The sequence below is a fragment of the Pecten maximus genome, chromosome 19, assembly GCF_902652985.1.
Source record: "Pecten maximus chromosome 19, xPecMax1.1, whole genome shotgun sequence".
NCBI classification, from domain to species: domain Eukaryota; kingdom Metazoa; phylum Mollusca; class Bivalvia; order Pectinida; family Pectinidae; genus Pecten; species Pecten maximus.
In genome coordinates, this window is record NC_047033.1 from 6,002,975 (window position 1) to 6,075,063 (window position 72,089).

At 36.9% G+C, this 72,089-nt stretch overlaps 1 protein-coding gene and 1 long non-coding RNA gene across 3 annotated transcripts; one reads left to right on the forward strand and one right to left on the reverse strand.

Annotated features, from left to right (window-relative positions):
* Positions 1 to 524: 524 nt before the first annotated feature.
* On the forward strand, positions 525 to 10,483 carry LOC117317654. The gene is made up of 2 exons (XR_004530218.1): positions 525 to 620; positions 8,973 to 10,483. It is a non-coding gene; the product is annotated as an uncharacterized LOC117317654 (long non-coding RNA).
* Positions 9,873 to 50,515, reverse strand: LOC117317653 (armadillo repeat-containing protein 4-like). 2 transcript variants are annotated; one of them, XM_033872519.1, is made up of 21 exons: positions 50,452 to 50,515; positions 48,715 to 48,978; positions 48,100 to 48,272; positions 46,947 to 47,199; positions 45,495 to 45,601; positions 44,859 to 45,001; positions 44,111 to 44,224; positions 43,416 to 43,648; positions 43,066 to 43,119; positions 42,150 to 42,306; positions 41,054 to 41,200; positions 40,086 to 40,295; positions 39,183 to 39,416; positions 38,678 to 38,788; positions 38,180 to 38,395; positions 37,509 to 37,690; positions 33,404 to 33,518; positions 31,547 to 31,735; positions 22,613 to 22,642; positions 11,386 to 11,607; positions 9,873 to 11,220 (listed from the first exon to the last, which is right to left on the reverse strand). In XM_033872519.1, exons 2-21 carry the CDS (start codon positions 48,942 to 48,944, stop codon positions 11,107 to 11,109), a joined length of 3,234 nt encoding a protein of 1,077 aa, XP_033728410.1. In that variant the 5' UTR covers positions 48,945 to 48,978; positions 50,452 to 50,515; the 3' UTR covers positions 9,873 to 11,106. The 2 variants fall into 2 exon arrangements, with proteins under 2 accessions (XP_033728410.1, XP_033728411.1); XM_033872520.1 differs by lacking the exon at positions 22,613 to 22,642.
* Positions 50,516 to 72,089: the final 21,574 nt, after the last annotated feature.

A 72,089-nucleotide genomic window follows, 5' to 3' on the forward strand; every position in this document is an offset into this window, starting at 1 on the left:
TGAAGACGTTACGGAAGAGAGTTCCGAGTTGGGGCTCACGAGAGGGTGACATAACGATTTTGGAGGGCTCACGAGAGGGTGACATTATGATATTCAGAGGGTGACATGATGTTTCGAAAGCGACAGCAAGTCAATAATGAATTATTTGGAAAGTTGTGGTTGACATAACGAATGTTTTTAATCACGTGACATGGTTTTCACTAATCAGAAGCTGTGATACAAGTCTGAGGTATCATAATTAATATGTGATATCACCTATTCAATATGTGATATCGCCTATTCAATTTGTGATATCACCTATTCAATATGTGATATCACCTTTTCAATATGCGATATCACCTGTTCAATATGTGATATCACTTAGGTGTTTATATGATATCTCCTATTCAAACTTCCAAGTGTCTCGTGTATTGTTTCAATATCAGTGTCACGAACCCCACACTACTTCCGCAATGAGTAAAACGTTCAGTGTCGAAAGCGATTGGTCACTATTAAAGAAGGGTGGAGATATTTTCGACGCTTTCGTATCGCCCCCTCATCCAGTATCGGGACCCATGCAGGGTTTAACGTGGCGGGGAGCAAACAAAAAACTCTGAAGTAACTGCAGCCTTGCTTAACTGGTATGTATTCCCTCCTACAATATTATGTAATCAAAAGTCAACAATACCCCAGTTTGCCGCCCTCGTCATCGGTTCGTGTTTCTAATTTCACTGCCACCAAGCAGGCTAAGTAAATGCACTGTTTATAATTATTTAACTCTGCGTATTACAAACCAATGTGCAGAGGTCATCAGGTCAATGCCGGATATCCTGAACATGACGTCACGATGACTTCATGAGAGGATCATTAAAGGGGTTGTAAACTATTTTCGACATTTACTGTTCATATATTAATAGTTCAAACTCTGGAGTATAGTGATAAAAATAATCTGCGCTGCGTTCAAGGTGCTATATATATATTCTAAAGTTATACTGTAGTAAATAATTCACATGCATTACATGCAGATATAGAAACAGATCACGTGTACCAATTTGAATGTAATCTCCATGACAGGAACAAGTAGGCCTACTTTGAATGTTGACATGCATAGTTATATCCCATACTAAAATGATATGACCTAGATATTACATTCATTGTCGTGACTTTAATATCTGGATCTCGCATCTCTTGCAAGAAATGTGTCGTAGCAAAGTCTAAATCGTTTTTATGGATAAATTTTATATTCTTTTCAAAATGCACTTTGTATACTTGACATAATACACTACATGTAGGTCTAAAATCAATTTCAAGAACTTCATCGTGACATCTTCGGAATCGTCGAACCCTTACAAAATGTTTATAAATGGACTTTTACCTATACATTACATACAAAATACATCCTTACAAGAACCTCATCGTGGCTACTCCTGAATCACCCATCCCTTACAAAGAACTCATGGTTAAGATATGTATGACGCTCATCTCATACAAAAACATCATTGTGACAACCCTTACTGCTCCTACATGAACCCCACAGGTAATTCTGTTCACGAGGATCCAAGTTTGTGTAATCTCTGGTACACCGGGTAATGTAAACATGAATGGCGGGAAATAATATCAACATGCACATGAAGTGCGTTTCAAGATATTTCAGAAGTAGGTGGCCAGGTAACATAGGATAACACAGGACTGACAAGTAATATTGACTTTAGAATGCTTACACGAAATGATCAATCGGTGTATTTTTTGATATCAAGTGTCTGTGTTTGAAGGCGTAAATGGGTGGCCGGGTAGCACAGTGATAATTTGTTTGTTTTTGTTTAACGTCCTATTAACAGCCAGGGTCATTTAAGGACGTGCCAGGTTTTGGAGGTGGAGGAAAGCCGGAGTACCCGGAGAAAAACAGTGATAACACACTTGCCTTTCACCTAGACGGCCGGTGATTAATACAAGTTGGTAGAACTTGTTTCGCAATTGTTGTGAAATGAATAAAGTCTAAATTAAAAATGATACAGATTATAAACCATGGGTTGTGACCTGCATGTTGATGTGAATTTGCCTTCATATTAGAAGCGAATATGCCACACAAGTAGCACTTTCAGATTTGCAGATACCATCATATGTTGCCAATGATAACCACGAGTTAATTTATTCAATCAAGATGTTATTTATTGCAATATTGACATGTTTATGATAAAGATATGTAAGGAATACCAAAGCATGTTTGTGATCACTTAAATTTCTAACTGATACAGGTGTGTCTACTCTTTGTGCTGACAGTCGTCACAAAAGTGGTCTACCTGAGTGCAATGCAAATGCAAGACAGTACAGTCTCTTCATATAGAAGATCTGTATGCCAGAAATAGCTTTTGACTCTCACAGGTAATCATCTGAAAACATGCGAAATTTTACAGTGACAGTTTTCCTGATCTGAAGGCAATTATCTAGAGGTCAAAATAATGTCCGTTTCTCGAAATATTTGCTAATACGTCAATTATGAAAAATCATTCTAGTTTTTATTACTAAGATGGAGTTTTGGCAGGGATTAGAGAAATGCTTGAGTAAAACTGAGTCTTTGATTTATTCGACTGTATGACACGTTTTGAATTATAGAAGTCCTCGAAACTATTAAAATACCTAATACTGGGATTTATTGTCTATCATAAGTAAATATATATACCTACATATTCTTATGTCCATATCTGCTGGGTATCTAAACGTCAGGGAGTTTTCGATCGCGTTCCAGATTACTCTAGGGGAAATTGTGCCTTGTTTTGAGTGAAGGCCTTGTTTTCGTTTATTGACGAGGTAAAACATTTCAATCTTATGAGCTTATATGCTTTCATATTATTATTGATTATAACAGTACCTTGCATGTATGTTTATATGGAGTACAGGCAATAGAGACTTACTGAGAATGTTGAGATTGATTTATCGGCCACATGTTTACATTAAAGTGACACGTGTTTCGAATTATCTTACATATATCTACGACTAGTCAATAATCGTCTATCTCACCAACATATGTATACTTGATGTGTGTAGTATATATTATATGTGTATAGTATATATTATATATTTACAGTACGTATGATTTCTAGTACCCAGTCATCTCTATTGCTAAGGGGTAAATAGGATTAAAATTAAATGGGACGACCTTTCCTGGATCAAACTGTATGATATCCTAATTAAAAGAGGTGGAGTGTGTCATTGAAACGAGTATTAGAAACAGAAAATCACGACAATCATGCCTTGAGGAATACACTACGAGTATCCTTGTCGAAAAGCCAGGATAATTCTAACTGGCCATACGTGTCATTCACGACGTTTTGTAAGCTGTAGATCGATTTAATCAGCCATGTGTTTATAATGTCAAATAAAAGTTATGAGTGGTGGTACTAACAGCAATGACCATTTAAAGGCGAAACTAATAATTAACTACTTCAGTTTTTACGCTGGTGAACCCCTCTGGAATGTTCTAATTGATTACCGCCTAGCCTGGCATATTCACAAAAGGTCAGATTAGAATCTGGGAGAATTATTCCGCGCTGTGTAGGATTTATAACCCTGCACATGTCACGATGATATTCCGTTCAACATCCCCCTGTATTGATAATTAATATACAACACATTTTTGTCAGTGGAGAATAATTCCATCATTTTCATGACTAGGAAAAAACCGGGGAGGAGCGAGGGTTGAACATTCTACCCCCCCCCCCCCCCCCCATCCCTAAAATACCTTCATTTAAATGGTTGGGGAAATCATTCCCATACTGGGGAAAATCTTATTCTTGACAGTAAAAACCCCGGGGAGGAGCGAGGGGTGAACATTCTATCACACACCTATCCCCACCCCTGGTCTATACTCTATCGATTACAGCGGCGGTAATTATCCGATTGTTATACTTTGGTCTTCTGACATTTGACGTTCAGACGGTTACTTATTTGTAATGACATTTTAGGTTGATAATACATATTCATGTACATGTATTAATGTAATATAATGGAGAAACTGCTTCTTGTATTTGCTGCGTATGCAGAAAATTGTGTTTCAGAATTCGCCTACATTTATTCATTCAAACCACACAACGATTTAAACAATACAAGTATGCATTCATCTGTCAAACGTTTTAGTGGTGGTGATTTAAATTAAAAAGAAAACTGGGTCCCTGTTCTACATGTAAAGGGCGGACGAGACCTTAACCTTAATGTATAGTAAAAACACAAGACGTAAATATTTTACGAAGACAATTATGTTCTATTATTAGCAAACAGATTGTACAATGGTGTGTTAGTCAAACAAAGTCCTTTCAAATGAAGTCCAATGTTTTGTTAAGGTTTCAACGTCCATGCTTATACAAATCCCCATTGCTGTTCTTATATCTCTATGTTACAGACCAGTGCACACATCATAGACCAGTTACGTTCACCCGGTGTCTTCCCACTCAGCCAACATATCCTATTTTAACATTGGGGGTAGGAACAATAGAGAACAATAGGCACTAATTACAGGTAAGTTATAGTCTGTTTTGGAGAAGTACTTGATTCTCAGGTTACCTGTATTACCTGTGCTACATGCTGTTATCAGTTTGTAGATAATGTATACTAAATGTATATGTATCACAAATACTTTTATTATATTAAAAAATTAAAATAAAATAACTCACAACTTTCATAAATTACTGAAAATAATTCATTTTTCTATATCTTTCATTGTTAAAAATTTAATTTCACACTTTATCATAATTATTATGTTTTATAAATAAAACAGAAAATACGTTCGTTCAATTTTAACCTTTACATTGAAAGGTCACATTATCAATACGTTTAAGTCAACGTTACCGGTTTCATTGTAATATATAACAGGTATTAATGTACTTAAGAGAAAACGATTAAAAACAAAACACTTTAAATCACATTTTAATAGTTCAAGTAAAACAAATCATGTATGATAGTGAAACTGATTGAATAATAAAGCACAAATCAGTATAATCCTAGAAAGCACGGATAAAGTTCACAATATCACCAAAGTCAATTAATCATATCGGCGGTTCTCATATATGCAGTCTTCACATACGAAATTATTCACGTAATAAATAGTTCAATCTTATTATTACAAAGAAATACTAGTCTATATTATTGTCACTTCCTTTAACACGAGTATATGGTAATCATAACCCTTGCAAGTTCAAGTTGCTTTATGAAATTGAATGTTAAATTACGCTTGTATATAATGTTTAGAATACACAAGTTCAATTTCTCAAAGTATATCATAAACACTTAGGTCCCTTTATGAAATTGAATGTTAATGTTCAGGAAACAGTAAGTGTTCAGAGAAAAATAACTAATGGATCTGGTAAAATGATTGGACCAAGGTGTATACTGTTTATTGTAATTTTGAGGGAATAATTTGGTTGTGTTTGTGTTGGTTACATACACATTCTCTTGTAAACAGTTTTGACTACATATCATTAAGTTTATGCCATCAACTCTTTATGTGATTTTAACAAAATGCACCTTTATTTTTGTTGAAACAATAATTCCATTTGTAAGAATTAGTTGCTTATTATAAGATAGTAATCATATCTAATTGAAAGGGGGAAAAGAACAAGGGAAAAAATGATTGAAAGTACACTGTATATCATTGTTACCTGTATATGGTGCATTTTTAATTATGAAAGATTTTTCCATTATTTCATATTTGAAGTGTTGTGTACTATCATTATTAATATAAGTAATAAAGTATCAGTATATGTATTCTGTTATTAATACGTACACATGAATGTATATTTTTAAAGGTATTCTTAAACATTTTCATCACTTTTATTGTTAGTCACCTTTGAGTCCCATGTATACGTATACTGAAACAGACTATACCTACATTTTCCACAGGTAAACTCAGGTAATGTTTATATAGCAAAAACAACATGTTGGCTGCGTGGGAATGAACCATTTTGCCCTTATGATTGTAGTATGCTATATTCTGTATAACATGTATACATTGTACAGAGTATTTATATATAGGTGAACGGTTCATTCCCACGCAGCCAACATGTTGTTTTTGCTATATAAACATTACCTGAGTTTACCTGAGAAATAGAGATAACAAACTTCAATTGTCAAAATCCAAGATGGCGGTCTGTCGGCCATATTGTTTTCCAATTGATCTCAAAATGCAATAAGCATAACGAGGCACCAAGGGGAACCTCCATATGAAATTTGAGAAAGATCCCTTCAGTACTTTCTCAGAAATAGCGATAACAACCTTCAATTGTCAAAATACAAGATGGCTGCCTGTCGGCCATGTTATTTTCAGATTGGTCTCAAAATGCAATATGCATAACTAGGCACCAAGGGAAACTTACATATGAAATTTGAGAAAGATCCCTTAAATACTTTCTCAGAAATAGCGATAACAAACTTCAATTGTCAAAATCCAAGATGGCTGCCTGTCGGCCATGTTGTTTTCCGATTGGTCTCAAAACGCAATATGCATAACTAGGCACCAAGGGGAACCTTCATATGAAATTTGAGAAAGACCCCTTCAGCACTTTCTCAGAAATAGCGATAACAAACTTCAATTGTCAAAATCCAAGATGGCTGCCTGTCGGCCATGTTGTTTTCGATTGGTCTCAAAACGCAATATGCATAACTAGGCACCAAGGAGAACCTACATATGAAATTTGAGAAAGATCCCTTCAGTACTTTCTGAGAAATAGCGATAACAAACTTCAATTGTCAAAATCCAAGATGGCTGCCTGTCGGCCATGTTGTTTTCGGATTGGTCTCAAAACGCAATATGCATAACTAGGCACCAAGGGAAACCTTCATATGAAATTTGAGAAAGATCCCTTCAGTACTTTCTCAGAAATAGCGATAACAATCTTCAATTGTCAAAATCCAAGATGGCTGCCTGTCGGCCATGTTGTTTTCCGATTGGTCTCAAATCGCAATATGCATAACTAGGCACCAAGGGGAACCTACATATGAAATTTGAGAAAGATCCCTTCAGTACTTTCTGAGAAATAGCGATAACAAACTTCAATTGTCAAAATCCAAGATGGCTGCCTGTCGGCCATGTTGTTTTCGGATTGGTCTCAAAACGCAATATGCATAACTAGGCACCAAGAGAAACCTTCATATGAAATTTGAGAAAGATCCCTTCAGTACTTTCTCAGAAATAGTGATAACAAACTTCAATTGTCAAAATCCAAGATGGCTGCCTGTCGGCCATGTTGTTTTCCGATTGGTCTCAAAACGCAATATGCATAACTAGGCACCAAGGGAAACCTTCATATGAAATTTGAGAAAGATCCCTTCAGTACTTTCTCAGAAATAGCGATAACAAACTTCAATTGTCAAAATCCAAGATGGCTGCCTGTCGGCCATGTTGTTTTCCGATTGGTCTCAAAACGCAATATGCATAACTAGGCACCAAGGGGAACCTTCATATGAAATTTGAGAAAGATCCCTTCAGTACTTTCAGAAATAGCGATAACAAACTTCAATTGTCAAAATCCAAGATGGCTGCCTGTCGGCCATGTTGTTTTCCGATTGGTCTCAAAACGCAATATGCATAACTAGGCACCAAGGGAAACCTACATATGAAATTTGAGAAAGATCCCTTCAGTACTTTCTGAGAAATAGCGATAACAAGAATTGTTTACGGACGGAGGGACGGCCGGACGGACGGACGGACGGACGACGGACCACGGACACAGGGCGATTTGAATAGCCCACCATGTGATGATGGTGGGCTAAAAATACAGAACAAGAGGAGTCCAGGAGACACATGCTTTAAAGTAACACAAAAATGTAGATAAGCCACCCACCTGGGAAGGATTTTAACAACCATACATATGTCGCTAACGATCCAAGGCAGACTGAACAGCATATTAATCATGGTAGACATTGTTGAACGTATGAAAAGCTTATATATAGGTACAATATAGAATACATAAACACGCGATCAATACGCATCTGAATTGAACCAAAACACACACAAAACATGTGTCTAAGGTAAAATGTGATATTGGAAAAATATTATTATACCACAGCGTCAACACATTACGACAAAATCGGACTTCAAAGTCGATATCAAAGACAGTAGGTAGATATCAAAACAATAGAAAGGATATGGGGAAAACGGAGTCATACACTTGAAAGGAAACTGACATCGTAAACTTACTATAAAAGATCATTAAAACCATATGTTATATTCAAGCTTTTCCGAAGGATGCAGAGCGTGATAAAATTTCAATATTGTGATTATTCTTTAGTGTCATAGGATCTATGATATTCACGTGAAAAAATATGTCTAGTTTTCAGGGAAACGACAAATGAATCTAAAGAATACCTTCCATTGTTTTGTTTCCACTGCCAGAATCGTAATAAAGGTTGACATTGACAGTTTTATCCCCCAACTCATTATTATCGTAGCAACAATAATAAGCAACCGATTTTCAACATACAACAATAGTAATATTAAAGATAAAGGAGAGTTGCATTCGTTCTGTTATTAAACAGTATACAGGGTCCATGCCTATTTCCATGACGAACATATTACCATGACGCAAAATTGCACAGAATATTCAGAGCATTTTCAGCGACTGATATTCTGCGTCAAAGTAAGAATTCATTCACATAAAACAAAAGCTTCTGGTAATATGAATCAATACTGACCTTTCGATATTCCGCACCATTTTACGTCACGGTAACATGTTCGTAATGATAAGATAATAGACATGGACCCTGTATAGTTATATCAATTAAAACAGTTTTGTGAGGATATATCGTGGATGTTATGCGTCTAAGAAACAAAGCCAGCACCAATATTCATTTATGAGCACTTGCAGTTGGATTCCCAAAAGAAACAAATTCTATACTCGAGAAGAAAAAATCTAAATCAAAACAAGGGATACACACGTAGACAATCATATAAGTGAAAATAATGTTTAAGGCAATGTGGGTATAATAAACTAATTTCATTTTAGTGAGATGAACCAAAAGAGGAAAGCTGTTGTTGAAAGTCCATTGAAGGCCATTCCTTCCTGAATAACCTAACATTGGACCGCCTGACGGTGCAATCTCACTGAAGTGCCACGTCCCAGGGCTTGCTAGTTTGCTTTTGTATAATGTCCTATTAACACCCAGGGTCATTTAAGGATGTGCCAGGTTTTGGAGATGGAGGAAAGCCGGAGTACCCGGAGAATAACCACCGGCCTACGGTCAGTACCTGGCAACTGCCCCACGTAGGTTTCGAACTCGCAACCCAGATGTGGAGGGCTAGTGATAAAGTGTCGGGGCACCTTAACCACTTGGCCTCACATCTCGTCACGCCAGTACCATCAGCATTGCCTACAGTAACATCATTTCCATGCTGCCATTATGTATACAGTTGTCTCCTTTAGATTAAGGTACCTACTTATAATTTCAGTTATCCACATTCCAGGACTCAATCACTCCTTGATCGGCATCGGCCATGTTGACGGAGGTGTAAACTTATATTCTGACACTAGAATAAGTCAGCCAGTTAAAATTCCGTGTACATCGCTTTCTTCTGTAAGATAACTTCATGCCTCATTTAACGACTGGGATATCATGGCGGGGAATGAACCCGTAGTCTTCTAAATTTCACAATGGTGAATGTTCAACAAGGCCTAAAGCCCTAAAAGTCAGTGGCCGAAAGACATTCGACAGAAAATAGATTTCAGAGAGCTGAAGATCTCAAATCTAGTCACCTCTTACTATCTATCATGTAAGTTGGGTAATAGGCACAATTCTAACGCCCTACCTGCAAGGGAGATTGGTTGCAATGAAACTACCAATAATGAACACAACACAAATGCATACTTAATCGCATGCTGTTAAACAAAACAATAAAAAAGTCTAGGTTCGTAAAAATAGTCTTTATTTCGTAAGGTGTTAATACTTACATTTAAAAATTCTCCTTTAAATAAATAATACAAAACAATAGACTGAAATACTCTAACCTTCAAGTCTACTGCCCATATCTACATAATTAAAATTTCATATTCGAAACTGTCCCTAAAATAAAGGTTATTTAGAGTTGGAACTGCTCATGTTTGATGGAGGAGCGTCTCAATGTTTACGGAGTTCATTGCCCCTTGGTGTAAAAGTTTGACTCATTTATAATTATCTGTTACTAACTTTCCAAATGAATTAACGCCAAGACTACCAGAATGTCTTCGATATCATTTGTGTATTTATTCAGGTTATCGTTAATATATTTCCATAGAGACAGAGTTTTATTATTGTTTAGCCTCTAAACTACCACTGGCGGTGTTCTTACAGGATAGACAGCTGTTGTATGTGACCAATATATATTTAATGACAGGTATTTGTTCTTTCATTGTGAGGCCTTTATTTCGATATCAATATTTAAGTATTCAAATGTTTCAAATATCTGATAAAAGTAATTAAAAGAAACTTCTCAATATAGACAACAAATATAGATTAACAATAAAAAAAAACCATCAGCATCAACTACATATATAGACACACATATTTATGCTCCCCCCCCCCCCCCCCCCCCCCCCCCATTTGTTTATTATCTAAATATGATTTAATCTAAAATTATTACCCCATAACGAAAAAACGCTTTCAACAGGCGGGATACGTTATAATCTTTAAGAGAAGCGTCCATCAATAAAACAGATTGTATAACAAATTAAGTTATAATGATTAACTTGAATATATTTTTATCTTATGGTGTATAATGTCGCTGACTTGTATCATCTTACACCGAAATACAAAGAGAAATAAATCCAATGCAGCTCCATTACAGTTTTCGATCTGATAATTACTTAGTCGTAATTACCAAATAAGTACACAAGCATTAATTACACTAGAGGACGGAAATATGATCACAGCTGATAGTCTATACGTACTGACTTTAACAGAGATAACAGTATCTTAAACACGGCCCAGATTTATCACAGTATATTGGAAGTTCGCTTTTGCCACTTTAACGAAATGTCTCGAAATTCCTTTTGAAGCTGTTTGCTTCGGTCGTGCTTTGGCTTCTTTTTTAAATGTATTTAACTTCGTGTTGCTGCCCGATTTTGTTTCATACTTTGGTCCATTTCACACTTTTGTCTTTCAAAGCTATGAGTATCTTGCTTTCTCGTTGGCCAGTGCCAACCTTCTGATATTACTGATGCAGCCGGCTGCCGACTCTTGGAGATCCTCATCGCTCGATCCCACCATCGCCATAAGGGGCTGCAATGTTTAAAACAAATTGGTTAACAGAGAGCTGCATTCTCGGAAGGATCACGAAGAGAAAAGACATCACAGGACGGGGAAGTATATACTGTAAATATTGTTATTTTGGCGTGCTCAAAGTTTAGCGTTTAACCGAATTGATATTTTGATATTGATATTTACCTGAACGACTCCGGCCTCGTGCATTGTGATACAGTTCTCCGGGTTTTTAGACAGCTGGAACAAAGCCCTGGCAGTTGACCTGTGCACGTTTTCATCTTGTGACTTGAGGTACCTAACTAAAGGCGCCACCGCCTTTTCTCTACCAAACGCAATCCTGTTGTTGCCCCAGTTACAGCACCTTGCTATCGCCTCTGCTAACGTCCTCCGCAGCTTATCATCTGTCTGTAATGGAATCATAATATAATAGTACAAGATATCATAACACACAATAATGAGGGAGTGATCTGTTCTGTCTAAAACGGTGGGGGAAATGCTAGAAACATCGATAAAATAATATTAATTAAATAAATAAAATAAATAATGAGAGAAATTCGGTCTTTTTTGTCAAGAGTAAGGAGTACATGTAAGTTAAGACTAAATGGACTGATAAAAAAATGCCACAAACATCGAATAATAATTAGATAATAACAAATCTGTTTCTATCTAATCCTCTAGGTCACATATATTTGTCATTTTCATATCTTAATGGGTTTTATTGTTGATACTGTTTATTCAACCCATTTTTCATCAATGTTCCATAGAGCTGTTGAATATAGAACGTTCAGCAATGTGAACTACGTCACTTCTTAGTACTTGGTAGCAACATGTGAAACATTACACAAATACTCAAGTGATCAAATTCATCCAAATGTGAAGAGCGCATCAGGTTACAACACACGTGACACAGACACATGACACACTTTATGTTTGGCTCCGAATGACTGCACAAAAAAGTAGTGCATACCATTGTCATGTGTATCATTCCGTCAGGTTATAATGCGCCTTTGCTTCTGCGGCTGGAGTTATTTGAATAAAACATCAACAATTGTCCTAGCTATTGTTACATGCACACTCATGCTTTTATGAACGCAGTTGTGGTGTCTATTGATGCTGATATAACTTACTGACATTCTGTATAAACTATTCTTATTCAGTTTAGCAGGACACAACGCACTCGGCTAAATCAAAAAGTGTTAATTTTCCAAATAATACGAAGTATTTGTTTAACAAATTATATACAAAATCGACATGGTTTCATTAAGTGCATCTCTCGCAATAAAACATATTGTCATAAAAACTGAAATAGTTCGGCTAAGATTATACACGGGTTAACGTTGTCATTCTATAATTGCTGATGCAGCAGCTTTTCCTACGCACTACGTCGCACTAACATTGCTGTCACGATAAACATAAGTAGATCGATGGGGTGCTAGATTCTGTATGCAGGTATGGGGGTACTAGAATCTACATTTACCTGTGAGGGATACTAAATTCATTATGTAGATATGGAGCTACAAGACATTGGGACACATCAATCTAAATGCAGGTGTGGGGACACTAGGATGTATATGTAGGTGTGGTGACACTAGGATGTATATGTAGGTGTGGGGACACTAGGATGTATATGTAGGTGTGGGGACACTAGGATGTATATGTAGGTGTGTAGACACTAGGATGTATATGTAGGTGTGGGGACACTAGGATGTATATGTAGGTGTGTAGACACTAGGATGTATATGTAGGTGTGGTGACACTAGGATGTATATGTAGGTGTGGGGACACTAGGATGTATATGTAGGTGTGTAGACACTAGGATGTATATGTATATGTAGGTGTGTGGGGACACTAGGATGTATATGTAGGTGTGGAGACACTAGGATGTATATGTAGGTGTGGGGACACTAGGATGTATATGTAGGTGTGTAGACACTAGGATGTATATGTAGGTGTGGTGACACTAGGATGTATATGTAGGTGTGGGGACACTAGGATGTATATGTAGGTGTGTAGACACTAGGATGTATATGTAGGTGTGGTGACACTAGGATGTATATGTAGGTGTGGGGACACTAGGATGTATATGTAGGTGTGTAGACACTAGGATGTATATGTAGGTGTGGGGACACTAGGATGTATATGTAGGTGTGGGGACACTAGGATGTATATGTAGGTGTGGGGACACTAGGATGTATATGTAGGTGTGTAGACACTAGGATGTATATGTAGGTGTGTGGGGACACTAGGATGTATATGTAGGTGTGGAGACACTAGGATGTATATGTAGGTGTGGGGAAACTAGGATGTATATGTAGGTGTGGGGACACTAGGATGTCTATGTAGGTGTGGAGACACTGGGATGTATATGTAGGTGTGGGGACACTAGGATGTATATGTAGGTGTGGGGACACTAGGATGTATATGTAGGTATGGAGACACTGGGATGTATATGTAGGTGTGGGACACTATGATGTATATGTAGGTATGGAGACACTGGGATGTATATGTAGGTGTGTAGACACTAGGATGTATATGTAGGTGTGGAGACACTATGATGTATATATAGGTGTGGGGACACTAGGATGTATATGCAGGTGTGAGACACTATGATGTATATGTAGGTGTGTAGACACTAGGATGTATATGTAGGTGTGGAGACACTATGATGTATATGTAGGTGTGGGACACTATGATGTATATGTAGGTATGGAGACACTATGATGTATATGTAGGTGTGGGGACACTAGGATGTATATGTAGGTGTGTAGACACTAGGATGTATATGTAGGTGTGGGGACACTAGGATGTATATGTAGGTGTGGGGACACTAGGATGTATATGTAGGTGTGGGGACACTAGGATGTATATGTAGGTGTGGGGACACTAGGATGTATATGTAGATGTGGGGACACTATGATGTATATGTAGGTGTGGAGACACTAGGATGTATATGTAGGTGTGGGGACACTAGGATGTATATGTAGGTGTGGGGACACTAGGATGTATATGTAGGTGTGGGGACACTAGGATGTATATGTAGGTGTGGGGACACTAGGATGTATATGTAGGTGTGTAGACACTAGGATGTATATGTAGGTGTGGGGACACTATGATGTATATGTAGGTGTGGTGACACTAGGATGTATATGTAGGTGTGGGGACACTAGGATGTATATGTAGATGTGGAGACACTAGGATGTATATGTAGGTGTGGGGACACTAGGATGTATATGTAGATGTGGTGACACTAGGATGTATATGTAGGTGTGGGACACTAGGATGTATATGTAGGTGTGTAAACACTAGGATGTATATGTAGGTGTGTAGACACTAGGATGTATATGTAGGTGTGGAGACACTAGGATGTATATGTAGGTGTGGGACACTAGGATGTATATGTAGGTGTGGGGACACTAGGATGTATATGTAGGTGTGGTGACACTAGGATGTATATGTAGGTATGGAGACACTAGGATGTATATGTAGGTGTGGGGACACTAGGATGTATATGTAGGTGTGTAGACACTGGGATGTATATGTAGGTGTGTAGACACTGGGATGTATATGTAGGTGTGTAGACACTGGGGTGTATATGTAGGTGTGTAGACACTGGGGTGTATATGTAGGTGTGGGGACACTAGGATGTATATGTAGGTGTGGAGACACTAGGATGTATATGTAGGGGTGTAGACACTAGGATGTATATGTAGGTGTGTGGACACTAGGATGTATATGTAGGTGTGTAGACACGGGTGTATATGTAGGTGTGTAGACACTGGGGTGTATATGTAGGTGTGGGGACACTAGGATGTATATGTAGGTTTGTGGACACTGGGGTGTATATGTAGGTGTGGAGACACTAGGATGTATATGTAGGTGTGGGGACACTAGGATGTATATGTAGGTGTGGGACACTAGGATGTATATGTAGGTGTGGAGACACTAGAATGTATATGTAGGTGTGGGGACACTAGGATGTATATGTAGGTGTGGGGACACTAGGATGTATATGTAGGTGTGGAGACACTAGGATGTATATGTAGGTGTGGGGACACTAGGATGTATATGTAGGTGTGTAGACACTAGGATGTATATGTAGGTGTGTAGACACTAGGATGTATATGTAGGTGTGGGGACACTAGGATGTATATGTAGGTGTGTAGACACTATGATGTATATGTAGGTGTGGGGACACTAGGATGTATATGTAGGTGTGGGGACACTAGGATGTATATGTAGGTGTGTAGACACTAGGATGTATATGTAGGTGTGGGGACACTAGGATGTATATGTAGGTGTGGGGACACTATGATGTATATATAGGTGTGGGGACACTAGGATGTATATGTAGGTGTGGGGACACTAGGATGTATATGTAGGTGTGGGGACACTAGGATGTATATGTAGGTGTGTAGACACTATGATGTATATGTAGGTGTGGGGACACTAGGATGTATATGTAGGTGTGGGGACACTAGGATGTATATGTAGGTGTGTAGACACTAGGATGTATATGTAGGTGTGGGGACACTAGGATGTATATGTAGGTGTGGGGACGCTAGGATGTATATGTAGGTGTGTAGACACTAGGATGTATATGTAGGTGTGGAGACACTAGGATGTATATGTAGGTGTGTAGACACTAGGATGTATATGTATGTGTGGGGACACTAGGATGTATATGTAGGTGTGTAGACACTAGGATGTATATGTAGGTGTGTGTAGACACTAGGATGTATATGTAGGTGTGTAGACACCAGGATGTATATGTAGGTGTGGGGACACTAGGATGTATATGTAGGTGTGGGGACACTAGGATGTATATGTAGGTGTGGAGACACTAGGATGTATATGTAGGTGTGGAGACACTAGGATGTATATGTAGGTGTGGGGACACTAGGATGTATATGTAGGTGTGGGGACACTAGGATGTATATGTAGGTGTGTAGACACTAGGATGTATATGTAGGTGTGGAGACACTAGGATGTATATGTAGGTGTGGAGACACTAGGATGTATATGTAGGTGTGGAGACACTAGGATGTATATGTAGGTGTGTAGACACTAGGATGTATATGTAGGTGTGTAGACACTAGGATGTATATGTAGGTGTGGAGACACTATGATGTATATGTAGGTGTGTAGACACTAGGATGTATATGTAGGTGTGGGACACTAGGATGTATATGTAGGTGTGGAGACACTAGGATGTATATGTAGGTGTGGAGACACTAGGATGTATATGTAGGTGTGGGGACACTAGGATGTATATGTAGGTGTGGGGACACTAGGATGTATATGTAGGTGTGGAGACACTGGGATGTATATGTAGGTGTGTAGACACTAGGATGTATATGTAGGTGTGGGGACACTAGGATGTATATGTAGGTGTGGGGACACTAGGATGTATATGTAGGTGTGGAGACACTGGGATGTATATGTAGGTGTGGGGACACTAGGATGTATATGTAGGTGTGGGGACACTAGGATGTATATGTAGGTGTGGAGACACTAGGATGTATATGTAGGTGTGTAGACACTAGGATGTATATGTAGGTATGGAGACACTATGATGTATATGTAGGTATGGAGACACTGGGATGTATATGTAGGTGTGGGACACTATGATGTATATGTAGGTATGGAGACACTGGGATGTATATGTAGGTGTGTAGACACTAGGATGTATATGTAGGTGTGGAGACACTATGATGTATATGTAGGTGTGGGACACTATGATGTATATGTAGGTATGGAGACACTATGATGTATATGTAGGTGTGGGACACTATGATGTATATGTAGGTGTGTAGACACTATGATGTATATATAGGTGTGTAGACACTATGATGTATATGTAGGTATGGAGACACTATGATGTATATGTAGGTGTGGGGACACTAGGATGTATATGTAGGTGTGTAGACACTAGGATGTATATGTAGGTATGGAGACACTATGATGTATATGTAGGTGTGGGACACTATGATGTATATGTAGGTGTGTAGACACTATGATGTATATGTAGGTATGGAGACACTATGATGTATATGTAGGTGTGGAGACACTAGGATGTATATGTAGGTGTGGAGACACTAGGATGTATATGTAGGTGTGGAGACACTATGATGTATATGTACATGTAGGTGTGGGGACACTAGGATGTATATGAAGGTGTGGAGACACTAGGATGTATATGTAGGTGTGGAGACACTAGGATGTATATGTAGGTGTGGGGACACTAGGATGTATATGTAGGTGTGGAGACACTAGGATGTATATGTACATGTAGGTGTGGAGACACTAGGATGTATATGAAGGTGTGGGGACACTAGGATGTATATGTAGGTGTGGGGACACTAGGATGTATATGTAGGTGTGGAGACACTATGATGTATATGTAGGTGTGGGGACACTAGGATGTATATGTAGGTGTGGAGACACTAGGATGTATATGTAGGTATGGGGACACTAGGATGTATATGTAGGTGTGGGGACACTAGGATGTATATGTAGGTGTGGGGACACTAGGATGTATATGTAGGTGTGTAGACACTAGGATGTATATGCAGGTGTGGAGACACTAGGATGTATATGTAGGTGTAGAGATGCTAGGATGTATATGTAGGTGTGGGGACACTAGGATGTATATGTAGGTGTGTAGACACCAGGATGTATAAGTAGGTGTGTAGACACTAGGATGTATATGTAGGTGTGGGGACACTAGGATGTATATGTAGGTATGGAGACAGTGGGATGTATATGTAGGTGTGTAGACACTAGGATGTATACGTAGGTGTGGAGACACTAGGATGTATATGTAGGTGTGGGACACTGGGATGTATATGTAGGTGTGTAGACACTAGGATGTATATGTAGGTGTGGAGACACTAGGATGTATATGTAGGTGTGGGACACTAGGATGTATATGTAGGTGTGTAGACACTAGGATGTATATGTAGGTGTGTAGACACTAGGATGTATATGTAGGTGTGGGGACACTAGGATGTATATGTAGGTGTGGAGACACTGGGATGTATATGTAGGTGTGGGGACACTAGGATGTATATGTAGGTGTGTAGACACTAGGATGTATATGTAGGTGTGTAGACACTAGGATGTATATGTAGGTGTGTAGACACTAGGATGTATATGTAGGTGTGGAGACACTGGGGTGTATATGTAGGTGTGGGGACACTAGGATGTATATGTAGGTGTGTAGACACTAGGATGTATATGTAGGTGTGTAGACACTAGGATGTATATGTAGGTGTGGAGACACTAGGATGTATATGTAGGTGTGGGGACACTAGGATGTATATGTAGGTGTGGTGACACTAGGATGTATATGTAGGTGTGGGGACACTAGGATGTATATGTAGGTGTGGGAACACTAGGATGTATATGTAGGTGTGGAGACACTAGGATGTATATGTAGGTGTGGAGACACTGGGATGTATATGTAGGTGTGGAGACACTAGGATGTATATGTATGTGTGGGGACACTTGGATGTATATGTAGGTGTGGAGACACTAGGATGTATATGTATGTGTGGGGACACTGGGATGTATATGTAGGTGTGGAGACACTGGGATGTATATGTAGGTGTGGAGACACTAGGATGTATATGTATGTGTGGGGACACTAGGATGTATATGTAGGTGTGGAGACACTAGGATGTATATGTATGTGTGGGGACACTTGGATGTATACGTGGTATGGTGTGTGGTAGACATATCACAGACAGGCAGATATGAACAATCTACAGTGTGGTGAGATTGTAGTTGTACACGCTGGTTGTACCTGTACATACTGTCAAACCTTTAAACACAATTGTATTGATTTTTTACTGAATCTACATCCATGTTTAGTTGCTCTCGACATTTTCTAATAACACATTTGTGCAAGTGTCAGTACAATTTTTATATTACACACTGCTGTGAAAAACACTGATTTATCATAGATATCCAGTTTCCCTTTATTCAATAGTGGATATATAGCATGTTTACACACATTCTAACATGTACAGGGGTCGCGATAACTATCAACGATGGCCAGGTTTCCTCATGATCAGGCTCCCTACTCGTGTTAGTCTGTATTTCTCGGGAAGCTGAGAAAGAGGACGGTCTCTGTTGTTGTGGTTGCATCCTTGGGCAAGACACTTAACCCTTGCTATGTATGGCATGTGACAGGCCTCCTATATGTTGTTCAGTGAAGTAGTCACCAACTACTACAAGGAGACCCCGCCTCAAAATGACCCTGGCTGTGTGATAAAACCAGGAAACAAACAAACAAACAACTTCACACCTGTGCATGACTTGATCAGCATAATAGGGTTTTCCTACATCCCCCAGAAATCTGAGATAGTTGATAACACATGTACACTTCAAAATGCATCATTAGTTTAATATTAGAGCAATACGTTTAACCTAAATACAAATTCTGGAGAAGCAACCTTTTCTTAATCCAATGACTTGTTTTGCAAACAACAGCAATGAACTGTTTAGTATGTTGATCATACAAACTCTGCACAGGTGATATTGATAAAACCTCAAATCTATCCAATATCTTCAAAAATATTCAAATTTGTGTTTATCATACATATTTTCCCCAATAGAGTGCAGGGGCTCGACTCGCTCCTATGACATAGAATGTAAAATTAACACAGGGTCCAACCTCTAGATCACATACTCTTAGTTATCCCAAGGGCTTAACATGTTCTTATGACCCAGAATAAAAAAGCAGGAGTTGGACCCTGGTGTAAACTTTTTGATCTAGGAGTTGGAGCTGTGGGTTAATTCATAGATCTAGGAGTTGGAGCTGTGGGTTAATTCATAGATCTAGGAGTTGGACCCTGGGATTAATTTATAGATCTAGGAGTTGGACCCTGGGGTTAATTCATAGATCTAGGAGTTGGACCCTGGGGTTAATTTATAGATCTAGGAGTTGGACCCTGGGGTTAATTTATAGATCTAGGAGTTGGAGCTGTGGGTTAATTCATAGATCTAGGAGTTGGAGCTGTGGGTTAATTCATAGATCTAGGAGTTGGACCTGTGGGTTAATTCATAGATCTAGGAGTTGGACCCTGGGGTTAATTCATAGATCTAGGAGTTGGACCTGTGGGTTAATTCATAGATCTAGGAGTTGGACCTGTGGGTTAATTCATAGATCTAGGAGTTGGACCCTGGGATTAATTTATAGATCTAGGAGTTGGACCCTGGGGTTAATTCATAGATCTAGGAGTTGGACCTGTGGGTTAATTTATAGATCTAGGAGTTGGACCTGTGGGTTAATTCATAGATCTAGGAGTTGGACCCTGGGGTTAATTTATAGATCTAGGAGTTGGAGCTGTGGGTTAATTCATAGATCTAGGAGTTGGAGCTGTGGGTTAATTCATAGATCTAGGAGTTGGACCCTGGGGTTAATTCATAGATCTAGGAGTTGGACCTGTGGGTTAATTCATAGATCTAGGAGTTGGACCTGTGGGTTAATTCATAGATCTAGGAGTTGGACCCTGGGGTTAATTCATAGATCTAGGAGTTGGACCCTGGGGTTAATTTATAGATCTAGGAGTTGGACCCTGGGGTTAATTCATAGATCTAGGAGTTGGACCTGTGGGTTAATTTATAGATCTAGGAGTTGGACCCTGGGGTTAATTCATAGATCTAGGAGTTGGAGCTGTGGGTTAATTCATAGATCTAGGAGTTGGACCTGTGGGTTAATTCATAGATCTAGGAGTTGGACCATGGGGTTAATTCATAGATCTAGGAGTTGGACCTGTGGGTTAATTCATAGATCTAGGAGTTGGACCCTGGGGTTAATTCATAGATCTAGGAGTTGGACCTGTGGGTTAATTCATAGATCTAGGAGTTGGACCTGTGGGTTAATTCATAGATCTAGGAGTTGGACCCTGGGGTTAATTTATAGATCTAGGAGTTGGACCCTGGGGTTAATTCATAGATCTAGGAGTTGGACCTGTGGGCTCATTTATAGATCTAGGAGTTGGACCCTGGGGTTAATTTATAGATCTAGGAGTTGGACCCTGCGGTTAATTCATAGATCTAGGAGTTGGAGCTGTGGGGTTAATTTATAGATCTAGGAGTTGGGCCCTAGCTGGGGTTAATTTATAGATCTAGGAGTTGGACCCTAGCTGGGGTTAATTTATAGATCTAGGAGTTGGACCCTGCGGTTAATTCATAGATCTAGGAGTTGGAGCTGTGGGGTTAATTCATAGATCTAGGAGTTGGGCCCTAGCTGGGGTTAATTTATAGATCTAGGAGTTGGACCCTGGGGTTAATTTATAGATCTAGGAGTTGGACCCTAGCTGGGGTTAATTTATAGATCTAGGAGTTGGACCCTGGGGTTAATTTATAGATCTAGGAGTTGGACCCTGGGGTTGATTTATAGATCTAGGAGTTGGACCCTGGGGTTAATTTATAGATCTAGGAGTTGGACCCTAGCTGGGGTTAATTCTTGGTCATTTCAATGTAACAAGCCCCTGTGCATCAACATTTTCAAAATCATCAAATCTTGATTTTGTTATGCCAGTACACAAAACCTAGCAAGTTGAATCATGTTGAATATGGCCCCCATTTCCCTTTTAGTGTCTTAGTGTTGTATTTTTGCTGCCCCCCCCCCCAAAAAAAGCCCCAGAAAACAAAACAAATTGACACTGGCAATTGAAGCTATGGTTGTCAAATTCACTGAAAATCATAGTCAATTGACAGTGGAAAGCTTTGTCGTTCTTCAAAAAATGTTGATTGATTTTTCATCATTTTCTTATCAGCACGACACGAACAGCAAACAAATGAATTTGTCCAAGGGTTTTTGAATTGTCACAAACTTCATTATTATGCTACATACCTATAGCTAGCCCCATAGAATTTATTATACATGTGGGATTCTATTATGCAAACCTTCACAAATGTCAGTTGGTATTGATCCCGGCTAGCAAAGCTCATTCCTTTACATCTAAAACACAATTACCAACCTAACAGACCTCAAACAGCTGGCTCATGACGCTATTAATGCCTGATATAAAAAGATAAATTACCAAATATATATGCAACAATATTTCACATGAATGTGCATGAATAACCATTATAAAAATGCAGAAAATAAGATATTACCATAAAAAAATTCAGATGGTTGAATGACCATGCTGATTTGACAACTTGAAAATGTACACGTTAATTGTGAAACAATCGTTATCAAACACTCATTGGTGAGAGAGAAGTGCTCAGGTTTTTTTTTTACTGTGGGAGGAAAATTTGAGAGGTATTAATCACCAAAAGTGTAAACATGGGCTAACAACACACACACAAATGTACATATAAGTGTAAAGTGTTTCTGTATCGGCTCCGTGAATATTAATGTTGCACTGTAATGATGATCAAAAATCATTTTTACCGGTTGTGGTTTTTTCCCTCTCATGGAGTACTGTAATATGAATGAAATCAGGCTAAATCAAGAAAACCAAGCATCTTTAACAGTGGGACCAGAACAGGGCAGTGGCATTGGCCTATCCTAAGTGGTCTAATGTACAGATAAATGTGCAGATTCAAAAAAACAAAAGTAAATTATATGATCAACATCAGTCTGTTGACTCCATGTTAATTTGCAACAAATTTTGCTAAAATGAAATAAAAAAAAAATAAAAATTTCCATGGTTACTAGGGGTTACTAGATAAGACAGAAAATGAAACCCACCCATTCCAAAAGGCTCAGCAACATATAGACACTAGCTTATAGGACAGATACACAAAAGTTTTGTGAGGTTATCCTCAAATATGACCTTGAAACAGACAATTCGGTGATTTTAGCTATTTATTTCCATATTAACAGAACAAAACATAAAATCTTGATTTTGACTGTATGCTCAAAACAAATGATTTTGCACATCTGAGGGGGCCATCATTTAAGGGAAATCTTCACATATAACTTAAGAAAAATACCATTTATACTGCAAGAAATACGGTAGGTGAAAAAAACCCATTAACATAACAAGCATACTGGTTATAGCTAAAGCAGTATATGTCCTCTACTGGCTCTTGCTTAAAATAGTTACATTGACCTTAACCTTGACCAAAAACCGTCGAAACTAAAACCTGTCCAGGATATTATGGTCTTTTATCATATTGTGTTAAGTTTGATCAAAATCCCTCAAAGAATTTAGACGTTAGTGTTGACAAACTTTGGCGTTACCTACATACGTACATGCTAAATAAACCTACATACGTACACGCTAAATTAACCTACATACGTACATGCTAAATAAACCTACCTATGTACACGCTAAATGAACCTACCTATGTACACGCTAAATGAACCTACCTATGTACACGCTAAATGAACCTACCTACATACACGCTAAATGAACCTACCTATGTACACGCTAAATGAACCTACCTATGTACACGCTAAATGAACCTACCTATGTACACGCTAAATGAACCTACCTACGTACACGCTAAATGAACCTACCTACGTACACGCTAAATGAACCGGACGGAGAGGAAACCTATAGCTATACATGTCCCCCTGGTTCCACCAGTTTCTACAGAAGTTGACAGCTAAGCTATCATGGACAACATGATTAATGTATATGTAAACCACCCACATCTCAATATAGGGCCTGTAGGTTAATGATTTGATGATTCAACATCATGTACCATTCATGTAAAGTTACAGATATTTCACTGGTCCACAAAATGTACCCTCATGTTCTGAGTAAACACGGCCTTGTAATATAATCTTATTGTAAATATACAAAACAAACATTTAACACTCCCAACTTAACACAAATGAACACAACATTGATGTGACTATTGAATAACAACATTTCTTAGTCAGCAAATATGAAATTACTCTAGTGTGTAAATGAAACAACTAACAACTTACAAGTCTTCTTATTTCAATATAAAACCAATTTCACTATTTTAAGTCTTAAAACATTTTTCACTGTAATATCTATTGACATTATACACGATTTGATATATATAAGTTTTAAATGATTAATCTTTTGGACTTATATAACATGACCAGGAAATATAAGCTAAAATTACTTTTATAATATGAAAGTTTCAAAGATCAAATGAAGTGCTCGATATGTGTCAATTTCACCTCATAAACAAGATAAAGCACTGTAGTTCGATGGTAAGTCATTGTCAAGTGATGTAAGTGTACGTAGGTCAGGATACGAAACTCACGGATGTTCCGTATATGAGTCTGAACTGATCATTAAGTTTACGTACATATATATGATGACACATTGGCACACTGAAAAATGTTTTCTTCTTAATATTTTAACAGTAAACAGCCATTTTCAGAAACTGAATTGAAAAAACTAAAAAATGTTATAGGTAGTACTATTTTCTTCTAAATATCTGAACATTTTTTTTTTTTTTTTTTTTAAATTTTCATCAGTATTGTACTGTTTTTTTTTTTTTAAAAAGTATCTTAACAGAAAGCAGTCTATTTGAAGAAAATGCAATTATGATGACATAATAAAGACAATAACATGACGTCATGATAAGTGAATGGTTAGATTAAGCCCTTGATATTTTGACTTGAATTCAGTCCAAATATAGTGTAAATAGTGTTCAGAGTTTTTTTTTTGAGTTATGTGATAGAAATAATTATGTTTTCATTTCTATTATAAGATTTAAAAAAAACAACAACCTGTCTCCAAATTTAAATTTCTTGCATGGCTCGCAAAAACAAAACTTCTAAGAATTGTTTCATAAAATGTCATATGAAATGAAAACTTATTTCAGATCCTATGTACATATAACAATATCATTTACATTCAAATTTACTTGAGGTGGAAATTCCTAATTTATGTTTTTAGCTCACCTGCCCGAAGGGCAAGTGAGCTTATGCCGTGGTGCGGCGTCCGTCGTCCGTCCGTCCGTCCGTCCGTCCGGCCGTCCGTCCGGCCGTCCGGCGTCAACTTTTTCATTTAAACAACTTCTTCTAAATAACCAAGAGGCCCAAGGACTTGATATTGGGCCTGTAGCATGCTGGGGTGAAGGGCTACCAAGTTTGTTCAAATGAATGACCTTGACCTTCATTCAAGGTCACAGGGGTCAAATAGGCTATAATCTTCAAACGACTTCTTCTCAATAACCAAGAGGCCCAGGGACTTGATATTGGGCCTGTAGCATGCTGGGGTGAAGGGCTACCAAGTTTATTCAAATAAATGACCTTGACCTTCATTCAAGGTCGCAGGGGTCAAATAGGCTATAATCTTCAAACGACTTCTTCTCAATAACCAAGAGGCCCAGGGACTTGATATTGGGCCTGTAGCATGCTGGGGTGAAGGGCTACCAAGTTTGTTCAAATAAATGACCTTGACCTTCATTCAAGGTCGCAGGGGTCAAATAGGCTATAATCTTCAAACGACTTCTTCTCAATAACCAAGAGGCCAAGGGACTTGATATTGGGCCTGTAGCATGCTGGGGTGAAGGGCTACCAAGTTTGTTCAAATAAATGACCTTGACCTTCATTCAAGGTCACATTGGTCAAATAGGCTATACTCTTCAAAACAACTTCTTCTCAATAACCAAGAGGCCCAGGGACTTGATATTGGGCCTGTAGCATGCTGGGGTGAAGGGCTACAAAGTTTGTTCAAATAAATGACCTTGACCTTCATTCAAGGTCACATTGGTCAAATAGGCTATACTCTTCAAACGACTTCTTCTGAATAACCAAGAGCCCCAGGGACTTGATATTATGCCTGTAGCATGCTGGGGGAAAGGGCTATCAGGTTTGTTCAAATAAATGACCTTGACCTTCATTCAAGGTCACATGGGTCAAATATACTGTTATCTTCAAACAACTTCTTCTCAATAACCAAGAGGCCCAGGGACTTGATATTGGGCCTGTAGCATGCTGGGATGGAGGGCTACCAAGTTTGTTCAAAGAAATGACCTTGACCTTCATTCAAGGTCACCGGGGTCAAATAGAATATAATCTTCAAACAACTTCTTCTCAATAACCAAGAGGCCCAGGGACTTGATATTGGGCCTGTAGCATGCTGGGATGAAGGGCTACTTAGTTTGTTCAAATAAATGACGTTGACCTTCATTCAAGGTCACATGGGTCAAATAGGCTATAATCTTCAAACAACTTCTTCTCAATAGCCAAGAGGCTCAGGGACTTGATATTGGGCCTGTAGCATGCTGGGATGAAGGGCTACCAAGTTTGTTCAAATAAATGACCTTGACCTTCATTCAAGGTCACCGGGGTCAAATAGAATATAATCTTCAAACGACTTCTTCTCAATAACCAAGAGGCCCAGGGACTTGATATTGGGCCTGTAGCATGCTGGGGTGAAGGGCTACCAAGTTTATTCAAATAAATGACCTTGACCTTCATTCAAGGTCGCAGGGGTCAAATAGGCTATAATCTTCAAACGACTTCTTCTCAATAACCAAGAGGCCCAGGGACTTGATATTGGGCCTGTAGCATGCTGGGGTGAAGGGCTACCAAGTTTGTTCAAATAAATGACCTTGACCTTCATTCAAGGTCGCAGGGGTCAAATAGGCTATAATCTTCAAACGACTTCTTCTCAATAACCAAGAGGCCAAGGGACTTGATATTGGGCCTGTAGCATGCTGGGGTGAAGGGCTACCAAGTTTGTTCAAATAAATGACCTTGACCTTCATTCAAGGTCACATTGGTCAAATAGGCTATACTCTTCAAACAACTTCTTCTCAATAACCAAGAGGCCCAGGGACTTGATATTGGGCCTGTAGCATGCTGGGGTGAAGGGCTACAAAGTTTGTTCAAATAAATGACCTTGACCTTCATTCAAGGTCACATTGGTCAAATAGGCTATACTCTTCAAACAACTTCTTCTGAATAACCAAGAGCCCCAGGGACTTGATATTGGGCCTGTAGCATGCTGGGGGAAAGGGCAATCAGGTTTGTTCAAATAAATGACCTTGACCTTCATTCAAGGTCACATGGGTCAAATATACTGTTATCTTCAAACAACTTCTTCTCAATAACCAAGAGGCCCAGGGACTTGATATTGGGCCTGTAGCATGCTGGGATGGAGGGCTACCAAGTTTGTTCAAAGAAATGACCTTGACCTTCATTCAAGGTCACCGGGGTCAAATAGAATATAATCTTCAAACAACTTCTTCTCAATAACCAAGAGGCCCAGGGACTTGATATTGGGCCTGTAGCATGCTGGGATGAAGGGCTACTTAGTTTGTTCAAATAAATGACGTTGACCTTCATTCAAGGTCACATGGGTCAAATAGGCTATAATCTTCAAACAACTTCTTCTCAATAGCCAAGAGGCTCAGGGACTTGATATTGGGCCTGTAGCATGCTGGGATGAAGGGCTACCAAGTTTGTTCAAATAAATGACCTTAACCTTCATTCAAGGTCACAGGGGTCAAATAGGTTATAATCTTCAAACGACTTCTTCTGAATAACCAAGAGGCCCAGGAACTTCATATTGGGCCTGTAGCATGCTGGGATGAAGGACTACCAAGTTTGTTCAAATAGATGACCTTGACCTTCATTCAAGGTCACAGGGGTCAAATAGGCTATAATCTTCAAATCACTTCTCAATAACCAAGAGGCCAAGGGACTTGATATTTGGCCTGTTTGTAGCATGCTCAGAGCTAAGAGTCACCAAGATCCGATCTTAGGCCAATAGAATGCTGGAATGAAGGACTAGAAAATATATTGACATGAATAAACCTAGCTTACTCTGATATTTGAATAAAGTTGTTATCTGAATCAGCATAGTATCTGTAGAAATGACCTCAATCAACTGCAAATTTGCTGTAGAGCCAGGTGAGCGATACAGGCCCATTGGGCCTCTTGTTTTACTTTCCTTTATGACTTTTTAAATTAGTCATGTTTTCTACATCTTCTTCCTGATCAAATTTATTTAATTTACTGCCAAAAATAGCTGCATCTATTAAGGAAGTACTTTAAACAATTTATATATTATATTATCTGTAGATGAAATAAATATATATCACATCTAAAAACAAAATGAAACATTGTCAAATGTGACAAATTCCTCTGAAAACTTCCAAATCACTCGAGCTAAAATGCCTGTACATAAAATCTGGCAAACAATGAATATATTAATGACATTAATCTTTGTTTGTTATGGGACTTACGCGAAATGAAGCTAGGACCAAGGGTCTTAAATCAATATTAGGTCATATGATAAAACATAGATTAGGTCACTTAAGATAACTCCACAGTATATTTGTTCTTATATGTCCTTATTTATATACGAACAGGTGAGAATGACAGATTTAAATAAATAGTGAAGGAGAAAGAGAGGTGAAAGGAGAGCGAGCTAGGTCTCTCTCTTAATATTCTCTCTCTGTCCCAATCAGACCACATTAGAAACCAATCACACAGGTGGGCCTTTAGAAATTGGTCATATATACTGTATACTTGGTAATACAATTGCAGTCTTTGAAGATATGTAGAAAATAAATACCCATTTAAGACAATGATTATAAATATGTTTTGATGCTTATGTACAAATTATTGCTGAATGTAGGCAGTGTACTTGTACTATTAACTACAAAATAAATTGCGAAAAAAGCAACTACGAAATATACAGCAGAGAGCTAGTGTTCAATCTACAGTTTATTTTCATAGGTCCTTTTCAACTGTATTGCTAAAACAAGGAGTCCCACAATGTTAAATTTAAGAATTTCCAGAAATTCTGTGAGTCCCATTAAAATTCTCTGAGTACAGGACTGAGGACACAATCTAAATCTATCACTAGAGTACCCATTAACATTCAGTCAAATTGTACAAACTTGAACTCAGGAGATCACAACTTAGATTTGCTAGCCCAAGGTTATTAATATATAAGTTGCTTTTATGAACTATTACCTGTATACTGATAAATATCTATACATAGGGGTCCACGAGAAAAATAGACAGAGATGCACAGTGTTCTATCATTCTAGAGTCTACAAAATCACCTATACTATCTGTGACAGCAGGTGGCATGATAACGATACAAATGGAAAAGGTCATCCACATCAGATAACTGTATTTATTTAATTAATGGCAATTTAATGGACACATTTGATTGGGCCATGAAAATTCTGTATCTAAGGCTAAGGCTCAAATGATCAGAAAATAATTTCCTATATTTTAAGTTCCATTTTGGGAAGTTTTTATGTGATAACACTATAATAACATAGTATTCATTGGTTTTATCAAAGAACTACAGTTATAATATGTAAGGTAGCATATAGCCTTAACTCTAACCCTAATCTGAGGTATACCTGTATACAACCTTAACTTTTTACATGTAACACAAACCACAGTTATAATGTGTAATGTAGCATATAGCCTTAAACTTAAACACAAAACCACAGTTATAATGTGTAATGTAGCATATAGCCTTAAACTTAAACACAAAACCACAGTTATGATGTGTAAGGTAGCATATAACCTTAAACTTTTGACACAAACTGCAGTTATCATTTGTATAAGGTAGCATATAACCTTAAACATTAACAAACCACAGTTATAATGTGTAAGGTAGCATATAACCTTAAAGTTTAACACAAAACCACAGTTATAATGTGTAAGGTAGCATATAACCTTAAACATTAACAAACCACAGTTATAATGTGTAAGGTAGCATATAACCTTAAACATTAACAAAACTACAGTTATAATGTGTAAGGTAGCATATAACCTTAAACATTAACAAAACTACAGTTATAATGTGTAAGGTAGCATATAACCTTAAACATTAACACAAAACCACAGTTATGATGTGTAAGGTAGCATATAACCTTAAACATTAACAAAACCACAGTTATAATGTGTAAGGTAGCATATAACCTTAAACATTAACAAAACCACAGTTATAATGTGTAAGGTAGCATATAACCTTAAACATTAACAAAACTACAGTTATAATGTGTAAGGTAGCATATAACCTTAAACATTAACAAACCACAGTTATAATGTGTAAGGTAGCATATAACCTTAAACATTAACAAAACCACAGTTATAATGTGTAAGGTAGCATATAACCTTAAACTTTTGACACAAACTGCAGTTATCATTTGTATAAGGTAGCATATAACCTTAAACATTAACAAAACTACAGTTATAATGTGTAAGTTAGCATATAGCCTTAAAATTTAACACAAACCACAGTTATAATATGTCTGGTGGCATATAACCTTAACTCTTACACAAATTACAGACACCTGACCGAATTATATCTAGACAACATGTGGCTATCTTAAATATCAGTATACATATATATGGTCTGATATATCTGGTGATCTTACAACAGCTGGACACTAAAATTTAGGCTATAGATATTGAGATGACAGTTAATTTTCCGTGTGATGTGTAAAAACTAGTTTTATTGACATGGTAAGAGTGGTTTATTGCAACAACTAGGATGTATATTCTGGCCAAAAGGCTTATTTTGCAACAGCTCAGAAGGCCGTTTCTGGCCACAGGGCTTATTGCCACAGGTAGGAGGATAACGTTTTCCTGCCACTAGGCTTATTGCCACTAGGATAAAGGGTTTGTTTTGTGGCCACTGCGCTATTTGACAATGGTAGTTTTTTTTTTATTGTCCCTAGGTCCATTGCCACTGATGTAAAGGGCTTGTGTTCTTGCTAATACTGGCTTATTTATCGCTTCAGGTAGGGAAGACTTGTTTACAGCCACTTGGCTTATTGCCGCAGTCAGGAAGCTCTTGATTCCTGGTAACTAAACATATTACCACAGGTAGGAAAGTCTTGATTTTTGGCATCTAGACTTATTGCCTCAGGTTGGAATATTGCAAAAGGTAGTTGTTTTATTTCCTTGTGACTATGATTATTGCCACTGGTGTAAAGGTCAATACTGGCTAACATATTAGCACAAATAGGAAGCACTTGTTTTCTGGTCACTAAGCAAATTGTCACAGGTGAGAAATTATTGTTTCTGGCCACAACAATAGGCTTATTGCTACAGGAACTTAGGAAGGTGCTTTTCCATCTTGCCACTCAGCTTATTGCCACTGGCAGAAGGGTCTATTTACTGGCCACTAGGCTTATTGCCATAGATAGGAAGGCCAGTCGGCTTAGTTCCACAAATAAGTAGTTACAGAAAGGGATAAAATTATATATGACGACAGCAGATTATCTGGCATTAAAACTGAATGAATGATACAAAACTATGAGAATAAGTAGAAAACTCAATTCACGTAGACAAAAAAAATAAATAAATAAGAAATAGAAATTGTAAATTACGTTGTCTTGAATGATGAACCTAATTGTGTATAAAAGTTTGTACCGCTACAGATTGGTGAGTAACTATACATACTGTGTTTGTGAGTTTGGCCAGCATTGGTACCACACCATGGTCAGTGATGACAGCTAAATTCTCTTCATCCTTGGCGATATTAGCTATGGCTGCACACACACTGGCCAGCACCTCCTTATCATGGGACTTGAGCAGACTCACTATCAACTCAAGACCGCCAACAAACGACCTCACCATCTCACCCGCATCCTGTAGGGAGGGAAGAGGTATCAAAGTTACACCACTCATCAAAATCAGCCAAACAAACCAATTCCATTTTAATTTGATTGACTTTGCAATTTTTTTTATATGTTTTAATGATTTATTTTATGTGCAGTTTCTTACATATTATGGTCATGTAAGCATTTTTTCAAAGTAATAAACTTTCTTAAATTCAAATGTATTACTTCAGCTTTGAGATTTATTCGTATGTGTGGTGTTAATCAAAATGTATGAAACAGATGTTGATTTGTCAGAATTATCTTCACAAAATTTAAGTAAATTTGCAACAAGTTCAAATTCGAATTTAATTTGATTTTACTGATATTTCATCAGCCTGTACGTGTCTGTGTGGATAACAAGCATGCAAATAGCATCACATTTTTATTTCATATCTACCAAGTTCAGTGGTAAGACGAACTACAATATAAACAGCTACTCAGGTATCGCCAGCATTCCAGCATTCCGTTAAAGTGTGACACATGCATTGATGTATGAGTGATGTTACCAAAGCTGTTACAGCTTGTCAATAATATCTCATTATTATCTGAATGGTGAAATCTTCAACGACAATTAAATGTACGGAATACCATCGACAACATGCTGACTATTACAGAATCATAAATGTCATCCACATAAAAAACACACAAGAAAATGATCATAAAATCTTGTGTTTTCTTCAGATTTGCTTTGGCAGGTTTTTCCCCCCCATCTGATTTGAGATGGGGCCTTTTTGCCTTAGTTTGGAAATTGATTGATTGATAAAAGCCTTAAAGGCCTACTAATACCTATGATCATATATAGGACCTAACCAAATATAAAAAAAAACCCACATCCATAAAAAAAACAAAGTTTTGGAAGAAAACCGGAGAATTCAGAAGAAAATTGTTCAGCTGTTATTAACTGCTGATTTTTTTTTAGCTTGGTGTAAATATGAAACAACTGGAAATGGGGCCCATAATCGGCCCCCAAAAAAAACCCTGGAAAAAGTCCTGTTTTCAATATCCCTGTAACTAACTGTGATACTACCCGCGATTTTATAACTTGACTACCCGCCGTGACACATGCAGACAGCAGTTACGCTTTACTTACCACCTCTTCCTCCTCCTCCTCATCGTCATCATCAGGGTCCGGCTAATTATCCATAACCCCAAAATTCATTATACACAGTATATAGCTACTATGCACGGTTGTATAGATCTATACTGTACATCCTAAGTTCATACAGTCTAACTTTATTTCTGAGATGCTTACCGGTATTAATGATGATGTGGTGTTAGTTTACCGTATTTATCCTCAAATAAAGTTAGTGAATTTGTGTTGCACGTGGTTCCACTGGAGCAAAAGTATAGTATAAAATTTTTGGGAGGGCGTATTTGTGACCCACCTTATTTTTTTTAAAGATTGATGATTCTGCAAAAATGAAGAAGGGGACTTATTTGTGAGCAAGGGGCTTATTTGCGGATAAATACGGTATTTACTAGATATAGAAAACTTAAGTTAATTTTTTTTAAATAGTTTTTGTAAATCCTGTCTGTGTTCTCCTGTTGTATCTCTGTGATAAAATGAGATAAAAAATGTTAGAGTTACTTTGAATTTTTTAGTCCAGAAAACCAAATGATGCTATATAACTGACCCAGGTATATTGATGTGACTTACCTTGGCTTTCTCTATACACGGACAGATGGCCCACGCTGCACTAGCTTGGACGTCCGTGTTCTGGTTCTTCAGCAGTGACCATAGCAATCTCACCCCATCCAACTTTTCTATGATTCTGCAACAAGTCAAGAAATTGAAAAATTTATAAAACTATCAATTCAATGATGACGTCTGATTGAGCTGCCCTTTGAAAATAAACTTTACCTGAAGAGCCCAGCAAATGGTGAAAACTGGTAGTAAGTTGGTTTTCAAATCTTGTTCCTACAATTATCCATTCAATGTGGACACAAACTTTTTTCTCCCTTTAAACTATATACTTTTTCACATACAATATAATACACTATATATACAATGTAATGTGTCATCCTTTACATAAAAACGTGATATAAAGCAGTTCATGACATTAACAGAAATATACAAACATTTATTCATATTAATCCTGTGATAAGCCCAGGGGGCTAAATACATCAACTGTTACAAAGAGAAAAAGCTTAAGTGCTTATTTAACTGAAATGCACACACACTGCTAAAATTTACGTGACCATTTTTTGCAAGAATTTAAACTAAGAATTTCACTAGAAAACCCTATACACAAAAGTTCATTTCAGAAAGCACCAATTGTACACCCCCCCCCCCCCCCCCCCCCCCCCCCACGCACACACAATCCTGGATCAGCCTATGCAATTGTACTGAAACACATTTAATTAATTATAGTTATAGTTATTAAATAATATACAATGGGACACATTAACTATAGCAAAAATGAAAGTATACTTCATGTCCAGATATTAATTGTTTAGAGACAAAATAAAAATATCACTATTTTATCTTACATTGTCAAAACGCATACGTATATATATATACCTGGGGCAGGTGTGTTTGATTTCCTTGTTTGATACACTTTTAACAACTTGTGACTATGCATGCACCCGGAGACACAGTCATGCGCTACCCGATCACATGAGTATTATAAATATTCACCTTGACATTGCTATATATGATATATGGCAGCATATTATCTAAACTTTCCATAAAAACAATTTAAAGCATTTTAAGCACATGACTACAATTACAGGAATAGAATAAAGATTTACCAGGTAAATAAATTCTGTATTTAACAGTATACCAGACAGTATAGGTATGTACCACAGAATCGGGGTCAATGGTTTCATAACACAGGGGCTTGACATGTTCCTAGGATTCAGAATGAAAAATTAACCCCAGGTCTCAACCCCTGGATCACTATTACTTTCAAAATCAACCCCTGGGTTAAACCACTAGATCACTATTATTTTTAAGAATAACCCCCGGGTCCGACCCCTTGATCACTTTTTCAATTTTTAAAAATTAACCCCAGGGTTCAACCCCTAGATCACTTCTTTTAATTCTTTAAAATCAATCCCACGGTCTGACCCCTTGATCATTTTCTTTTTTTAAAATTTAAAATTAACCCCAGGGTCTGACCCCTAGATCACTATTATTTTTGAAATTAACCTCAGGGTCTGACCCCTAGATCACTATTATTTTTGAAATTAACCTCAGGGTCTGACCCCTAGATCACTATTATTTTTAAAATTAACCCCAGGGTCTGACCCCTAGATCACTATTATTTAAAAAATTAACCTCAGGGTCTGACCCCTAGATCACTATTATTTAAAAAATTAACCTCAGGGTCTGACCCCTAGATCACTATTATTTAAAAAATTAACCCCAGGGTCTGACCCCTAGATCACTATTATTTAAAAAATTAACCCTCAGGGTCTGACCCCTAGATCACTATTATTTAAAAAATTAACCTCAGGGTCTGACCCCTAGATCACTTTTCTTAATTTTTTAAAATTAACCCGAGGGTCTGACCCCTCGATCACTTTCATTTTTAAAATCAACCCCAGGGTTCAATCCCTAGATCAGACCCTGGGTTCATTTTTTTTTATTCCGCATCATAGGAATGTCCCTCTGGTTACAGGCACACCTCCTAAATTTTGTTAACTCTGACATGGACAGATGATAACTTATATCAAATCATGATCATTTCCACCATGCCGATACCTTATTTTATCTACATCAAATATTTGAGTTTCAAATCTGTTTTTATCTGAGTTATACCATGCTATTGTAATCAACATGCAGGTTTCAGTACAATGCACTATCTATTGTTTTTTTATATTAAAAATGTTTCAGCTTGTAAAAATAGATTTGATCAGATATGATATATACCATGACAATTATAACCGTTGTCATGCAGTAACTGAATCACGTAGACATGAAAAATGTAGCAAACATGTTGTACAAAATAACATCATTAACTTTTGAAAAAAAATGAAAAGTATATTTTGTTTAAATCTTATAGTTAACCTGGTAATGCAAATTAATCTCAATCATTTTAAAATCATTCCTGCATGCTTGCCAACTGTCCCTATTTTGGAGGGAGAATCATGATCACGGATCCTAAATTTACACATACTGTAAAATTACTAATTTTAGGGGTGACTTAATTTCTATGTGACCTGTGATTGAAAGCCTTTTGTGGCGATTAATTTTCACACATTCTATAATTGCCCACAAAATACGCGAAAATTAATCGCACGTGAAAATTGATTCCATTCTGCAAATGCTGTTTTTTTTCGGTGGTTTAAAGTTTTCATGGTATTCCACAGAGGAATGTACTTTTTTTGGCAGAAATCATAAAATTAACCATAATCTTCTGTTTAAGTTGCATTTTGAAAGTATTAATGTTTGGCAAATTATCCTTTAAGATAATTAAGAAACCAACAGAAACCTAGGAAAATGAGAAAAAATCATCTTTAGGATAAATTCAGAAAATTTCCAACTAAAACAATTAAATATATACAAACTGAGACAAAATCACCTGTATAATTTTTGTTTTAAGTGAGAATGGGATTTAGGAAGTGGTATCATAACAAGACAAATCTAACAATTAAATGATAAGGTAGACGATACCTGATGATGACCGGATAACTCGTCAGTCAGGTGACCCTCTGTCACTGGGACAACAATACTGATATCTTATCTAGTCTGTACATCAGTGGATGATAAATAAACAGCAGACTGATATTGTCAAACTTTATATCTAATATTGATCTCTACAGATAACATTAGAATACATCAATTTTCACTAAATAGATATAAGGGAAAATAATTTTCACTAAAGTAGTGAAAGAAAAACAGCTAGTGTCATAATGATAAGACATATGTCACTAACCAAATTTCAGAGAAAATAAAACAACTTTCTGTAATGAAGTGTCAGAGAAAAACAGCTTTCACTTAGTAAGTGTCAGAAAAAAATTTCACTAACCAAGGGTTAGAAAATATGGCTTTCGCTAATTAAGTTTTGTTTTTGAAGTGTTTAACGTCCTATCAACAGCCAAGGTAATTTAAGGACAGCAGGGGTATCCATATTTTTACTATTGAGAGATTTCCTTGACTCCCATTAACAAAGGGTTGAGATGGGGAATTCTACTTTCAAAATAATAGCATGACATCACAGCAACAAGACATCATGATGTCACTCTGACAATTCAATTATTCCCTGGGGTTAATTTTGAAAATAATAGTGATCTAGAGGTTGAACCTTAGGGTTAATTTTTCATTCTTAGTCATAGGAACATGTCAAGCCCCTGTGTAGGAAACCATTGAACTGGATTAAAACATTTTCTTGCATGACTGTTTTGTCAATATTAAATACATATAGGGGCAAACAGAAAATACAATGCTCCTTTATTTGACAAACCTCATGTTTGTCAACTTAAGAATCTTCCCTCTCTGACACTGGCTGAGAACACCTTGCCTCACCCCTAGATGGTGGAATATTAATAGAATCTTATAATATGAGTTTGGTCCTTGGACAGGAATATTCAAATCCGCATGTAAGAGTTTGGCTGATCAGAGTGAGGATTGTCGAGTGCTCAGGCCAGCCAAACTCAAATAAGGGTTGAGATATCCCTGTCCATAGAATGGATTCATGATTAATCTGATTATTTTTCCAACATACTTTCTTTTACATCTGTTTTTTTTTTGCTGTTCAAAACCATAAGAATAAATTCTTGCACAATATTTATTTGATTAGCTTATCTAACTGACTTACCCCATATTGTCCTGTTCCTCTGCACATTGTCCAACAGCCTTGGTTACATTGACTAAGAGGGCCTGGTTTGTACCGGTCAGAAGGTTGACCAGAGGTGGGATGCCCCCGGACTTTCTGATGGACAGACGGTTTGGTGGGTCCTTTGCTAACTCCCCTAGTGCTCCAACTACATTAACTAGTACCTATTGGACAAAAAACAAAATGTTTTCTTCAGTTTAATGTTGATTAGCCAGTTTAAAAAATATTTGAACCATTATTATAACATAGTTACAAAACAGTTAATGATATACCCAAATCTGCAGTTTTGACTGAAGTCTCCAGCCATTTAAAACAAATAATTTGTCTCATTTTTTTTTAACTCGAGCATTATAATAATGAATACATTATTTTGTTATATCTTTCAAATTGAGTTGACTACAGTAAATATGGCTGTAATAAAAATTTGTTTCGAAAATGATCGAAGGAGCGAATTGATTGAATTTAAGTAACAGCTAAAGCAAATAATCTCAAATTTCAGAAAAAGACATTCAAAAATGGATAATGTTCTCCCATATTGATCCTTGGCAGCTATAGTCATAAGATAAGATTATAACCAATCTTTTATCTCAGATTTATATGTAATAAAAATTATATATTTATGAATTAAAATATATATTAAAATTTAGGTGTACCTCCTCAGGTTGGTCATGCAATAAAGCAACCAGCATCTCGATTGCTTTCAGTTCCTGGAATCGCTGTACATTTTCAGGACTAATGGCACTTTTCCAGATAGCCCCAGTGGCGGCTGCAAGGAGCTCCTTATTTTCTGTCTTTTGAAGCAATGAGACAAGCGGGTCCAAACCGCCATACTGTCTCACCAAGTCTCGAGTCTCTTTCTCCTCTGCACACTGGAGGAAGGGAGATAACCAGTTTTTTAAAAACTTATTTAGGTTCAATTTCCTTCCAATGATGAACATCAATATACCACATGCTTTATTACATCATACTTGCCAAAATAATGGAACATTCAATTTAGAGAATTAAGAAGAAAAACCGAAATAAAAATATTTAAAAAAAAAATCAAAATCTGTTGACTTAATAAAATTGTGATCACATGCCAAATTTTTTAAGTGAACTTTTAAAATAGATTGTATTTATAATTGAGTCAAAAAAACTCTTTAAGAAAATACCTTGAAAATTGCTGAAGCACAATGCATTTGTAGTTCATCTGTTTGGCTCTTGATATTCTTCACCAGGTCTTCAATCATACCTTCCGTCCTGATAGCCAATCGGTAGCTTGGCTGTAAATAAAAAATCATCATCACTATCATCATTGCTTATAAAATTTCAAAGCATTAATTACGTAACATGTTTAGTTCTAAAATACATCTAGAATACCACATTATAAAAAGTCATTCTTATCCAAAAAAAAAAGAAAAAAAAGAGATTATCTATAACTCTAAAAAATTGCTGATGCAGACATTAATTCTGCTGAAACATCAAGTTTATGATAAGCCTAAAAAAATTTCAAAGCATTAATTACGTGACATGTTTAGTTTTAAAATACATCCAGAATACCACATTATATAAAGTAATTCTCATCAAAATGAAAAAAAGAGATTCTCTATAACTCTAAAAAAAATTGCTGATGCAGACATTAATTCTGCTGAAACATTGAGTTTACGATTAGCCTACCTCTGATGCACATTCCTGAAGGGTGCCGACGACAGGAATCAGCATGTCTTCGTGGACTGACTTGAGGAGTTTAGCAAGCAGTGGGATGGCTCCAGCTTTCCTCATGGCTTCCTTGTTCTTTTTACTCTTGCTGCAGCTCCACAAGGCCAGTGCCCCGCATCGCGCTACCTCGATATCCTTCTCTATCTCCGGAGTCATCTGACTTGTCAATGATGCACAGTCTAGCAGGCCAACCTACAGTATAACCGTTTTATAAGTGTATGTAGTGTTAGTAAACGGCTGGAAAATTCTAATCAACTATTGATTTAAAGTTATCTACTGAATATCACCAGGAAAATTAATTAAGGTACATGCTGAAACTGCTTAATTTGGTGTGGGAGTTTTGCATGTATTCAATTTTTTTTACATGAAGTGAAAACTATTATTTCAAAGTTGGGTATTACAGAAATACAGAAGTTTTTATAAATTATCAATATTAAAATTTTCTTCAAACTTTACCTCAGGCAATGCTTTGAATGAAAAAGATATAATCCCTTTATTCTAATTTATGATAATAAATTTCCATTGTTTGTATGCAGAAAGCAGCTTTCCGATTATTTGATATTTTTTAAGTAAATGGAGCAAAAAACATGATGTCACAACATTGATGCTGTGTATTGATTTGTTCTAAAGAATCCCTTATTGAATAAGTAAAATTGTACATGAAATGTGTTTTAAACTTAAAATACAAATTCAGAAATTAATTATAAGCATTATTATCAATATTTGTTTTAATTCTCAGGGATACCCCTATGAAACTAAAAATATTGACATTGATACGTATTTGATAAAAGTCACTCGCATTTGAAAAATGTTATCAAAATACCCAAATGATAAATCAATTTCATTCCAACTGTCCCTTACCAGCTTCTTTATTCCTCCATGCTGCCTAACCGTCCGTCTTGCACGGCGGAATTTGGCTACATTGGCAATGGTCTCAGCAGCCAAACATTTCAGGTCCTTGTCAGGGTCACGCTGAATCTTGACCATGGTCTGTAGCCCCCCGAGATCAGCTATTGCACGGCGTATTTGAGTGTTACGGGAAATTTCTTTTAATATCTTAAGAGAACCAATCTGGAAAACAAGCACAACAAATCCAGGTAAATATTGGGTGCTTCCTGAAAACTGTTATAATGGGAATCTCCTGTATATGTTTTGTGATGTTTTGTGGGCTAGCAAATGAAAAAAGAAGAAGAAAAAATGAAATGATAAACCAGAGATTGTTTTTATCAATATCTCCCCCTTTTCCTTTATAGGCATCCAAATTTTGCACTGTCAATTGACTTTTGATTTTGAGGTCAAGGTCGCAATGATCCAATGACAGAGTGCTGCCCTTGATATAGGTATATAATAGAAACATTTATTACAGTATCTTAATGGTTGAAAAGTTATCACCTGGACAAACATTACAGGAAAAATTTGCAGTTATTTGACCTTTGACATTGAGTTCAAGGTCACAGTGATGAAATAGCAACCCACTGTATAACGGCTTCAGATGATGCAGTAATACTGTAAATTTGGCCAAGATATCTTAAACTGCATGTTTAGAAGTGATGGCATCGACAAGAAATTATTTGATTTAAAACCAGAACCATAGAGGAAGAACTAGCACTAACACAATTATAATGTCAACCTTCATTTGAAGGGGAGAAATAATAAAAGGGATCAATGAATTAAATTGAATTTTCAACAAATGATCATTTGTAATGGGTAAGGACATAATTTGAATATGTTTTATACAATGTCATGGTTTTTTTTTTATAAAATCCAAAATCACAGACAAGAAGCAGACTTAGGTCAGTATGTTAATGAAGATCAGGCTAAGATCGTACCTTGCACTTGATATCCTCAGTGTCCAACAGATTGATGAGGACTTCAAGTCCACCGACGTCCCTGATGGCCAACTGACATGTCTCCTGTGCCAGGTTAAAATCACGCATTGCACACAAAGCAATGATAGTGGCGGTCTGGTTACCTCCCTTTAATAAATTAAATGACACATTTGTGATCACAGGCTAGGATTCTAGTTACCTCCGTTTAAAATAATATACATGACACATTTAATAACACTGGTGTGGGGTCTCGTAACCTCCCTTTAATAAATTGAATGTGACACAGTTGATCACAATGTTTGGAGACTGGTTACCTCCCTTTATCAAATGTTGTTACCTACTTCTTTGTTAGTGATATATTCATTTTGTAATCAAATAAAATATATCATATTTTATGTTTATTGGCTTTACACTGTAGAGTTTTAAAAAAGTACAAAAGTACAGAAGTATTCCAATAAAAGTATACAAGTTTTTCAGGTCGACCCAGAAAACTTTGACAATCTGTTATAACTGCTGTGACATGAATTACAATGTAGCTCTAATCAGCCAATTACCATAATAAAGTAAGAAAAAAAAAATCACTGTTCATTGTACCAATATATATTGTATTATGTACACAAAGACTATTGATAACTCGCTATAATTTAATTTTGCTTGTAACAAGCATTTGCATTGGCTCAAAAAATTATGTTATCATCTCATAACATAAATAATGACTGTGACGTCAGCGGAGTAATCGTTGTTCACGGGATTTTGTATTTATCAATGTGTTTTTAAATATCTGGAGCAAAATAAACATGTTAAACTTAATGAAAATGTTTCTTATCGTTGTTAATTAGATTATAAGGGTTAACTGTAATATTTTTTTTACGTTATTGAGCAATAACACAAAAAACGGGGGTGTACTCTTTTCATAAACCGCTTCGCGGTTTATTCAGAGTACACCCCCGTTTTTTGTGTTATTGCTCAATAACGTAAAAAAAATATTACAGTTAACCCTTAAATAACTTGTGCATACTTCTCAGATGAAAACCTATGCTTTATTCAGTTAGATTAATATCATGATAATGGTCAGATTGCCATGTGATCTGCATACCTTGAGATACTTGACAAGTTTTTGGATCTGCCAGTATTCTGAGGGGAGGTCAGCATTGGCCTCACTCCTCCTTTCCACAGCCTCTTCTTCCTCCTCACTCTCAGTCGAACTCTCACTGAACGAGTCCTCCACATCAATTGGTGTCTTTGTCTTCATTCTACAACAATGTGGACATTGGAGTTTAAATCTATCATAAAGACATGGCCCTACAGCCTTTTTCATCAACTTAAGGAAATTCCTTAGTTCAAAAAGCATTATTGATTGACCTTGACCTTGACCTTGAACCAGCAACCATGGACTCTAACTTGTTACTGTTAGATAGTTAGATATATTATTGCCTTTTGTAACTGTGTGAAGTTTAATCACTATCCTTCAAGGAATAGAGCCACTGGAGTGCTGACAACGGTGGTACATTCACACATTAACATACGTACACGTAGATGTACAGAGAAGAAACCTATCCCCTTTCCATCAGCAGGGGACTAAAACAAATCTTGGTCAAGGAACTTTGCTAGATTCTGCAATGCTTTCTTTTGGAAAATGTTAAGCAATGGAATATTGAAAAAACCGGGGACAACTCAGCTATATAAATTATATGGACTATTCCATTCCACTGGCCTGATAATCAGTGCCATAAGTTAACTTTAGGTTGAAAAATGTCAAATTTTGAAATTGTTTTTGAGTTAAGACACAAAATCTTTCTGTGAGGAGACCTCCATTAACTATAAACCCTTGAACAGTCTATCAAAACCAAGGTCACCAATTTAACCTTTCTAAGATGGTGACCACTTCTAAAGATCAACACGATTGGTGTTCAAGAAGACTTTTCAGTGTCTTCCTCAGCTTTTACAGCTTGGAGAATATTATACAATTTTATTAATTCAACGGTCACTTTATTTGTTTGGGCACCATTTACCTTGGTGTTGTCTTCTTCTTCTTCAGTTTCCTGTTTGGATCACTTCGTCCCTCTCTGTGAAGAAAAAAAAAATGACAAAAATTTTATCAATAAGGTAGCTGTTATATTTCTCAAAAATAACACTTTCTTTTGAATATTATCACTTTTTAATATAATAACTTATACTATACTTTGTTATTTGAGGGTACATTACATGTTTAGCCAAATGATATCTTCCACATGGTCATTTAAATGAATAACTTTCAGATGGTAAATAAAGTTATGAATTAATGCATTTCAAATGAAAAACCAAACAAAATTTTGGACAGTCTGGAGACTTAATATATTTTTTTTTGGCTGGTCAGACTTACTCTATCTTGTACTCTTCCATGCCCAAGGCTTTCCACTTAAGTGAGGGTTCCAGACGTTTCTTCCTCTGCGTCTTTTGTTTTGTTTGTTTTTCCCTGTCTTGTTCTTCCGCTTCTTTCCTCCTGCGTTGCATGTCTGTTCGCTGCGTTGCCTGATCAACATCGTCATCCATTGTGTCTTCATGACGATTATCTACAAACTTTTCTTTCTCTTCCTGTACTTTTAGGGAGAAATCCTGTCAATGATGCCAAAGCAAGAGACAAATGAGAATTTTGTATTTTTGTAAAATGAATATAAAAGGTTTCTGAAAATTAGAAAAAGTCCTGTTTACATTCTGATTTATTGATTGATACATTTTCTGACTTCTGTTTTCGTAAGATTTTGATCACAAAATTTCTGGAAATACTTAAATCTAACATTGTGGGACATATTGTTTTTAGAAATACAATTGAAAAGGACACATCAAAAATAAACTGTTGATTGAAATAATAGAATAAAAACAAATACTTTTAAAATAAGTCTCTGATATCGCAGATTTTTTTTTCAAGAGATGTTTCCAATTTAAAAAAATTAATTATGCTCTTATATTTGACAAATTTATCCAAATTTATCTTCAATAATCAATATGCACTGAAAAAGAATATGTTGTCATCTTATTATAAAATTAAAATTGTGTCTCTTTGATGGTAAATATTACCTGGTTATCAATCATTTCAGCAAACTTTGGACTTTTCTGTTTGAGAAGCAGAACTAGCTCACGACAGGGCTCTCCCTCTCGCTCGTACTGCATCTCTCCCAGACCATCAGGACCCTAAAGGACAAAACAGATTTGACATCAAAGAATCGTATCGGAGATTTTAATTATGCTATATATATTGAGCACAACTATGATATATATATATTAGATACAGTTTGATTTTCCTCAATTCTCATCTGCTAAAACATGGTCATATAGAGGTCAATGTTTTGGGATACTATTAGCTGACCTGATGTTTCTAATTTTAGAAACAATGAATCAATATTACTTTTATGATGTCATAATCATTGTGATGTCACCACTGCCCAAATGTAATAAAATTTTTACAAAGAGATCAGGCATAAGATTTACAATGAGACTGGGACTGACATTTGGAGCCAATTCTTATACAAGTTTTTTAAACAATTTAGTACAACAGTTATTTTGGACATGTCAAAAAGAATTTTCATCTTCAGAGGAATTTCCGCAGAAGTCACAAAATTTATTGACTGGGGGAGGAAACCAGAGTACCCAAGAAAAAACCCACCTAGACTGGCAAGTGACCCGTATACTTTTCCACCTCACGGTGAAAGTCATGTGCGTACCTGACTCTCCAACCTGACAACCCAGATGGGAGGCTGTACACCTTGGTTGCACTTTGACAAGCTCAACTTTATAATTTAATGATCAACAGACATATTTTTTTTACCTTGAAAATGTAATAGCCGGATGTGTTAGCCATAATGTAGAGTACACCAGTATCAAAGGGTTGAGCTTCTATGTAGGCGATGTCGCCGTGGAGCTGTCTATGTGTAGGGGCACGGCAGCCGTTCTCAAATACAAAGGTGGGGCCTACAACACAACATCAACAAGAATCTTTTAAACAATGCTTCAAAATCACTGCAAACAATAGAATTTGAAAAAAAAAATCAAATAAATGCCACTTCATTGACCTCAGTTAATAAGGCCACCCTCTACTGTTAGCGGGTGAAAGTTTGAGTCTGTGAAACAGTTAAATTGATAGAATATTGTTAAAGTTTGAGTCTGTGAAACAATTAAATTGATAGGATATTACATTTATTCAGCAATAAGTTGATGCCTGGACAATGGTTAAAGCCAACCAATTTTATGTTTCACTTAACTTAGTAAACAAAAACTCAATTTAATGTTGTCTTTGTCCTCGTTTAATAATAAAAGCCACCCTCTCAGCCATGACATGATATTCTAGGGGTGTAGAGAGCAAAAGAGGACATAACCCCTGGAGTATCAAGGATGCAGTTTTCAATATTTAAGTGAATTTAAGCAGTATGTTTGGTGCCTTAATCCTGACATGATGTATACTTACCATAGAAGTTGATGCTTTTTAAGACACATGTTTCCTCTGAGGGGCCGGACAGGTCTCGAAGGTTCCTTACTTCTCCATCCACGGTAGATGGATTCAGACGTACTTCTCTGAAAGTGAGTATAAAAATAGACCCATTACAATCTTGGGCATGTTATAAAATCTGGATATATATAGGATCTTCAATGAGTTTTTATTTCATAGGAGATTTAAAGATATGTCTCTTAGAATTTTTTTAATTTTTGCAAGCATTAGCAAGCAAAAATAAAAACTTTGAGATGAGTTTCATAAAATCTCTTATAAAATGAAAACAAATTCAAGACAATTTTTATCACTCAACTCAGAAAACTTACATTTTGACAGGTTTTAAATTCCAAATGTAGAAGACTCAATCATATGAAGACAGCCATTTTGTTGCGTCATTTACAATTCGTGATGCCACAACATTGTCCATATTATGACACATCAATCGATTTCTGATTGGTGGAGCCAATGAAAAATGCTCCTTGTATATTACACTTCTGTCACATATATATATATCACTTAATTCCCTGAAGAATGTTGCCACCATAACTCAGCTGGTAGAGAATCGGTTTAATACAACTGAAGTGGAAATCCAACTTGGGGACATTGTATGTCATGTTTAAACACATACCGGTATTCAAAGGTTAGTTTGTGTTTTCCTAGAAAGTCGAGAACAAATTATACTGTGTCCTCCTGCAGTGGCTGTGTACTAGGACAAGACATTTTACCACAGTTGATTTGGATGGCTTCTATGATATATGGGCATTTAGTGAGGTAGTCACGAGCTACTACAAAGAAACCCAAAGAGACAAAAAGAACTGTCTTTCCCTACCCCAAGTAAGATTAATAGAATCTAACATGGGTCTGTTCCGCGGCCAGTCAGCATGAGGCTTGCCGAGTGCTGGCCAGCCAAACTCTTACACAAGGGTTGAGATATATCCTTGTTCGCGGAACAGACCCATGATTGATTATTTTTCTCACATGTATACTTGCAACCAAGTAAGTTTTTATGAAAGTTTTTCATCGCACCATATCTTCAATGCTCCTTGGAATGTGCATCAAAATTGATGACGTCATCATTTACGACTTGGTTACTCAACGTAAAATGATGACGTTACGTTATTGTGAGCAGCGTCATATAGTGCATGCCAGCTGTCTTTACCCCCCTGTGTAGGATCGATTTATCTTTTCCCTAGAAACCGCCGGATAATGCTGTGAAGTATGTGAGAAAGGGCTATCTTACCCCTAGCAACCACCCTGTGAAGTATGTCAGAAACATCCATTCCTACCTTAGCTGTGGCATACTATCCTTGTATTCCCACTTATGTCACATAATTATAGCCATCCCATATCTCATACACTGATCCCCCAACCCACTGCAGACCTGTACAATCTGTCAATTCTTGTGTGTTGATTAAATGATGAACTTACTTTGATATGAGAGAAATGCTTGTGTTCATCAAGTCCTGGTCCAGTTTTGAAAACTGCAGCTTCAACTTTAGTGTAGCTTTTTTCTCTTCAATCTCTGCAGAGCGATCCTCATTGCCCTCTCCCTCACTGCTTTGCTTGCTTAGCTGTTCAATTTCCTTTGTGATTTCTTCTGTGAATCTGTAGATGGAATTGTCCTCTCCTTCAACTGTAGCGAATCTGTCACCAAGTATGTTCGCTACTGGATCTCTGTTGGCTATGAGGAAAATAAGAATGAATTTTCAATGATACCAATTTTTTTTCCCTTACATACCGGTATATATGTTAATGGTGGGCAATGGAAGGTATATAGTGTAATTATTGATACAGTACAAGTTATGATGAAGCAACATAATAACAGAGCCATAATTCAAACTCAAAATTGATAAAACAAAGGCGTAATATATATGAACAGAAATTATGAATTGACATGGAGACTCTTGAAATAGTAAAAAAAAAAAAGAAAAAAATGATAAAATTTAATACTTAAACAACATTGTCTTATTTGAGTTTATAATGCCCCCATCCTTTTCTGTTTTTTTTTATTTAAGATTTAAAACTCAATGTTTTCTATTAAATAAAAAGTTAGAAATGTTGTGAAAAGTTCATACATGTAATAAACAGTAATTTTTAATCACTTGACCTTCACAAATTATTCTTGTCAATACATTCTCATGGAAATTCATTTCACTCTGAAGTTTGTGAAAAAATTTTCTTCAGATGCATTGATGGAAATTAGTTCACCTAATATAGGATTAAAGGCGGCCCCAGTATTTTAACCACTTACATATATATAAATTTCAATTTAGCAAAGATGTAAGTTTTCCAACCCAACATATTGTATTGTAAAATTTATTTCTAATTGCATACATAAAAAAAGAGAGTAATTTTTGAAAAGAATGTTTTTTATAAACTTGTATTAATGAAGGTATAAGTATTCTTATAACATTTCCATTTGCATATTATACTTGTACACATTGAATACTTATACAAAAATAACACACAATTTCTTTAACCCAAGTGATCTCATTTTTTAAGGAAAAATCCCAAAACTCATTTTGATTTAGACCTAAACAAGACAGTTGTCAGTGAATCGGTATGTATCATTTATGATTACCTTCTAGACAGGCGCGGATTTCGTGCAGTTTTTTGTCCCCAGCTGACTGAGACACCTTCTCTGCCCACTCTAGGCTCATGACATGGCACTCATAGGATGAAGCATTCACTTTAATCAGTGAGAACAGATGGTTCTCCTTATCAGCCATCTCATCCGATACTAAGTCATCTCCTCTGATTTTAAAATAGATATCAAAATAATTATATACCAGTCCATGATTAAAACAGAACTTATTTACTATCCTAATCATAGTACATCATCAATATGTCTAATGTATCATTAATACATTACAAACTTATGTGTGAAAATAAATTCTTAAAGAAACTGCAACATAATCATGCTAATGATACAATACAGTGCTTTTTCTCACTGGTTTGACATGAGGCATTTTTTTGTCTCATTTTCAGAAGGAAATGAATTTAGTGAATTCAAGAAGATTTTTTCGGGAGTAATTTTGGGAATTCAGCTAAAATATGAAACAATTTCAATTTTAAGGAATGGCGGCCCATTAATAGCCCCAAAAAATCCCTAGAAAAAGCTCTGGTACATAATATATCTTTTTCTCATTTTACCTTATCTCTCTAAACAAGATGATTTCAAAGAATTAATATGTACCTTTCAGAACAGCCGCCAGCAGAAAACTGGTTTGGTTTTAAGGAGGATTGCCATTTCAAGGGTTTTTTGAACACAAGTTTTGATTCTGAAGGAAATTTACTGCTATATCCATCTATAAATTGTACAATGCGGTTCAATAATTCTTCATTAATTTTTGTGAATTCTAATTTCCCTCCAGTTCCATCTTTGGCTGAGGTCCACTGGGCTGCCCTGGTGAATGCCTGACCCATCTTGGTGGTCAGTCAATCTTCCTGGTTAACTGTTCTACAATGAAATGACAACATTTTATTAAGAAAACAAAATTAAAATCAAATTTCAAAATTAATCAAATATTTCAACCTTACAAATGTACCTTCCTAATGTATCATAGACAATTAAAAAAGAAGAAAGGAAAGTAGAGATTCAGAACCTGACAACATCCCTCTTGTAATACAAAGAAAGATTCTGATGGGTCCTTAAATTAGCAGAAAACATGCATACATGCAAATGGATCGATTTTGGTCATGGTGCCAGGGTTTTAAAATTTCAGCAAAAAAGTTAAACCCGTATATGTTTTGTCATAGAATCAAGCATTTTTAGAATGTAATTTTTCTGTACTTAAAGGGAAATATATTCACTGTCTCCAAAATACTGACTTTGAACTTGTAATCCATGTACAGCATATTATAGTGCCCATTTTAGGGATGGGGCCCGGATGGGCCGATAATCAAATGTGTGTTAATCTTCAGCTTCACATATTTTTGTTAGAAAAGTACTTGATTTTATATTTTACTTTTAGTGATATATTCATTGGTTGTTTACATGCAATTAAGGAGATTTATAAATATATTAAAAAGAGTAAAATGCTTGGTTTGTAATAAATGCACATAATCTACAAAAAGGCTACTCTGTACTAAATTTAGAAAACTGGTTATTATTGATTGCGTTCAAGTTTCCAATTATCAATTCTGACAGTGAAATCCATCACTAGTGTATGCTTATAGGTTTTATAACAAAGATATACAGTCGAGTTACTGCATAAATTCTGAATCGGTACTGTATACAAATGTTTCTGCACAGTATCATATTCACATTCAATTTGGGATTTACAAAAATAAAACTTTATTCGAAACAATATATAGATTCTTACAAAACTACTGATATGTAACGATCTATATTTTGCATGCCTCTTTTGTATAAAATGACTTTTAAATTACCAGGCTTGCTGATTTCCCCTTAAACCCAACACTGTACGTTTTCCTATGATAAATCATAGGCACTTGTATCTAGTAATTAACATCAGAGTATGTACTATAATTTTAACTTTGGTGTTAATTACCAGGTACATTTAATTGTCTACTGAGTATGGAAAATAAATTTAAGCGCCTGTGTGTGGACAAATTTAAGTGCATACTTTTTTTGTCTATACTTATTTTTGTTGTGCGTGGTGTAATAAATACACTGATAATTGTTATCCAATGTCACACCACTACAGATTTATAAAGTTGTGTTCGTTACCTAAAAGCTGACAGCATTACTTACAGTACTGCACTCATTACGGTAGAGATTATAAGAGCATGTCAACTTGTCAAGTCATAAACAGACAATGTTGACAGAATAGTCACATTCCCAAGATATTTTGCAAACAAACATGCGAAAATAATGTACAACTTTTGTCAAATTTGTTGTAACAATGCCTATTTTCATAAATATAGATTAGCTGCCACTGTAACACCTTAGATTCAACTCGTTGCTTACCTTTTCTTTTCCTAACTGTGCAGACAGTTCTCTAAACACAGGATACCGCGTCGTTGCTAAGGTCACTGCGCAGGCGTGACAGGAAATTGATAAGGGAAGTAATAGAGGCATTCAATTTAAGGTAGCACGTTATGATTTTAAATAAGTTACACAGAAAGAGCTAAACGAAAAAAAATCTATTCATGTTAAATTTTGTAGCCCGGATTTTCTCTGTTGCTTTTTGAGACACAACCGCGTCTAGTACTGTTTTCTTTTATTTTAATTTTCACAAATACTGACTGAAGTGCACTTCTTGTACATGGTGAAGTAGCCCGAGTTTTCTCTGGCCCTGTCACCATGTCTGGTCAGAGAAAACTCGGGCTAATGGTGAAGGACACTCCGGTCACGAATTCAACCAATCCGATAATATTTAAAATTATCGTCTCAGACAGGGGCGTCAGTATATTGCTTCCATGGCCACAGATAAACAGGGTTCGGATTGTTATTTTAACAAATCGCGTGTGAGAACAGAGAAGCTAGGCATTACTTCAATAAGGTGAAATCACTTAAACAACTTAGTGATATCATTTGTTAATTCATATCACCTATTTAAAAGTTGTCTAAGTGGCATTACGTCTAAAGTCGTAAGTGATGTTACTTACAACTTTCTTTTAATCTAATGATAGCATTAGAAGCGGCAAGGGCTAGAAATCATTAAAACTTTTCTGTGTGCATGAACACACGAATTCATAAGTGATATGACTCAATCAAGCGCTTAAGAGGCCCATGGGCCTTAACGGTCACCTAAGATTTAAAATATTTCAGTTAATTTAATTGACCCTTTTTGGCCCCGCCAATCAGCCCCTAGGACTCAGTCAGGGCCAACATGTGTATACCATTAAGCTGTCATCCAATGCTGATAATGTTAACAAAGCTAGAATGAATTCCAATAGAAATCAAGCAAATCATAGTCAAAAATATGATTTCCCCATATAAACTATAGTTAAATAAACCCCCTCCCCAGGGGCAAACTTGTAACCCCAGAGTCATGAAATTCATAAATTTAGTAGAGCACCATAAGACCCTTCCACTTTTGAAGAGTATTTGATTCTACCTTATTTGGGTCTTGAGAAGAAGGTTTTTGAAATTTCAGTCAATTTGACCCTTTTTAGCCCCGCTCGTCAGCCCCTGGGGGTCAGTCAGGACCAACATGTGTATACCATCAAACCACCATCACAAGCTGATAATGTTAACCAAATTAGAATGAATTCCAATAGAAATCAAACAAATTATAGTCAAAAATGTGATTTCCTATATAAACTATAGTAAAGTTTACCCCCTCCCCAGGGGCAAACGTGAGACCCCAGGGTCAAGAAATTCACAATTTTGGTAAAGCACTTTAAGACCCTTCCATCTATAAAGAGTATTTGATTCCAACATGTCTGAGAGTAGAGAAGAAGATATTTGAAATTTCAGTCAATTTGGCCCTTTTAGCCCCGCCCATCAGCCCCTGGGGGTCAGTCAGGGCCAACATGTGCATGTCATCAAACTGTCATCTCATGCTGATAATGTTTACCAAATTAGAATGAATTCCATTACAAATCCAACAAATAAAAGTCAAAAATGTGATTTCCCTATATAAACTATAGTAAAGTTTACCCCCTCCCCAGGGGCAAACGTGAGACCCCTAGGTCATGAAATTTACAATTTTGGTAAAGCACCTTAAGAACCTCCATCTAAGAAGAGTGTTTGATTCCACCATAAATCTGAGAGTAGAGAAGAAGATTTTTGAAGTTTTAGTCAATTTGACCCTTTTTAGCCCCGCCCCTCAGGCCCCTGGGGGATGGGGACCATATAATTTACAATTTTGGTTGACCTTTAGGCATAGAAGCTTCCTGCCAAATTTCACTGAATTTGGTTTAGGGGTTTTGGAGAAGAAGTCGAAAATGTAAATTGTTTACAGACGTACGACGGACGACGACGGACAAAAGGTGAATAGAATAGGTCACTCGAGACTTTGTCTCAGGTGACATAAAATCTTTCTTTAAACGACTGATAAATTGAATAAATAGCGGAAGGTCTTTAGAAATACATGTAAGGTAAAGACAGAGAGCGGACACGATGTGATCATGATATTATAAGGCTTGATCTGTATTGTGGAGAAGGTAATGATATACATATTTACCAGTGAAATATCGAAAATTATTCATTTTATAAAAAGATAATCACAAGTGAAAAATACCACTTTTTCTGATATTTTTATCACTTTTTCTGATTTAACCAATCAGAACACTGCTTACAAACGACAATAGGGAAAATCAAGATTTGCACGTATATAGCTCTCCGTCATGTTATATGACGTCATTATGCAAGATAGAATAAATAACGCCACGATTTGGCGTACATTTGTGAGTCGTTAACAAGGGACCGCAATGAATTATGGAAGAGATTAAGCTGCCTCGGTATATTTTGCTATAAAATGTAATAAACAGAATATCTAATAGTATCTTCAGTAATACAAAATATATTTCTACGCACTCCTGAAAAATATCAAAATATTAGGTACACTCGTGAACATTATTTGGTATCACTGAAGACATTGTTAGATATCCCCTATTAATTGTCATTTGGTTAATTAAATAGATAAAAAAAAACGGGAACTCAATCGCAAATATCTTTATTTTGATCCAACAAAAGCTATCGGCACTACGCGAAAACAAAGTGTTCAACCACGAAACAGATTCAATGTATTAATATCAATATTTTCCCATTTATTTTCTATTATAACATAAGCAGGAATAATGCAATTATATACAATGTACATAGGTAATAGGAGCATTTCATTAAATATGGACAAGGTTTTGACATTCCTTCCATGCATTGGATTCCAATTGAACACGTCCATTAGTATTTCATGATATACCGTGTCTGACCAATATCCGACTCATGATATACCGCGTCTGACCAATATCCGACTCATGATATACCGTGTCTGACCAATATCCGACCCATGATATACCGTTTCTGACCAATCAACACAAATCATCATCAAACTTTATTTCCTCCCAAAGGAGATAAGTGGAATACAACAAAATCGACAGAAAAAAATAAAAAAATAAATAAGGAGTATCAAAATAAGTGCAGAGTTCATTAAGCGCGCTTTCCATGAGTAGCTACTATGTAGCTTACTCACTATCGCGTACTTACATCAGAATCAGGGCGAGAATAAGTGCGTGACGCTAACGACGAATCGAGCCGCCTTCATAAGGAAGCGATTCCTGCAAATATCATCGTCAAATGGAATGTTCTTACTAGCGCCTAGTAGGACTTGAACAAATGAGGCGTTGTTCTCGCATGTCACGATGTTGAAAACACGTGGGCCAAAATCGTTCAGAATATCTTGTAGGAAACGTTCACGTGATTCCCTGAAGTGGGGGCAGATGGAGCTGCTATGCACGATGACATCGCTGAAGGGCTGGTTGCACAAGACACACACTGCACTAACATGGCTTGAGGTCAATGTTGCACATAACGATTGAATTATCTGGGTGTCTGGTAGAGATTCCGCGACTTGCCACATAACGTAAGGTCCATATGAGCAGTGGCACGCACGAAACAACTCAAAATCGCGATCAGATGCCATGCGATCCTGTAAGGCTTTGTTTTCGGTACTAGATATAGCCGCCTTTACTAGACGTTTCCATTGCCGTTTCGGAGGAAAGACGTAGGTTTGAGTATATGTAACAAGGTACGGAAATAGTTTATATCTCTGGAGCACATTGGTTATATCTGGGAAGTACCCGTTGGCGCGAGGACATCCAGGTTTGAAGGCATGCGCACTCAGAAACGAATATAGTCGCGCTAAGAAAATCCTTTTAACCAGAAAAGAGCAGTCAAGGGAGATAACTTTCTGTAAGAAGCACAGCTTTCTCCTGTCAATTTCCGCAGATATTCTAAATAACCCAAGAATTGGTTCTACCATATCCGATCTGGCCCGCCGATGAACACAGAGAATAAGTTTGGCAGCGTAGTGCTGGAAGCGTGTTAGCTTGGTAATATCACTTACGGTAATATAAGGTTTAACCAATGTTCACATCCGTAAAGAATAGACGGCAAAACGACTTTCTTATATAAGCTGGCCTTGATAAGAGGATTAATGGCGGTAGATTGGCAAATGCCAATTATCGAGTGGAGTGTTCTTCTTCCTTTGTCACACGCAGTTTGTACTCTTTCCATGTTGGACATTGTAGATGAGATTATTGTCCCAAGGTGAACCTGGGATACAGCGGTCTCTATGCTGTCAGAACCAAGCCTCCAGGCAAAGTTCGGGCGGCTCGGAATAAAGTTACCAACTACAACAATTTTACATTTCGAGTTATTAAATTCGAATTTCCACTTTTCACTATAAGTCTGACATATATCCAGGAGTCTTTGAAGAGCTAGAGGTGACGTACTTATCAACGTAATGTCGTCGGCAAGAGTCGGATTACCAGTATTGAGAATCGCAACATTCGCACCGTTTTGACTATTTTCTAGAAGATCAAGAAGATTGTCTATGAATGACTGGTATAAAAACGTAGATAATACACCGCCTTGCCTAACACCAGATCCAACATAAAACCACTGTGACGTCATGCCATGCCACGTCACAGCACTCATCATGTCCGTGTAGGAGTCTCGAATGGTGTTAAAGAGATTACCAGTGATTCCGAGAACGTGAATTTTGTGGAGAAGTCCAGCGTGCCAAACAGTGTCAAAAGCCTTTTTGATATCCAAAAATGCTATAAAAACTTTACTATTCAGTTCAAGATTATGATGGATAGTTTCTTGCAGGGCATATGTGGCAGATGAACATCCTAGGGATTTTCTGAAGCCGTTTTGTTGTGCGTTCGGAAATACGGTATCTGAAGTGACTAATGAATCCTGTATGCGAACACTGATGACTTTTTCAAATATCTTATAGATGCAACAAAGAAGGGAAATGGGCCTATAACTTGCCGGATCACCACGGGACTTAGTACCACCTTTAAATATTGGAAGAATAATGGCCTTTTTCCAGATAGTTGGGACGTGTTCTAACTCCATGCACTTGATGAAAAGCTTCAGTATACACAGTATTAGAGTTCGGCCTCCATACCTTAAATGTTCATTCTGTATACTGTCTACACCCGGGGCTTTTCCTAGCTTTAGACTTCTAATTGCCCGTTCGATTTCAGAAAACACTGGTTTTCTGTTCAGTTCTTCTGTATCAAGAACATCAGTATTTCAACCTCAATCGGAACCGCTCGTTTTGAATTAGCCATGTAAATTGTTTGAAAATATTTACCGAAAGCCTCCGCTATCTCAACTGCAGACCTTAAAGTTTCATTACCCACTTTTAACGGTGAATAATTACAACGAGTGGGGCCTTTAAATTGCTTCAGAGCCCGCCAGAATATTTTACTGTCACAATCCGCAGCATCATTCAAATTTTGCTGCAGGGAACGTAAATATTCGTCATACGCAGAGCACTGGACATCATTCATGATATACCGTGTCTGACCAATATCCGACTCATGATATACCGTGTCTGACCAATATCCGACACATGATATACCGTGTCTGACCAATATCCGATTCAAGATATACCGTGTCTAACCAATATCCGACACATGATATACCGTGTCTGACCAATATCCGACTCATGATATACTGTGTCTGACCAATATCCGACTCATGATATACCGTGTCTGACCAATCAACACACAATATACGACTCATGATATACCGTGTCTGACCAATCAACACACAATATCCGACCCATGATATACCGTGTCTGACCAATATCCGACTCATGATATACCGTGTCTGACCAATATCCGACTCATGATATACCGTGTCTGACCAATATCCGACTCATGATATACCGCGTCTGACCAATATCCGACTCATGATATATCGTGTCTGACCAATATCCGACTCATGATATACTGTGTCTGACCAATATCGGACTCATGATATACCGTGTCTGACCAATATCCGACTCATGATATACTGTGTCTGACCAATCAACACACAATGTACGACTCATGGTATACCGTGTCTGACCAATCAACACACAATATACGACTCATGATATACCGTGTCTGACCAATATCTGACTCATGATATACCGTGTCTGACCAATATCCGACCCATGATATACCGTGTCTGACCAATATCCGACCCATGATATACCGCGTCTGACCAATATCCGACTCATGATATACCGTGTCTGACCAATATCCGACACATGATATACGGTTTCTGACCAATATCCGACTCAAGATATACCGTGTCTGACCAATATCCGACACTTGATATACCGTGTCTGACCAATATCCGACTCATGATATACCGTGTCTGACCAATATCCGACTCATGATATACCGTGTGTGACCAATCAACACACAATATCCGACCCATGATATACCGTGTCTGACCAATCAACACACAATATACGACTCATGATATACCGTGTCTGACCAATCAACACACAATATCCGACCCATGATATACCGTGTCTGACCAATATCCGACTCATGATATACCGTGTCTGACCAATATCCGACTCATGATATACCGTGTCTGACCAATATCCGACTCATGATATAACGCGTCTGACCAATATCCGACTCATGATATACCGTGTCTGACCAATATCCGACTCATCATATACCGTGTCTGACCAATATCCGACTCATGATCTACCGTGTCTGACCAATATCCGACTCATGATATACCGTGTCTGACCAATATCCGACTCATGATATACCGTGTCTGACCAATATCCGACTCATGATATACCGTGTGTGACCAATATCCGACTCATGATATACCGTGTGTGACCAATCAACACACAATATCCGACCCATGAGATACCGTGTCTGACCAATATCCGACCCATGATATACCGTGTCTGACCAATATCCGACTCATGATATACCGTGTCTGACCAATATCCGACTCATGATATACTGTGTCTGACCAATCAACACACAATGTACGACTCATGGTATACCGTGTCTGACCAATATCCGACTCATGATATACCGTGTCTGACCAATATCCGACCCATGATATACCGTGTCTGACCAATATCCGACTCATGATATACCGTGTCTGACCAATATCCGACTCATGATATACCGTGTCTGACCAATATCCGACTCATGATATACTGTGTCTGACCAATATCCGACTCATGATATACCGCGTCTGACCAATATCCGACACATGATATACTGTGTCTGACCAATATCCGACTCATGATATACCGTGTCTGACCAATATCCGACTCATGATATACCGTGTCTGACCAATATCCGACTCATGATATACCGTGTCTGACCAATATCCGACTCATGATATACCTTGTCTGACCAATATCCGACACATGATATACCTTGTCTGACCAATATCCGACTCATGATATACTGTGTCTGACCAATATCCGACTCATGATATACCGCGTCTGACCAATATCCGACACATGATATACTGTGTCTGACTAATATCCGACTCATGATATACCGTGTCTGACCAATATCCGACTCATGATATACCGTGTCTGACCAATATCAGACTCATGATATACCGCGTCTGACCAATATCCGACACATGATATACTGTGTCTGACCAATATCCGACACATGATATACCGTGTCTGACCAATATCCGACTCATGATATACCGTGTCTGACCAATATCCGACTCATGATATACCGTGCTGACCAATATCCGACTCATGATATACCGCGTCTGACCAATATCCGACTCATGATATACCGTGTCTGACCAATATCCGACTCATGATATACCGCGTCTGACCAATATCCGACACATGATATACTGTGTCTGACCAATATCCGACTCATGATATACCGTGTCTGACCAATATCCGACTCATGATATACCGTGTCTGACCAATATCAGACTCATGATATACCGCGTCTGACCAATATCCGACACATGATATACTGTGTCTGACCAATATCCGACACATGATATACCATGTCTGACCAATATCCGACTCATGATATACCGTGTCTGACCAATATCCGACTCATGATATACCGTGCTGACCAATATCCGACTCATGATATACCTTGTCTGACCAATATCCGACTCATGATATACCGTGTCTGACCAATATCCGACTCATGACTCAGTTTCGTGGAAATTCATTGAAAATGTCTTAAATTATTTTGGTTTTAAAGATAATATAGTTTCTTGGTTTAAAACTCTACATAAGAATGTATCGGCCACCATCAATCAGGGGGGTAATTTATCTACCTTTTTCGATATAAAAAGGGGTTGTAGGCAGGGGGATCCAATAGCACCATATATATTTATCTTATGTGCCGAGGTTCTAGCTATTAAAGTGAGAAATAACAAAAAAATTAATGGTATTAAAGTGGGTGATTTCCCCATACTTCTCTCTCAGTATGCTGACGACACTTTTTTCACACTTGATGGATCACAACAATCATTATCTGAATCTCTGAACGAACTAAATACCTATGCAGATCTCTCAGGGCTTAGAGTAAATATTGATAAGACACAGATCATATGGATAGGGTCAAAAAAATATAGCCAGGACATACTTATGCCTGAACTTAATCTACAGTGGGGACGGGAACGGTTTAGTCTACTTGGGATAGAATTTGATGTGAACCTCCATGCTATGCCAAAGATCAATTATGACAAGAAAATTGTAAAACTTAAAACTCTTGTAAATACTTGAAAAAGAAGAAACCTCACACCGATAGGGAAGATACACATAATTAAATCTCTTTTTATTTCACAATTCATCCACCTTTTTACAGCTCTGCCTAATCCAGATGAAAAAACATTCAGCATTATTAACACTATTCTATTTGAATTCCTATGGAACAGTAAAGTAGACAAAATCAAGAGAGAAACTGTTGTCCAAGATATCATAAATGGCGGTTTAAAAATGGTTAATATCAAGGCTTTCGCGGACTCATTAAAACTAAGTTGGATTAGAAGACTTTATCGTACACCAGGCAAGTGGTCCTTGATATTAAATACTAGTGTAAATACTAATGTTTTGCTAAATATTGGAGGTGAGTATATACAAAAATGCCATAAGAATTGTACTAATAAATATTGGAAGGAGGTTTTTAGAGCATGGTATAAATTACATATTTCCTTAGAAACTACTATTCCTAAGGATAATTCAATTTTACAAGCACCTATTTGGTTTAATAGGAATATTACTATATCAGGTAAACCAGTTTTTTACAATCAGTGGTACAGAAAAGGAGTAATAAATGTAGTGGATATGTTGGAATCTGATAGTATTGAATCTTTTCTAAGTTATAAAGATTTTGTTCAAAGATATGATATAACAACTAACTTCCTTCAATACCAAGGACTTGTATCTTCCATTAAAAGATTCATTGCTGATAGGTTACCATTTGAAAATACGGTTGTGCGGCCAATAATACCTTTTTATATTCAGATTATTTTGAGGAACCAGAAAGGTACAAAAGGTTTTTATAAATTGTTAAACATAACTAAAGCAGAACCAACTGGTAAAGCAAAATGGGGGGGGGGGGGGGGGGGGGGGGGGGGGGGGGGGGGGACAATTTGAACTAACTCGTAAAGATTGGGAAAATATTTACAAATTACCATTCCAGGTAACAAAAAATACTAAGCTTCAATGGCTGCAATACAGGATTACTCATAACATTTTAACTACCAATTCAAGACTGTTTAAGGCAAGACTAGTTATCAGTCCCTTATGCAACCTATGTAACTATGAAAGAGAATCAGTCAGTCATGTTCTATGGGAATGCCAAGAAGTTCAAAAACTCATACAGACACTAGAATCACTTCTTGATGCATTGTTTATTCCCTTTTCTATCAATAAACAATCCTTTCTGTTTGGAATTACTAGTTACAATAGCCCAAGTGTTCGAGTTGATAATGAAATAATTTTGATAATTAAACACTACATTTACACAACACGATGCCTGCATAGTTCTCTGAATATCAATACTTTAGTAAAAACTATACAAAGTCATTATTCTGTGCAAAAATATATTTCAAATAGCAAAAATAACACTTTAAGATTAAAATTTATGAATGAATGGAGAAAATGGGAAAATCTTATTAAACTTGAAATCTAATCCTGACATTGTGCTGACAATAACACCTGTACACTGTAATTCGGATAAGAAGGAATTCATCATCCCATGACCTCACTCTATCTCTCTCTTCTTTATCCCTTTCCTTTTTTTGTTGTCTCCTTTTTTTTTATTTTTATTTTTTTTTTGCTAAATGATTTATATATAAGTCAAAATATCAAGTAAACTATTAAATGCAAGTATGTGTGAATATGCATGAGTATGTGTGTGAGAGTGTATGTTAGTGTGTGTGTGTGTGTGTGTAGGTAAGGTAGTTAGTTAGTGCACATTTAAGTAATTTTGAATGTGTATACATATGATATTGTTTTGAATGTGTATGTGTGTTTTGTGTGTATATGCTAGATCTAAATGGTGCAGTCAGTGTGGAGCCTGGTCAATGGTGCCGATGACTCAGTTGATGTGGCAAGAGTTGATATGACCAACACAGAAGCTGAGCCCTCGACAGGATTGATCAGGCTACCAGGAAACTGAATATGTATGTAGGTGTGGATGGATGTATGTTTATCAGAATATGTATACAGGTATAGGAGTATGTTTGGTTTGTATGTATTTATCCTTGTAGTTAAATTGATGTTGATGATGAGTATGATGATGATTATGGTTATATGATGATTAGTATGATGATGAGTAAAATGATGATGATTATGATGATGACTATATATACATGATATCATGATGAGATTATGATGATGATGCTGATGATTTAAGGTTTATTATTATCATTATGATGATGAAGAAGATAAGAATATGATGATGATGATGATGACTATGATGATGATGATATCAGGATGAGATTGTGATGATGACTAATGATGATGATGCTGATGATGATGTTATGATGGTAATGATTCTTAGGATGATATGATTGTGAAGATGAGAATATGATATAATGATGCTGATATGATGATGATGATGATGATGATGATGATTTTAGGATGGTTATGAGTATGATGATTATGATAATGATTTGTAGGATGATTAGTATGATTATGATGATGATGATGAGATTATGATGAAGATGACTTTGAGGATGATTATGATGATGATGATGGGGATGAGTATGTTGAAGATGACGATTAGTATGATGATGATTAGTATTACGATGATGATTTTAATGTTTAAGTAGGAGGATGAGACTATGATGATGAAAAATATAAGTAATGATGACATTGAAGATGATATTAAGACTATATGTGGATAACAAACCAGTCATACTGGAATCGATGTGCGTTTGTGTGTGTGACTTTTATATATTTATGTATTGATAATGTCTTAAAAATAAAATAAATATAAAAAAAAAATATCCGACTCATGATATACTGTGTCTGACCAATATCCGACTCAAGATATACCGTGTCTAACCAATATCCGACACATGATATACCGTGTCTGACCAATATCCGACTCATGATATACTGTGTCTGACCAATATCCGACTCATGATATACCGTGTCTGACCAATCAACACACAATATACGACTCATGATATACCGTGTCTGACCAATCAACACACAATATACGACTCATGATATACCGTGTCTGACCAATCAACACACAATATCCGACCCATGATATACCGTGTCTGACCAATATCCGACTCATGATATACCGTGTCTGACCAATATCCGACTCATGATATACCGTGTCTGACCAATATCCGACTCATGATATACCGCGTCTGACCAATATCCGACTCATGATATATCGTGTCTGACCAATATCCGACTCATGATATACTGTGTCTGACCAATATCGGACTCATGATATACCGTGTCTGACCAATATCCGACTCATGATATACTGTGTCTGACCAATCAACACACAATGTACGACTCATGGTATACCGTGTCTTACCAATCAACACAAAATATACGACTCATGATATACCGTGTCTGACCAATATCTGACTCATGATATACCGTGTCTGACCAATATCCGACCCATGATATACCGTGTCTGACCAATATCCGACCCATGATATACCGCGTCTGACCAATATCCGACTCATGATATACCGTGTCTGACCAATATCCGACTCATGATATACCGTGTCTGACCAATATCCGACTCATGATATACCGTGTGTGACCAATCAACACACAATATCCGACCCATGATATACCGTGTCTGACCAATCAACACACAATATACGACTCATGATATACCGTGTCTGACCAATCAACACACAATATCCGACCATGATATACCGTGTCTGACCAATATCCGACTCATGATATACCGTGTCTGACCAATATCCGACTCATGATATACCGTGTCTGACCAATATCCGACTCATGATATACCGCGTCTGACCAATATCCGACTCATGATATACCGTGTCTGACCAATATCCGACTCATGATATACCGTGTCTGACCAATATCCGACTCAAGATATACCGTGTCTGACCAATATCCGACACTTGATATACCGTGTCTGACCAATATCCGACTCATGATATACCGTGTCTGACCAATATCCGACTCATGATATACCGTGTGTGACCAATCAACACACAATATCCGACCCATGATATACCGTGTCTGACCAATATCCGACTCATGATATACCGTGTCTGACCAATATCCGACTCATGATATACCGTGTCTGACCAATCAACACACAATATCCGACTCATGATATACCGTGTCTGACCAATATCCGACTCATGATATACCGTGTCTGACCAATATCCGACTCATGATATACCGTGTCTGACCAATATCCGACTCATGATATACCGTGTCTGACCAATATCCGACTCATGATATACCGTGTCTGACCAATATCCGACCCATGATATACCGTGTCTGACCAATATCCGACTCATGATATACCGTGTCTGACCAATATCCGACTCATGATATACCGTGTCTGACCAATATCCGACTCATGATATACCGTGTCTGACCAATATCCGACTCATGATATACCGTGTCTGACCAATATCCGACTCATGATATACCGTGTCTGACCAATATCCGACTCATGATATACCGTGTCTGACCAATATCCGACTCATGATATACCGTGTCTGACCAATATCCGACTCATGATATACTGTGTCTGACCAATATCCAACACATGATATACCGTGTCTGACCAATATCCGACTCATGATATACCGTGCTGACCAATATCCGACTCATGATATACCGCGTCTGACCAATATCCGACTCATGATATACCGTGTCTGACCAATATCAGACTCATGATATACCGCGTCTGACCAATATCCGACACATGATATACTGTGTCTGACCAATATCCGACTCATGATATACCGTGTCTGACCAATATCCGACTCATGATATACCGTGTCTGACCAATATCAGACTCATGATATACCGCGTCTGACCAATATCCGACACATGATATACTGTGTCTGACCAATATCCGACACATGATATACCGTGTCTGACCAATATCCGACTCATGATATACCGTGTCTGACCAATATCCGACTCATGATATACCGTGCTGACCAATATCCGACTCATGATATACATTGTCTGACCAATATCCGACTCATGATATACCGTGTCTGACCAATATCCGACTCATGATATACTGTGTCTGACCAATATCCGACTCATGATATACCGCGTCTGACCAATATCCGACTCATGATATACCGTGTCTGACCAATATCAGACTCATGATACACCGCGTCTGACCAATATCCGACACATGATATACTGTGTCTGACCAATATCCGACTCATGATATACCGTGTCTGACCAATATCCGACTCATGATATACCGTGTCTGACCAATATCCGACTCATGATATACCGTGTCTGTCCAATATCCGACTCATGATATACCGTGTCTGACCAATATCCGACCCATGATATACCGTGTCTGACCAATATCCGACTCATGATATACCTTGTCTGACCAATATCCGACTCATGATATACCGTGTCTGACCAATATCCGACTCATGATATACCGTGTCTGACCAATATCCGACTCATGATATACCGTGTCTGACGAATATCCGACCCATGATATACCGTGTCTGACCAATCAACACACAATGTACGACTCATGGTATACCGTGTCTAACCAATCAACACACAATATACGACTCATGATATACCGTGTCTGACCAATATCCGACTCATGATATACCGTGTCTGACCAATCAACACACAATATCTGACTCATGATATACCGTGTCTGACCAATCAACAAACAATATCCGACTCATGATATACCGTGTCTGACCAATATCCGACCCATGATATACCGTGTCTGACCAATATCCGACCCATGATATACCGTGTCTGACCAATATCAGACCTATGATATACCGTGTCTGACCAATATCCGACTCATGATATACCATGTCTGACCAATATCCGACTCATGATATACCGTGTCTGACCAATATCCGACTCATGATATACCGTGTCAAATTCGAGGCAATCCGCCCCTTCATCAAGACACAAAAACACAAACACAATCACATGATATATAAACATTACTAGAAATACAATAAAATACAGTAAGATTAATCAATATAGCAGTTAAAAAAAAACAACACCATGAACCCTTCGGTTTAGTGGGCCGAATGCGGAGCTAGGGTGACATGTACAGAACCATGTTTTCTGATGGAACGCTATGAAAAAAAAAATTCTCCCGCGTCCATTTAATAAAACAGTTCTAAATGACACACTGCAATACAAATTTAGAGTTAAGATGCATAAGCTAAAAATGAAATAATCTTCATCACACAGCTGCTACATTCCTCTATGTATCCCCTCAGGCCTCTAGATTAATTGGCCATGCGATGTCTTTAAATAACAAAGCAAACGAATAGAGATCATTTCGATATACCACGCTATATAGAAAAAGGTTAGACCTTACAAACGTTTTCATATTTTACTTACAATTTCACCAATAGAGAAAGCTAATATTCCTTTTCCTCTTTTCAACTTTTATCTTTCCACGAGTGACAATTTTTAAATCTTTATTACCTATTCTACTAATTCACCTGCAATACACGTTACCTTTGCACGTTTACAAATGGGAATATATGTTTTTTTATTTATTCAAAGAACGATAATTATCCAATGTTTTAATCCAATTGTCAAGATGTCAGTCATTTTGTTGAATTGAAAATTTGAAGTAGTGTCGCAATACTGAACAGACCTAATTGTACAAACAAAGAATCAAGGTTGAACTCAATAAGAATTATCTATAATTTGATCAATGAAAAGTTACTTTAGTACGAGACAGCAAATTATTCAACGAAACAAAATTCAACTGTAAGTTACATAATTGATTTCAGTCTCTACCTACCTAATCAATGTATCAATATTAATATTTTTTCATGTTTTTCATTTACAGAAGCAGGATTAAAGTGATTAAATAAAAGGTTGTAGAGGCATTTCATTGAACATGGACAAAGTCTCATATCCTTTCCCTGCATTTAATTACAGCTGGATATATCCATTGGTATTTCTGAAATCGCCAAAAAATATCTTGTCCTGGGTTCCATCAATGAGGAGTTATTTTTTTTTCGAATTCGTCCCAAACTGTCAAAATATGCACCTGACGTCGACACACCATGTCTAACCCCATTAAAATACCGTGTTTCATCCGTCGACATATCTTATCCATCAATATGCCAATCAATATCAGGTTGATGAATTGCAAAATATTTTTCTGCGCATAACATTTAAGGCTTCTCTCATTTCTGGTATTCGAAATGAATACACCACAGGATTACACGCGGAGCACAGACAACCTAAGGACATCAAGAGCAAATAGATCCCGGGTACCATGTCCTCTCCAGAAATTCCATGAACGAGAAAATAGAGGGAGATAGGTGTTGCAAAGACAACCTGCAGGGATGCTATTAAGGTTAATGTGATCATCCCGCGTGTTTCCTTGGCAGATATTGCATTATCACATGCACCGACACGTTGTCTAACCTTTTTATGATTCCAAAGGATTCTTATATTTTTGCAGGTGAATAACACGTTGATGACCAGGACAGATACAGACATAACGCCATAGTACGATGCAAAACTTCTTTCTTTTTCCGCGAAAAGGTATTGTATTGTACAGTCAGCTATACTACCAGAGGTCGTCAGTGTGAGAAAAGGTATCACATTCATTATAACTGCGATGAAGAAAATGCAGATAACAATTTTAATGAGAAGAGTTAAACTCTTTGTAATGGATTTCCATGCGATGTTTTGAAAGAGAAGTAAACGGTCGAGAGAAATTACTGTGAGTTGGAGCATGGAACCCGTAGAAATGACTGTAGTTAAGAAAACGAGAGACCAACACGACCAATAGTCTTTCCGAATCTCGTTGTGAAATTGAAATACTGCAGAACACACAAGTGTTAGGCCGACACCGGCGTCCGTCAAGCTGAGGCTAAGAATATGTAGGTAGACAAAGTTTGAAGATTTAACCTTGGTGAAAAAGACTGTTACAACAGCTGGTACATTCAGTATAAATATGATACATCCCGCGCATAAAAGCACATACTTTGTTGGCGGTGGAATGCTTTCTGACTGTGCACAGGTACCCAGTGGACAGTCGTCACGTTCTGTTGTCATAGTCATATTTGATATATTGTGTTGCGGTGCCATAATTGGTTTGCCGTGAAGTTTCCTGAATGAATAAAAAAAGGGTAATATATTCCTTCAATAAAAGACAAATCATGAGTAACGCTCTCTTTAAAAATCAAAATAACTGATGCCATGTAGCTGAAACGCTAAAATTCGTGCATTCAAGACTTTAATAAAAATAACCCCAACAATTCAAAAGTTTCAAGAATCGGGTACACTAATTATCATTATAAATATTCAGCGGAATTAATTAAAGCCAAAAGAATGGATACCACAAGGAAGCGTATAACAAACTAAATAAGAAAATTCAATATGGGTTGTGTGTGATTAATGATAAGGACAAATAGCTTTACTGTCTTGTATTGTTGAGTCTAACTTTCCAAATTATTTAGGAATATCTAATCAGTCTTTTAAGGAGGTTTAATGAAAGGTTTACTCTTGGTATATTTCAGGAGAAAATGAAGCAGATCATCCAATAAAGCAAAGAAAGACTCGAGATAGCTTATGATATACATGTATAGTTTATCCTTGGATAATTTATACTAATTTATACTAAATAGACTAAAGCACACTAAGGAGTAAGAGTTTCTGTCTTACTGATTCACCTGTGTGGTTAATTAACTCGTGGTATATACCGAAATAATCCAAAGAAGAACTCAGCTAAAGGATACATTGAAATAATTTAACTATGTACTTTAGTTAACAAGAGTGTCATAGTTAATAGTGCAGCATCCTCACTAGCCAAGAAGGCAAATCGTAACTAATGGCTAGTGAAGATGTTGGTGCCATGAATCTGTTTAAATATTATATCATATCGTAATGATAAGGTGACCCGATTACAAACCATAAAATACCACCAAAATCATTTCAGATATATACATTACCTGATATAAACAACAGCTTGATCTTACCTGATATCAATGGTAACTCTCCTCTAAAGAAAATGTTTGCTATTTTACTCGGCGGTTTGAAATGAACAAAATATCCAACGTACCCCACATATATTGGCATCACAAGGCACCATCATTAATGACAATATCAATTCATCGACATACCTGAAAACAGATCTGTCAATTAAGGTTTAATGCGGAGATTTTAGACATCGTACTGATGTTAATCATGAACTTGTTCGGTATCGTGTTAAAGGTAATTACTTTTTCTTCCCGATTCTCTCTACACATGAGGAATCCTTTTTTTTAATAGGACGAAACGCGATAGCATACAAAAGCAACAAAGAATATCTTCAAGTTTCTTTGATTTCTTTAATGTGCATGCTAGGCATTATTTATGATAACTGTACCTCTAGACAACTAAAGATCTCAATGCAATTTATTTTCCCGTCAGTTTATATACCTATTCTAATTATCGACTTCTAGAAATCTCCATCCTAAAAATATTCCAGTTGTGTGTTAATTCTTTCTCAGAGATTAAACATTCATCTTGGTACAAGGGAACAGCAGGCTATTCCTCAGCGATGGAGAATTTCCCTTATTCCAAGAGTTATAAAAGAGGCATCATAATGATCTATTCAACAAGCTAATGTGTAACCTTCATCGATCTGTGCAAGTAAATACGACAGAAAAAATACATAGAAGGCGACTGAGGAAACTGAATAGGTTAAAAGAAAAGGCAAAATATAAATGGGGATGTGAAAAATAAGGGGAGATAAGAATGGAATCAAGATTTTAAGATTCTATCAATATATCTAGTTGGAAAATAAAAAATAACAAAAAACAAGACTTAGTCGCCAGGCCTTTCTGCCCTCTCAGGCTGACTTGCATACATATATATATAACGCGTCCGCAATATAAGGCATTCACTGTTAATTGCAATGTGCACTATAAATGTGTATTAGTTACATGCATTATATTCACACTGACGATAGATGATCGTGAAGGACGACTTTGTATTAGTATCTACGAGGTTTCTGAATAAATATCAGAACACATTCAAATCTAGTAGTGAAAATTATCACAAAGTAAAAACAATAAACAAAAACAAAAAAACTATTGAGTTTTTTTTTATGATTTATTTGTGTTATCTCCACACATAACGGTATGACCCTTCTAGTAACAAATAACTATTTAAACCGGTTACAGTTGTTTTTAGAGGTTTCTTTTCCTGCTGATATGCGTCCATTTTTTCAACCTATTATTTTTCAACGAATGGTTACTTAATCCCTATTCCACCTGCTGTACATGTTACAGTTGCACCGTACATATACCAAGTTCCCCCCATCTATTCAGAGAGTAATAATAATCCGATATTTTAGTCAAATAGTAAAGATATCGGTCATTTGGTAAAATTAAAAAAACCTGAAGTTATGTATCAATACTCGACAAACTTACATGTTTTGAGCACCATTGGGAATACAGAGTCCATGCCTATTATCGTGACGAACATATTACCGTGATGTAAAATAGCACATCGTATTGCATGCATTTTCTTGGCGTCTTCTTCATCGGTTGACATTATGCGTCAAAGTAAGTATTAATTCACATAAAAGCAAAAGCTTCTTGCCACATATAAATCAATGCTGACCTTTCAATATCCTGCACAATTTTACGTCAAAGTGAGTACGCGACAGTAAATTGTTCAATCTCGAAACGGTGATTGGTATCAGTCTTGACATATCCAATAGATTACACAAGCAGGATTAAAAGTATCACCGGTATATAAAGTGGTTCCTTCCTTGCATTAGACTCCAGCTGAGTATGTCAATTAGAATGTTCAAATCTCAAAAACCTCTAGTTCTGAGTTCCGTCAACGAGGAGTTCATGGCTATAAGCGATTCGCATTAGTCTCCAACTGTCACAAATCGCTCCAAACGTCGAAATACAGTGTCTGACCCATTTAAATACCATCAAAAAACAGTATCTGACTCCACGATATACCGTTCGTGTCTTATCCACCAATATGCCAATCAATATGAGGTATCAGAAATTTCAACATATTTTTCTTCGCATAACTTTTAAGGCTTCTCTCATTTCTGGTATTCTAAAGGAATATACCACAGGATTACACGCGGAGCACAGACAACCTAAGGACATCAAGGGCAAATAGGTCCCGGGTACAATGTCCTCTCCAGAAATTCCATGATCAAGGAAATACATGTAGATTGGCGTCGCTAGGACTATCTGCAGGAATGCTATTAAGGTTAAAGTTATCATCCCGCGTGTTTCCTTGGTAGATATTGGATTAACACCTGTGTTGACACGTTGCATCCTCTTTTTATGATTCCAAAGAATTCTCAAATTTTTGCAGGTAAGTATCCCGTTTATAACTAGTACAAATACAGCCCAAATGCCATAGTACAATGAAAAGCTTCTTCCTTTTCCCGTAAAAAGATATTGTATCGTACAGTCAGATATACTACCAGAGGTCGTCAGTGTTAGAAACGGTATCGCATTCATGATCACCACGAGGAAGAATATACCGATAATAATTTTGAAGAGAAGAGTTAAACTCTTTGTAATGGATTTCCATGCGACGCTTCGGAAGAGAAGTAAACGATCTAGGGAAATCATTGTGACTTGGAACACGGAACTCGTACTCATGATTGAAGTGACGAAAAGGCGAGACCAACAAGACCAATAGTCTTTCCGAGTCTCGTTGTGAAATTGAAATACTGCAGAACAAACAAGTGTTAGGCCGACACCGGCGTCCGTCAAGCTGAGGCTAAGAATATGTAGGTAGACAAAGTTTGAAGATTTAACCTTGGTGAAAAAGACTGTTACAATAGCTGGTACATTCAGTATAAATATGATACTTCCCGCGCATAAAAGCACATACTTTGTTGGCGGTGGAATGCTTTCTGACTGTGTACAGGTACCCAGTTGACAGTCGTCACGTTCTGTTGTCATAGTCATATTTGATATATTGTGTTGCGGTGCCATAATTGGTTTGCCTTGAAGTTTCCTGAATGAATAAAAAAAAGTAATGCATTTCTTCATAATAAAAAACACACAATCATTTATTGTCAATAGCTGATGTACATTTTAAAAATCGAATTGCTCTTGCCGAGTAGCTGGGAAAGTAAAATTCGTGCATTCAGGACTCGTATCGACTTGTTCAATAAGATCACTTCAATAATTCAAGGGTTTCAGAAAAAAATATCTATACCATTCAATATGTTCAGCTAACATGAATTAACAAATCATTTAAATACTAAATCAGAGACTTCAATATGAGTTCGATGTGATTAATGATAAAACTATCGGAAATTGCTTTACATTCCTGCAATACAAAACAATGCACCAAATAAATTCATAAAGAATGTTAAGAAAATAGAAATCATTACTGAAAGGTATACTCTACGGATATTCATTAGAAAATGAACGCGATTCGGAATAGAAAGAAAGAAGAATATTAATGCTTGAATTCGAGATAGTCGAAGAATGAGTTTGAACGAATGGCAACATAACCTTGGTAGGTTTCTGGTAATAAACTGTAGACTTATCTAGAATACACATGAGGAAGCAAAAAAGGTCTTTGGAAACAAGTCCCAAAACCTGTTTCCTAACGCGCATATAAGATACTCCGAACAAAAAATATCCTTGGACATATCATACCACGAAAACGAATTAAGAGTTACTTTCTTACTGATTCACATGTGTCTCATTAACTCGTGCCATATAATACTCCAGATATCGCCAAGGAAAATAAAATAATGTAATACATTATAATCTTAACCAGTGTCTTGGTTAATAGTGTCACATGTTCACCAGCCAAGGAGAAGGCGAATCGTAACCCTTGATTAGCGGAGATGATAGTATTGTAAATCTTTTGGAACATTTATATGTCGTATTATAAGCAGACCGAAATCAATTCAGAAATATTCATTATACCTGAATATAAAAGTCGGCTGCAACTT

Excerpts from the sequence above, each read along its gene's own strand:
- LOC117317653 (XM_033872519.1), bottom strand. The coding sequence starts at position 48,944 with ATGGGTCAGGCATTCACCAGGGCAGCCCAGTGGACCTCAGCCAAAGAT. Across the intron at positions 42,307-43,065 it reads AAGAAGAAGACAACACCAAG|AATGAAGACAAAGACACCAA; the intron begins GTAAATGGTGCC and ends ACATTGTTGTAG. Across the intron at positions 33,519-37,508 it reads GAGGAACAGGACAATATGGG|AATCATAGAAAAGTTGGATG; the intron begins GTAAGTCAGTTA and ends GACTTGTTGCAG.